At 50.9% G+C, this 65,756-nt stretch overlaps 2 protein-coding genes across 9 annotated transcripts; both read right to left on the reverse strand.

Annotated features, from left to right (window-relative positions):
• Window positions 1-7,091: 7,091 nt before the first annotated feature.
• Window positions 7,092-31,980, reverse strand: PPCDC (phosphopantothenoylcysteine decarboxylase). 6 transcript variants are annotated; one of them, XM_053928860.2, is made up of 7 exons: window positions 19,340-19,740; window positions 18,744-18,956; window positions 16,685-16,812; window positions 15,806-15,901; window positions 14,587-14,715; window positions 10,968-11,136; window positions 7,095-10,543 (listed from the first exon to the last, which is right to left on the reverse strand). In XM_053928860.2, exons 1-7 carry the CDS (start codon window positions 19,365-19,367, stop codon window positions 10,458-10,460), a joined length of 849 nt encoding a protein of 282 aa, XP_053784835.1. In that variant the 5' UTR covers window positions 19,368-19,740; the 3' UTR covers window positions 7,095-10,457. The 6 variants fall into 6 exon arrangements, with proteins under 6 accessions (XP_024413125.2, XP_053784835.1, XP_053784838.1 ...); XM_053928863.2 differs by lacking the exons at window positions 18,744-18,956; window positions 19,340-19,740 and adding an exon at window positions 18,075-18,262 and having other exon boundaries at window positions 7,098-10,543; XM_053928862.2 differs by lacking the exons at window positions 16,685-16,812; window positions 18,744-18,956; window positions 19,340-19,740 and adding exons at window positions 27,539-27,733; window positions 31,692-31,826 and having other exon boundaries at window positions 7,103-10,543.
• A 986-nt stretch (window positions 31,981-32,966) lies between these two features.
• Window positions 32,967-58,508, reverse strand: SCAMP5 (secretory carrier membrane protein 5). 3 transcript variants are annotated; one of them, XM_053928719.1, is made up of 7 exons: window positions 58,318-58,508; window positions 41,333-41,373; window positions 40,509-40,637; window positions 37,466-37,622; window positions 36,445-36,546; window positions 35,889-36,006; window positions 32,967-35,628 (listed from the first exon to the last, which is right to left on the reverse strand). In XM_053928719.1, exons 2-7 carry the CDS (start codon window positions 41,337-41,339, stop codon window positions 35,434-35,436), a joined length of 708 nt encoding a protein of 235 aa, XP_053784694.1. In that variant the 5' UTR covers window positions 41,340-41,373; window positions 58,318-58,508; the 3' UTR covers window positions 32,967-35,433. The 3 variants fall into 3 exon arrangements, with proteins under 3 accessions (XP_053784694.1, XP_053784695.1, XP_024413255.2); XM_053928720.1 differs by lacking the exon at window positions 58,318-58,508 and adding an exon at window positions 48,122-48,135; XM_024557487.4 differs by lacking the exon at window positions 58,318-58,508 and adding an exon at window positions 48,048-48,120.
• Between the last annotated feature and the right edge of the window lie 7,248 nt (window positions 58,509-65,756).

Consider the following 65,756-nt stretch of genomic DNA (forward strand, 5'->3'; position numbering starts at 1 on the left):
ATGTTCCAAGTATGGCATTTAGCTACGCCGCCATCTTGACTGGAAGCGCCTCTAATTTCCCTTGTGATTTCTCTTTTGGTTCACTGCTTTTTAGGAATATGCTCTTATTTTCCATGTATTTCCACGTAAAATTCTAAACTTTCTTTCTGTCATTAGTTTCTAATTGCCTTCTATTGTGGTAAGAGAAAATACTTTCCATAATTTCAATTCTTTAACATTTATTAAGGCTTGTTTTATGTCCTAGCATATGGTTTATGTCAGGGAATGTGTCATGTGAATTTGAAAAGAATATATATTCTGCTGTTTGAGTGGGGCGTTTCTTAGATGTCTGTTAGCCCTATTTGGTTGATAGTGTTTGTCGTTCAACTCTTCTGTTTTATTGTTGATCTTCTACCTACTTGCTCTATCCATTATTTTAAGTGGAATGTTAAAGTTCATGACTGTGATTGCTGAGTTGTCTATCTATCCCTTCAATTGTTAGTTTTTGCCTAATGTATGCAGGTACCCTGGTTTCAGGCACATATATGTTTATAATTGTTACGTCTTCCTAATGGATTGGCCCTTTTATCCCTCTAAAATGGCCCCAGCCAGGTAGGTCAGTTGGTTAGAGCATCAGCCGGATATGCCGAGAGTGTAGGTTCAATCCCCAGTCAGGGCACATACAAGATTCAACCAGTGAATATGCATAATCAATTTGTATCTTTGAATATAAAGTGTCTCTTGTAGTCGGCAGAGTGGATCTTGGTTTTTTCGTCCAGTATGGCCATTCCTGCCTTTCGATCAGACTCACCTTCAATGTTATATTGATATAGTTGGATTTATGCCTGCTATTTTATATTGTTTTCTATATATTTTACATGTTTTTCTGCTCTTCCTCCTTTATTGCTTTCTTTTGCACTGAGTGAATATTTTCTGGCACAACATTTTAATTAATAATTTTATATCTACATTTTAACTATTTTTTAGTTATTTTCTTGGTGGTTGCTCTAGGACCTACCATATGCATCTTAAGATATCAGAATATAGTCAGCTTTATTCTAACCCGATTCTAAATAGCAAAGTTACTTTTATACAGCTTTACTCCCTCTTTCTTGTGCTATTATTGTTATGATATATTACATCTACAAGGTCTGTCTGGAGAAAGTTCAGCTGTTGTTAATATAACACGAATGGTTTGCATGACATCGATGTAACTTAGCAGCCAAGGAGAGTGGACTGGAATGCGCATGTGTGAACGAAAAGGACTTCACTGTACTAGTCGGGGTGGGGGGGGTGGTACATGCCCTTGAGTGAGCATGTGTACTGTATAGCTGTTGGATTCAAAATGACTGAGTGAGTAGAGCAACAAATTTGCATCAAATTTTGCATTAAGCTTGAACATTCCTCTGTGGAAACTATTCAGATGATTGAAAGGCCACAGCTAGGAGCAACTGGTGATTGGCAGCTTCATCACAATAACGCGTCCACTCATGCATCATATCTTGTACAGAGTTTTTTGGCAAAACATCAAATCATCCAGGTGACTCAGCCCCTCTATGGCTCAGATTTGGTGCCCTGTGACTTTTGGCTTTTCCCAAAACTAAAGTCACCTTTGAAACGGAAAAGATTTCAGACCACCAATGAGATTCAGAAAATACAATGGGGCAGCTGATGGCGACTGGGAGAACTGGGTGAGGTCCCAAGGTGCCTACTTGGAAGGGGACTGAGGCATCATTGTCCTGTGTACAGTGTTTCCTGTATCTTGTATCTTCTTCAGTAAATGTCTCTATGTTTCATAGTACATGGCTACATACCTTCTAGACAGACCTCACGTTTATATGTTCATATGTTTATATATGATATATAACATTTATATGTCTATATAAGTTACAAATCCAACAACAAATTGTTGTAATTATTATTTGCATATTTGTATGTTTTTTTAAGAAGAGAAGAGGAGCAAGTACCATATTTTTAGGACTATAAGACGCACTCCCCCCCCCAAATTTGGGAGGGAGATGGGGGTGCGTCTTGTAGTACAAATGTAGCTTACCTGGCTTGCTATGGGGTTGGGGGCAGCGGTGGAGCCGGGGGGGTTTCCCTATTTTCCTCCTCTAAAACCTAGGTGCGTCTTAGGGCCTGGTGCGTCTTATAGTACAAAAATATGGTGCATATTTTTAGTTTGTTATTTACCAATTCTGGCTCTTTTCACTTGTTCTTTTGTTCATTTTTAATTTGGATCCAAGGTACCATCCTCACTCTAATCCAGCTTTGTTCCCACCCACCTCCTTTGTGCTGTTACTGTTGAACATATTCATATTCTGCATGTTATACACTCAACGATACAACTAAAGACGTATTGTTTTATACAACTGCTTTTTTCCTTTCAGTTTCCCTTTATGTTAGTTTCAGGTGTGCAACTTAGTGGTCAAAACATCACACACTCCACACAGTTCTCCCCTTGATATTTCCAGTACCCAGCTGGCACTGATAACTATGCAAAGTTATTGGAATATTATTGACGATATCCCCTATGCTTCACTTTACATCTCCGTGACTGTTTTTTAACTGCCAATCTGTACTTAATCCCTTCACCTCTTTTACCGAGTCCCCCAACACCCCTCCCCTCTGGCAACGACCACTCTGCTCTCTGTGTTACAAGTCTGGTTCAATTTTGTTTGTTCATTTATTTTGTCCTTTGGATTCTACATCTAAGTGAAATCATATGGCATTAGTTTCTTTCTGATTGACATATTTCACTGAGCATAAACCCACTACGTCCAATCATGCTGTCACAAATGGTACAAGTTCCTTCTTTTAATGGCCAGGTAATACTCCACTGTATACATGTACCACAACTTTTTACCCTCTCCTCTACTGATGGGCACCTGGGTTGCTTCCAGATCTGGGCTATTCTAAACCATGCTTCAATGAACATGGGGTGCATATATTGTAATGAATTAGTGCTTGAGGTTTCTTTAAATAAATCCCCAGAAATGAAATCACTGGATCATAAGGCAGTTCCATTTTTAAAAAGGTTTTATTTATTTTGAGAGAGAAAGAGGAAGGGAGGGAGAAAGAGAGGGAGAGAAACATCAGTGTGTGGTTGCCTCTCACACGCCCCCTACTGGGGATCTGGCCCTCACTCCAGGCATGTGCCTGGATTGGGAATAGAACTGGCAATCCTTTGGTTCACTGGCTGGCACTCAACCCAATAAGCCACACCAACCAGGGCAAGGCAGTTCCATTTTAAATTTTTTGAGGTAACTCCATACTGTTTTGCATAGTGGCTGCACCAATCTGCATTTCCACCAACAGTGTATAAGGGCTCCCTTTTCTCCACATCCCCGCCAACAGTTGTTTGTTGACTTACAGATGATAGCCATTCTAGCAGGGATGAGGTGATATCTCATTGTGGTTTAAATTTGCATTTTTTCTGATGATTATTGGTGTCGAGCATCTTTTCATATGTCTACTGGCTACCTGTATGTCCTCTTTGGAGAAGTGTTTATTCAGGTCTTTTGCCCATTTTTAATAGAATTGTTTGCTTTTTGGGGGCACTGAGCAGTATGACTTCTTTAAAAATTTTAGATATTAATCCCTTAGCAGATGTATCATTGGAATCCCATGTGTTTATGTTTTCTTTTGTTTCCCTTGTCTGAGGAAATACATCAGAAAAAAGATATTGCTATGAGAAATGTTAGATTTTACTGCCTATGTTTTCTTCTAGGATCTTTATGGTTTTGACTCTAACATTAAGTCTTCAACGCATTCTGAGCTTATTCTGGTACATGGTGCAAGGCGATGGTCTAGTTTCACTATTTTTCATGTACCTGTCCACTTTTCCAAGCACCGTTTATTGAACAGACCATCTTCACCCCACTGTGTGTTCTTGCCTCCTCTGTCAAGTATTAGTCGACCATGTAGGCATAGGTTTATTTCTGGGTTATTTCGTTCCGCTGATCTACATGTCAGTTTTTATGCCAGTACCATGCTGTTTTGATAACTATCATCCTGTAGTATAGTTTCACATCAGGTAGTGTGATACCTACAACTTTGTTCTTCTTTCTCAAGATTGCTTAGGCTATTCAAATACGTTTGTGGCTTATATACATTTTTGGATTATTTTTTCTAGCCTGTGAAAAATGCCATTGGTATTTTGATAGGAATTGCATTGAATCTATACATTGCTTTGGGTAGTATGGACATATTAATAATGTCACTTCTTTTTATACACAAACACAGTATATGTTTCCATTTATTTGTATCTTCTTTGATTTCTTTCTTCAGTGCCTTATAATTTTTTGAGTACATGTCTTTTACCTCCTTGGATAAACTTACTTCTAGAGTTGTTGTTTTTAATGCTATTGCAAATGGTATTGTTTTCTTAGTTTCCTTTTCTGATAGTTTATTTCTGTTGTATAAAAATAAAACTGATTTCTGAATATTAATTTTGTATCCTGCTACTTTACTGAATTTATTTATCAATTCTAATAGTTTTTTGGTGGAGTTTTTAGGGTTCTCTATATACAGTATCATGTCATTTATGAATAATGTCAACTTTACTACTTCCTTTCCAATTTGGATTCCTTTTTCTTCTTCTTGTGTGATTGCTGTGGCTAAGACTTCCAGTACTATGTTGAATAAAAGTGGAAAAGTGGACAGCCCTGATTTGTTACTGATCTTAAGGGAAACACTTTTGGCTTTTCCCTGTTGGGTAGAAAATTAGGTGAAAAGTTGTCATATATATGCTTTTTTTTGAGGTATCTTCCCTCTATTTCCACTTTGCCGAGAATTTTTATCACAAAAGCATGCTGGATTTTGTCAAATGCTTTCTCTGCACCTATTGTTATAATCATTTGGTTTTTACCCTTTATTTTATGTGGGGTATCATGATAATTGATTTGTCAGTGTTGTACCAACCTTGCATCCCAGGAAGAAATTCCGCTTAGTCATGGTGTAGGATGTTTTTAATGTATTTCTGCATTCAGTTTGCTAATATTTCGTTGAGGATTTTTGCATCTATGTTCATCAGTGATATTGGCCTATAATGTTCTTTCATTGTAGTGTCTCTGTCTGGTTTTAGAATTAGGATAATGATGGCCTTGCAAGATGAGCTTGCTAGTCTTCCCTCCCATTGAATTTTTTTGGAATGGTCTGAGAAAGAGAGGTGTTAGTTGTTTTTTGAATGACTAGTAAAATTCACCTGTAAAGCCATCTGGTCCAGGACTTTTGTTTGTTGTGAATTTTTTTATTACTGCTTTAATTACTGTAGTTTTTGGACTATAAGATGCACCCCCCAAATTTGGGAGGAAAATGGGGGTGCATCTTATAGTCAGAATGTAGCTTACCTGGCTTGCTGGGGGTGGGGGGAGGAGCAGCAGTGGAGTGGGGTCACAGGAGGCAGGAGCATTCTAAATGACAGACTTGCTAGGTAGGTTAGTTTTGGTTGTAGGCCCTTGCTTTTCATCACTTTGAATATTTCTTGCCAGTCCCTTCTGGCCTGAAAAATTTCTGTTGGGAAATCAGTTGGCAGGCTTATGCAACCCTGCCTCCGCCCTCCATAGGTAAGTAACTACTTTTCTTGCTGCTTTTATGATTCTGTCTTTAACCTTTGGCATTTTAATTATGACATATCTTGGTGTGGGCCTCTTTGGGTTTACCTTGTTTGACACTCTGCACTTCTTGGACCTGTGTGTCCAAGGCTTTGCTGGGCAGCAGCCCAGCAGCCCCGTTGCCCACTCTGCGTGGGGTCTTTGGCTGGGGCCGAAGGGCCCAGTTCTCTGAGCCTAGAGCCTGAGTTGCACTACCCTGGCCCTCTCTGCTGGAAGGGCACTGAGATGGGAGTAATACACACGACTTCCCCTCTGCGTTAAAGCCCTTGAAGTTGTCATCGGGCAGACATCTTTCTTAGAGAAGATGCTAGCTTCCCCAATGACTGTCTTTTTCTCATTCTCACCTGGGAGAGACTGGGGATCACGTACCCACAACCCAGGTATGTGCTCTGACTGGGGATCGAATCTGCAACCTTTTGGCGTACGGGATGATGCTCCAACCAACTGAGCCACCGGGCCAAGGCTTCCCTGATGATTTTTGTAGAATTCCGGGAGTTTGACAGGATAGAACATTTGGGTCTGAAATTGGCACTCTCGTTTGGCCTCTGGAGCCTGTAGGCTGCCGGGGCTGCTGCTGTTGGCAAGAACCCTCTGAGCTGGGGTGGAGCCTCTGCGCTGAGCTGTCGGTTCTCGTTCTTCCTCCGTAGGCTGATGCGTCCCTCTGCCCTTCCCCACTGCCTCAGGGTAAGGCCCTGACTGCTGGGCAGGACATACTTGGCCCTTGCCTTCCTCTCTAGCTCCACCTCTTCCCACACACCAACCCTGCAGGGTTGTCTGTCCTTTTGCCAGACTGGACAGCCTGACAGAGCCTTGTTGCTTCTCGCCTTCGCACATGCTGCTGCTTTTACTGGAAGGCCATTCTTCATCTGGCTAACTCCTACTCATGCCTCCGATGAGCCTAGGGGCCACCTCCTTTGGAAGGCCTTCTCTGGCCAACCCAGGCTGCTGCCTATTGTGCCCCTTCTCATTTATTATAACACAGCATTGCAATAGTGTGTTTGCCTTGTGTCCCCCTAAAACTGGGATCTACTGGAGGGGAAGAGAAGCCCTGTTCCTCACTAAACCTGTTAAGTCCTTCCAAGCTTCTTATGCTGACAAAATTTTAAAAGGTGTATAGGGGGCTGGGGCGGGCCTGGGGAGGGGGTCAGTCCTGTGCTTTATTGAGTGAGACGCACATAACCTAGGAGCCATGAAAGCAAAGGCTGGTAAATTTGACTATAGAAAAATACTTTTGCCTAGCAACAGCCCAAAGGCGAGGTCAAAAGACAAACAAACTGGGGAAATTATCTGTAGTTCCCAGAACAAAGATCGAAGCCCCTGACACATAAAGAACTCCTATGCATTGATTAGAAAAGTAAGCAGAGGATAAAAACAGTACTCACACACACTCACCCCCCCCCCCCCCACACACCCTTAACCATAAAAAGCTACTGAACTGCAGTGGGAAGGAGAGCGGTGTGAATCAGATTGCACTGAGGTAAAAGCTGCACCCATGAGATGGCAAGAGTGTGGGGCGTGTGCACCTTCACACTTCGCTCTTTGGAGAGCACCCTAAAAGTATCTTTCAAAATCACGTATTACCTTACCCAGAAATTCTAGGATTTGTCCCACAGAGACACTCAACATATGTGACATTATATGAGGTCCATCCAGAATGTAGCCAGCCATGTACTATGAAAAATAGAGACATTTACTGAAGAAGATACAAGGAGCACTGTACACAGGACAATGACACCTCAGTCCCCTTCAAAGTAGGCACCTTGGGACCTCACACAGGTCTCCCAGTCGCCGTCAGCTGCCCCGTCATATTTTCCTGAATCTCATCGACAGTCTGAAATCTCTTCCGTTTCAGGTGATTTTAGCTTTAGGAAAAGCCAGAAGTCACAGGGCACCAAATCTGGGCTGTGGCAGGGCTGAGTCATCTGGGCGATTTGATGTTTCTCAAAAAAACTCTGCATGAGACGTGATGTATGAGCAGGTGCATTATTATGAAGCTGCCAATCACCAGTTGCCCATAGCTGCAGTCTTCTGAATCATCCAAATAGTTTCTGCAGAGGAATGTTCAAGCTTAATGCAAAATTTGATGCAGATTCGTTGCTCTACTTGCTCAGTCATTTCGATCGTGACAGCCACACAGTGCACATGCTCACTCAACAGCATCTACCGCCCCCACTGACTAGTACAGTGAAGTCATCATTGTTCACACACGTGCATTCCAGTCCCCTCTCCTCGGCTCTCAGATTACAGTGATGTCGCACAAAGCGTTCTCATTATAAACGATGACTGGACTTTTTCCAGACAGACCTCATATTTCAGCCAGGCTACTCACCGCAGCGCTGTCAATGGTAGTGAAAGACTGGAGACACCCTCACTGTTTAACAGCTGGGGATTGCTTAAATAAGTCAGGGTCATTCCTACACCAGAACTCTGCACGGCCACAAGGCACAGTGCAGGGAAGCCCCCCAGGGGCTTGTGTTGGATGATGTCTGAAATACGTTGCTTAACAGAAAATGTAAGATGCAGGAAACGAGTATCGCATCCTAGCTGTGTATAAAGAAATGAGGGAGAAAAGAAGAATACGTTCATCTCGGCTTCTACATGCATCAAATACCTATTGAAAAATAAACAAGAAACCAGACATTGTTTGCCACTCAGCAGGGGAACTGGCTGACTTCATTTTAAGTGTTGAGCCAGCTGAATAAATTATCTACCGCAAAAGCAATTGAATACATGCTTTTAAAAAAGGGCTCCTTCTTCCCTGTTCACAAGTTCTTAAAAATGACTTGGCAAGGAGACCTGGAGATTTCCGTCAAGGCCCTTGGAGTAGACACAGGTCTGTTTTTCTCGTCGTGAGCTAACAGGGGAAGATGACTTTGAGGACCCCTGCATGCTTCTTACACCGCCGTTGAGGTGCCTGATCTCAAAGAGCTTATGGCTTATGGGAAGAAGACTCAGAGTTTTAAAATAATCAAAAGAAAAAATCAGAAGTGAGATTGTACGGTGCAAACTTTATGTGCTGTGGTTCGGAATCGAGAGGTAGGTCGGGTGGCCTTTTGGAGGTGTCAGAACTCAGGGGGGTGCTTCCTGGAGGACCAGTGTGGCTGAAGCAGATAGGAAGAGTGCAGAGATGCTGCCGCATGCTCGACGGCGGTGCCCAAGTGCAAACTTGGACTCCGTGGACCAGGGCAGCGTGGTGCCTGCCAAGTGTGGTAAAGATCAGCTGTGAGGTTTGTGGGACAGGGTGGAAAATTGAGAAGCTGGAGTCAGCGAGAAAGCCAGATGCTAAACCAGGAGGTCAGGCTGCGTGGAGGCCTTGGCCACATCTGTGGGTCTGGAGAGGGAGGGAGTGCAAAAGTGAGTGACAGTGTGAAAGAAAGTCAGCATGACGTGAGCACAGTCCTCATGGACAGCGGAGGACTTCGTGGCAGCTGTGAGTGCTGGGCAAGATGATCAAGTCCCCAGCGTCACCCTCGGAAGATGAAAAAAACTGGTAAGCACGGCTTTGGTTCTAGCCAGCAGGCCTCCGGATGCCCCTTGAAAGCACCTCTGCCCTCAGTGGTCTAAAGGCGTGCGGGGGCCCTACTCACCCCTGGCCTGGGGGGAGGAGGGCAGGCAGCCAGCCCTGATCTCAGCTCCAGACAGGCAGATGAGCACCCTCCCAGTGCAGCCAGCAGCCAGCAGTTGGGCCAAAGGCAGAGTGCAGAGGGAGTCTGGGGCTGAGCACCTGTCTAGAGTCTGCTTTCCCATCCATGTGTTGGGGGGGCGGGGGGCAGGGAGGCAGGGCACTCAGGCCCCGCCTCAGGTGCAGCAAAAGTGATGAGGACACTGAGAAGCAAGGAGCCTAAGGTCCAGGGCAGGTTGCAACTCTGCTGGCCATGTGCCTGTCACTTGCATAAAGGGCCACGTCTGCTCAGGGTCGGGATGCTGTTTTTCCCGAAATGAGGCAGTCTATTTCAGTAAATGTTGAGAACGCTCACTAGCATGTATACATATCTTGCTTTAACTTCCCTTTATTCGACATTCAGTTTGCAGGAGGCACTCAGTGGGGTGGTTATTCTGCACGAATTGTCTGAGCTGATCCTCTCAACGACTCCACGAGGGCAGGACAACGCCGATGAGGAAAGTGAGGGTCAGGAAGGCTGAGCCCTGAGCCAAGGCCCCACTGCGAGCATGCAGCGGGGCTGTCTTGCTTTGGAGCCCTTTGTCCTTGACTACCATAGGACATGGGGGCCTAAGAAGCACCAGTCAGTGGTCAGCCCAGACCCATCCCCACCCACACTGACCAACACCCCTGATCTCGGAGACCTCAGACAGGCTGAGAAGGAAGGAGAGTCTCCCAAAAGGCCGCTTGACTTTATTTCCCAGGACCCACATCTCACAGCACAGTCAGTGGGAAATCTCAGGGCCCTGCCCACTTGCAGGCTTTTTCCTGACTCTGCATGGCAGCTGGCGCCCCAAAGGCCTGGCAGGGACCCACCACACCAGGGATCTCCAGGGGAGGAAGCTTCTGAAGGTGGTCTCTAGGCATGATGTGGAATCAAAGCTGGCCAGTGCTCCTCAGGCCCCCCCCAGAGGCACAGTACAATGTGGCAGCCCGCTCTTCTGGCTCGCGGGGCCCTCCCAGGAAAAGGTGAGGAGGAGCTCCAGACGGCTGATGTCTCTTGGTTGAAAGAAGTTGAGTCCTGGGCTTTCGGTTCAATTTAACCTGGGGCAAGTCAGGCCCTTGGAGACTGTGGAGCAGGCCCAGGCCGGGCCCCTACTCAGCAAGGGAGAATTTCTGTCATACTTTGCCAATGCCCACCTTCACTGACTGGGCCTGGAAACACACCGGGTACACAGGGACGCACGACAGAGATCCTCGGTTCAACTCTGCAGGGAGTCAGCGCACTGGGAGAGGACCTCCTTCACTTTGTCCACAATGGTGTCCACCTCAGCCATGGCCCCCAGACCTAGGGAGCAAAGTTCTGCCGTGGCCCTGCAGACTTAGGCAGGGTGCAACCCCCCACTCCCACCCCACACTGTGCTCCCCTGAGGTCTCTACCCACAGCCCAGCACCTGAGAAGGCCAGGGCCTTCTGCCTGAGCCAGACCCACACCCCTTCTGAAACCCCTCTGGGACAGGACCCAGGAATGGCGACTGTGGATGTCGGGAAATGTGCGTGGGCTGTGTGTCTAGGGCACCAGGCGCCCTCGGTGAACCGCCTCATTTAATTCTAACAACTCTGAGGGGAAGGAATGATGATGTCCCTTGTCCAGATGAGAAAGCCAGGCTCAGAGGAGAATGGTTTCACCTGAGGTCACCAGAGGCTGGGATCTGAACCCAGCACTGACTCTGGGCCACGAGAGCAGGAAGCAGACCTGGCCGGATGCTCACCTTGGTCGCCACACACCAGCTTCTTGGCCACACAGGGTATCTCGACGTAGCCGAAGGCCTGGAGTTGACCCACCTGCTGCGAAGTGATGGGGTGCTCCCACATGGCGGTGTTCATCGCCGGGCAGAAGAGCAGGGGCTTTCTGCGGTCCCAGGCCCGGATGACACAGGTCTGTGGGGGTGGGGAGGGGGGTGTCTGCCGCTCTGCCTGCCAGCCCTTCCCGTTCCCACCCACCAGCCTCTGGGCCATAACCGGCCTCGGTGCTGGGATAACTGGGGGCTGCTGTCTACAGGGAGCTGTGTCAGGTCCCTCAGGGGGTGGGATACGTCTCTTCTCCCCTCTCCACCTCCCCACGGGCTCTGGCACAGGGGCCCAGAAGGTGCGGCCACCTCCAAGCAGACCTCCCCTCCTACATGGGTAGGTCTCCCTGCGTCCAAGCACAAGGCTTCTCCACAGCCGGCCACACCTCACAGACAGAAGCAAGCCGGCAGCAGAAGGCCAGCTCTGCAGTCACCCACAAAGCTAAGGCCCAGACAGCTCAGCAGGTAGGACCCAAGCACCGATTCTACTTCAAGGCCAACTAAAGCTAACAACAAAATCGTCTCGCATATGACAAAGACCCTCTCACGCACGCACTCCAGGAGCCCCCCACTGCAACCCTATAAGAAGGGATGTCCGTCTGACGGATGGGGGAGCTGTACTCCCCAGGGGTAGCAGTTGCTCAGGGTCACACATCCAGACAACGGTCCGGAACAGCGGCTTTGCACGACCTTCACTGCGCCTCACGGCCTCACCGCCTCCTGATTTCCAGACCCCCTCCGGTCACAGATCAGAGCCGCTGTGGGCTTTGAAGTCGCACAGACCTGGTTTCCAATCCCAGCTGAGCTAGCTACGATTACTAGCCGTGAGACTGTGGACAAGTTATTTAATGCCAAGAGTCTGTTTCCTCTTACAAAAGCCCCCCTCACTAGGTAGTTGTGAGGATTGGGTGTGAAAATACTTAAAGCTCTTCATGCTGAACCTAGTGAGAAGTACGGGCTCCAGACACAGCAGCTCCTGTGACTACTATGGCACGGGCTCCCTGGGTCAAAGGCTGCCTGGGGAACAAGGGAGCTCGGGGGCCCCCAGGAGTAAGCTCCTCTGTGCTGACTACCCCAGGCACCTTCTCCTGGACGGCTGGCCCCTCAAGGAGACAAGCCCACGCACCTCCTCCCTGAAGTGGAACCTGTCTGGGAAGAGAGAGGGGAGCCCAGGGAACAATGAAATGAAAGGCCAGACCAAGGCCACCCTTCTCGGTGGCCCCGCCCTCTTCTGGGGACAGGAAGGAGGCAGGACAGCAGGCAGCCTCAGGACCTGGCTGTTTGCTCAGTGCCAGGCACCAGCTTTTGCTTCCCACCAAGAACTCTTGAGTTCGGGCTATGAGTAGACAGTTTCAGTCACACTTCCTCTTGGCCCTGTGCCACCTGCTGCTTCCGCAGAAGTCATGAGCACACCTACAAGGGCCCTCTGACTGCATGGGGGGTGGTGCGGGCTGCGCTGGGGTTTCCATGCATCCTCAGAACAGAGCACGCTGACCAGGGCAGAAACCCAAACCTCCCACGCCTCTCCAGCTCTGCCTACCTCATCTCGAAGCTCAGGGCTTCCTGGACAAACCACAGCCCATCTGAACCTTCTGACAACAAGAGGCACGAAGCTGACATTAGCTCCCACAGTCACTTCTGTTTGGCCAGTGCTGTATTCAGCACCTCAGGCTCTGCCCCTGGGAATCTGCTTTGGCCGAGAGAACGCCTGGCTCCTGATCACAGAACCAGCTCCTAGCTAGGCTGCTGACCCAGGGAAGTCACCTTCTCTTTCTGGATGTGCTTGGCTGTTGAGCACAAAGAAGGGGCCGAGGACTGAGCAAGACAGAAGACAGGTCACATGTCGAAGGCCCTGCGGCCGGGGTACAGATTCCCACCCGGCACACTGTTCTAGCAGCGCCCTGAGTTCCGGTCAGTGGAAAGGAAGGAGGACTGAAGGAGGGAAGCTTCTTTTCAGGGATATAAAGAGAAAACATCTATTGAGAGAGGACAGAGCCACAGAACAAGGTGACAATTTAAACATTGTAAGATTTGCAATTTCTTAAAATATTTGCCTTTACGTGAAACCCTTTGAGGAAAATGGTGTGGGGACTGGTCTTGAATCATATTCTACTGCTCAGCCAACTCGGGAGGAGGGAGCCCCAAGATTCCAAGGAGCAGTGACAGCTCTGAAGGAGAAAGGGAAGCCGAACCATCGGGAGGGAGGAGGGAGCCTTTGGAGAGCAGCCCAGGTCAGGGCTTAGCTCCTAGTGGCTAGTGTGCTTTGCCACATTGGCCAGCTGCTGACCAGCAGTGGGAGGCCTGGCGAGTTGGTGACACAGTGCTGGCCACGTACTACCGTGACACAATCGAATGAAAGTGGCAGGAGACTCCTGCCTTGTAGCTGCTCTGTCAGCCTGGGCACCAGCCCTGCGGAGAAGCCTTCGGACCACGCTGCCCCAGGCCCGCCCCCCTGCACTCCCGGCCCGCCCCTGGACCACTGTGTGTGTGCCACTCTTCTTCAGAGGGTGCGCTGACCACGAGATTCTTCCAAAAGTACCCTAAGCGCCATCAACAAGCCTAGGGAAGAGGCCAACCTATCTACCCCCCCAACACTGACTCAGCTCAGTCATTCACGCCTTCACCCTATCGCACTCTGAAAAACTCCCGGCTGTTTGCCAAAGTAAGATCACTAATTACCTCATACATACACTAAGAATTTATTGAACACTTATTATGTGCCCAGCACTGTGCAAGGCGGTGACTCTATTGTCAAAAGACTGGCCGGGGTCATTTAAGACTGGGCCACACACGAGAACACACTCCCTTGGGTGCGTGGGTGACCAAAACCCTCTCCTTCCAGACCGTGAGCTCCCTGTCTGTGTGTTCCCCAGCACGGGGTCCAGCTCATGGCAGGTAAAAGCTCAATGATCGAGAAAAGGGAGAGTAATAAAGCAGGAGGAGGGAGGAGAGGGTAACTCTTCCCAGGAGGATCAAGTGCCCAGAGGCTCTTCAAGGACGACAGCTTCCCGGAGGTCTGTCGGCCCCCACTTAGCCCAGCTGAACTTGTGCTCCTCTCCTCCACTGTCCCTCAGCTCACGCTCTGGCCCTGTCTTTCTCCTTGCGTCCCCTCCAAGTTTTCCATAATACACAGGAAATGCACGCCTCCGCCTGTGGCTAAGGCCACAGTAGAGAAAGGCGCGTGACAGACCCACGAGGAAGCGAATCAGGTCCCTGCGTGGATATACAGAGCCCAGTGAGCAGGCAAGCAACAGGGGACAGCCAGGGGACCGGGCCGGGAACCGACAGAATGGAGGACACAGGGCAGGTGAGGGGTGGACAGCCGCAGACAGTACACACGAGTCGAGTCCATTTAGGAGAACCGCACCTCTGCCCGTTGCCGGACACAGGTGAGATGGGTGGGAGGCAGGGGACAGTGTTCTGAGCAAACAGGACCACCATAACAGGATGTCAAGGCAAGAACCTGGTGCAAAGGCAGCCTGCAGCTCAGCAAATTGGGAGCAAGGCCCAGGATGGGAGGAGGGCACAGGGAGTCACTCACAAGCAAATTGTCACAGATGCCACTGGCCACCTTCCCCAGAGTGTTGGCGTCAAGAGGAGCCACCAGCATAAGATCCGCCCACCTCCGCAGGTCAATGTGGAGAACCGGGTCAGATCGTTGCTTCCACATCTGGCAGAGAAAGAAATGGGTGTCACTGGGCTGGCCAAGCTCTATGTGGAGGGAGGGAGACGGGGACAACACAGGTGAAGGACGCTGAGTCGGGAACCGAGGAAGACCCCCTGGGGAACCCCTGCCCAAGTCCACTGCCACTCCCTCTCGTAGCTAAGGTGGTGGGCGCACTGGCTGTAGAGCCAACAGCCTGAGGGAAACCAGGCCTGAGGAAACAAATGCCTCTTGTCTTTCCAAGATATTCCCTTTATGGTCTGGTTTTCAAGAGAACCGACATCTGGCAGGGAACTTCCCCTGCCTGTTTGAGGTGGATGCTTGGGTCGTCCAAGCCAGTGGACAGAAAGAAATGTCTGGGGCCGTGAGAAATGGGGGAGGGGAGGAGGTGGGGAAGACGGACCAATCAAAAATGTTCTAGGCTGAGCCCTGGCTGGTGCGGCTCAGGGGATTGAGCACCAGCCTGCGAACCAAAGGGTTGGTGGTGATTCCCAGTCAGGGCACATGCCTGGGTTGCAGGCCGGGTCCCCAGTTGGGGGCGTGTGAGAGGCAACCACACATGGATGTTTCTGTCCCCCCCTTTCTCCCTCCCTTCCCCTCTCTCTAAACATAAATAAAATCTTCTTAAAAAGAGACAGATAACAAGCTTAAAAATAAAAAAAAAGAAATGTTCTAGTCTGAGAATGTTTAAAAATGCCTGGCTGGGCGCCCCTATGAAGCCCACACTCGGTGTCCCAAAGTGGCCGCTGCCCGCCCTTCTGCGGGAGAGACGCAGCGGCCTGAGGAGCTGGGGAAATGAGGCTCCCCAGAGAGCCCTGGCGCTGGGGGCCATGGGGACGAGGGTGACGGGCACAGAGCTCTTCTGGGGCTTCATCAGCCCAGATAAGCACAAGGACACACAACCTCAGGCCCAGAGCCAAAGCTGAGCTCTGCCTGGGGTGGGAGGAGACTGAGGCCTCCCACAGGCCCGAGCTGGACAGATGTTTTCCTCATCGTCTCAGCCCCAAGGGCCCTGCCTGCTCTGGCCAGCAGGACTACGGGCTAGAAGCAGCCAGCCCTGCTCTGCCGGAGTGCAGCCCCGGGCCCCAGCACTGACCTCCCATTCGTCAGCGTCGCTGTAGAGGGTGACAGGAATGTCCTGGGGGCTGTAGAAATGTTTGGCTCTTTCAGTCGTGACCACGGCCACTTCCAGCTGTCACCAAGAAAAAGCAGGGCGTGGGGGCAAAGGGGAGAAACTGTTACCAGAGCCACTCCCGGCGGCCGCGTGGGGCCAGGCCAGGCAAGTGCTCTCTTCACAGCCTGGCCGGAGAGAGGACTTCTCACCCCGGGCGGCTTGCAGAGCTACTTCTGCTGTCACCCGAAGGTCAGGCCCCACCAGCTGCGGCTGTCTCACTTCCCTATCTGTGGGGTTACCGAGGAATAAACAGTGAGTCACCGCCTGCCCCATGTTTATAATGCTGCAGGCCCGCCACTCAGGTGGACTGGCGCGAGAGACAGAGCCAGGCGGGAAGGGGACGTGGGACAAGAGGGCCCCAGAGGCTGTGGCAGGCAGAAGGGGCCATCCCATGAGGCTCACAGGTTCTGAGCTCTGGACCACATAAGCCGGGCCCTCCGCAGGCCGAGGCCCTGGGAGCTGGGCCCGGCACGTGGTGTCTGCACCCACACCCCAGAGAGAGCAGGCAGAGCCCCTTCTCATGCTTGTAGGGACAAGCACCCATGGGCTTGGGCTGCAGACAGGCTCCGGGAAACAAAACCCGTGGCCCTGTGCTCACGGGGCCAGAACAAAGTTCACCTTCACACTACTCATTTACTAGGTGAGCTAATAATGCAAACAAGGGGGACAGCTAAGGTGCTGAACGGAGTGATGACTATGAGGAACAGCGACGGGAGTGTGGGTGGCAGCGGACCAGTTAGCTGGCAGGGTAAAGGGGCCCAGAAGAGGTGGCTGACAGGGGAAGGAAACAGGAAATCACACCTTCGGGGGACATTTGTCCAGGAGGGAGAAATGCCATGGGTAAGGTGGACTGAATCGCTGACTGACCGGAGCAGGGGTCAACGGGTGGCAGCGTCTGCCAGTTCCAGGCTGCAGACGTGATGTTTGGCCTGCATGGGGTTATAAACTTTTTTGAGCCAATATATACAAATCGAAAGATTTTCTTGAAAAACTGGAAGCTCTGGCACTGCTGGACCCACATCCCTACTGATAATGACTTAGTGGGATTGAGTAACGGTTGCCTTTTTGGATGGTGTGGGCCTGTGCCCATTGAACCTGGTCCCCAGCCCTCCCTCCTGTCTCCCCAAGGCCTCCCTCTTCCTTTCCTCCCGGCCTCTCACAGGCCAGTATTCTACACGGGCACTTCAGAGCAAAGCAGGAAGCAGAGGTCTCAGAAAGGCAGCTACCGAAGAACTTCAGAAGGTCTGCTGCTTCCAGCTCTACTGGAAAGCTCTTGGACTTGTCCCTTGTCCCTCACATCCCCCTCAGAATCTACCATCCTGGGCACTTGCTCAAAACCTCTGAGACCTTTTTTAAAGGTCATTTAAATCACACTCCCATTGAGCGCTGGAGTCCCCTCCAGGATGGTCTAGTTCTGAACACGGCAGCAGCGGACAGAGCTCGCAGCCCTCCTCCGCACAGCCGAGGGGCCAACACGGTGAGGGCGGGGAGAGCAGAGGCTGGTGGGATGGCGCGGAGACCCCTAAGACATAGACGGGGACAGGGGAGGGGCATAGTACGATGGCGGTAACTGTAAGAAGAATAGTATTTGACTTTGAAATGAGCAGAGAAAATTCAATCCATACAATACAGGACAGGAAAGGCAAAAAAGAAGCAAAGAACACATGGCCAGTATGAAGCATTAAATAAGATGGCAGAAGTCCTAATAGAATAGTAATTATAGTAAATATAGAATGGGTTAGACTCCCTAGTCAAAGTTCAGACTTTCATATTGGATGTTTTTAAATCCATAAACCACATCAAAATGTGTCTAAACAGACACATTTAAAACAAAAGCATATGTTTAGGTTAAGTGAAAGAATAAACTTTCAGTGAAACAAGGTGGATTAAACTCTGCTCCCTCCCGAAAGCCCACCGAAATAAGAGTGAAGAGTTTGTGAGTAGCGCGAACCACCTAGAACAAAGGGAAGAGGACAAAACCCAAAACAAAACAAAACGCAGTTAACATGCGAAAATGCATTTTTGGAAGATGGAAGCGGAAAGAGGTATTAGCAGATCCGATCAGATCCAATCAGATCCAATTAGACAAGATCAGACACTATTCTGTTTTCAATGAGTGTGCCGGGAATAAAAAAGAACTCTTGGAAATTAAAATTATAAACAGTGAAATCAAAAACTCAATATAAGTCACCCTGGCAAGTGTGGCTCAGCTGGTTGGGCATCATCCTATAAGCCGAAAGGTTGCCGGTTGGATTCCCGGTCAGCACATATGCCTGGGTGGCGGGTGTGGTCCCCAGTTAGGGTGTATTCCAGAGGCAGCTGATCAACGTTTCTCTCCCTCTCCTTCTCCATCCCTTCCCCTCTCTCTAAAATCAATAAAAGAGAAATAAAACTCAACGTAAGTTTAGAAGAAATCATCCAGAAAGTACAACAGAAAGATAGAGAGATAACAGCAGGGAAGGTGAAAAAAATCCAAAGATCAACTCCAGAGTTCCACGAGTTCCAGAATGAGAGAACGGAAAAATAGAAGGGAGAAAACTACAAAAGAAATGAAATGAAATATCCCAGAACTGAAGAACTCAGAGGTCAGATTCTTCTGCCTGTGGGAGCCTGAGGTATCCCAGCGTAAGGCTCGGGGAACCTGGAGTATTGCGTCCCCGGGCCCCTGTGAGAGTCTGTCAGTGCCTGCACCCACACCGACTCTTCTGGGGGCTACATCCTCCTGCTGATATATCTGTAGTCTGTAATCGGCAAACATGCAAAAGAGCTCGTCTTACCCTTGTTCCTACTAAGCCACAAGCCCTAGACTGCGCCTGCGCCATTAACCGTTCTGGTCCCAAATGCAGTTTCTCACTTTTACCTGGTAAAGTCCACCTTTCCAGAGTTGGCCCACTGTTTGCTCGAGCTACGGAGAACTCTCGAGATTTCAATCCTGTTCCACATGGCCTGCCCTCAGCCAGCACCACCACCATCAGCACAGCCCTGGGACACGAACTCAAATCACGAACAGAACAAGATCCAGAGCAGAGCCCTTCCACGAGGGCCTGGCTGGGGGTGGGCGTGGGGAAGAACCCTTCCGAAGCGGAATCGTTCAGTTCACTGGTTACAGACGTGCTGACAACATCACCAGGTGGTCGGGGGAGGTCCTAAGATTACATCAACAGCTCACCTAAATCCAAAAATACTTTTTCTGATACTCAAAAAACCAAACTAAAATTGATATGCCTTATTCCCGGTGAGCACAGTGAAGCCCAGGGACAACCATTTCCTAAGTGCTAAAAGCTTCATCTATAATAATCTGTGGGGCCCACCTCCTTTGCCTTTTTGATGAACAGACATTGGCCATCTGCAGCCTCCAGCCCCTCTGCCCCGCCCCCCCACATCCTGGAGGTCGCCAACTACAACCTCAGCGCCCCAAGACAGAACTCGCCGAGGTCATGAGATGAATTACTCAACCTGGGGTTCGTGTTCCTCCTACCCCCATTTGCCCTAAGTTTTCAAGCTCAAAAGAAAAGATGCAAACAAAACAGGACTCAAGTCCCTCTGGCTTCTCTCTGCTCCCCCTCACGCTGTGCCGCTGGCGGCCAACAGCAGGCGCTGTCTATCGTTCTTCTTGTTGTCCTGAGTTTCACCACAAGCTTCCGCTCACTCCGGACCACCTGCTACCTTCATCTTTAATTACATGCCCTTCTTCCCATCTATTTCCCAATTTCTTCAACAGGGGGTTTCTCGTGCACTCATATCAGCTTCTAGTCGCTGCCTTATTTCCTCGTGGGCACCACTGTTTTATTTCTAAGAGCTTCCCAGCCATCGTGAGTAATTTGCCACTTAAGAACCTCCCAATTCCTCTCTTCCATTCTGAAGCTTAGAAAGCTGCTTCCTGGAGATCCGGCTCCCCTGCTGTCCCTAGCTCCCAAACTGCCTGCCAGGTCTCAGGGCGAAGGCGGTGCATGGGGCCAGGCTCCTCCTTTGGAAGCATTCCTTTGGTAGTGGCTCTGTTCAGGGGCTTCCTCCTCTCTGACTGCTCTACCCTTTTTGTCCCTCCATGATCCCCTCAGGGTCTCAGGGCCTTCATTCCGCCTCTCCCTGGCCTCTGGAAGATTCCAACCAGGGGTCCGGGTAGGGCTCCCACCCTGGGCATTAGCACCTGCTAGGGGTCCTCCCTCTAAGACCCTCCCCCAGTCTCTCAATTGATGGCTCTCTGGCTACCTTCCCAGGGCACAGAGCTGTTAGGGAGCTCCCTGGGGTCACCGTCTTTACCTAAAGAGTAATGTGAAAAGTATGTGAGGGCCACATCCTTCCCAGTGCCCTACCCTGACCCCACTGAAGCAGCCGCCTCTCCTTGGAAGTGACCCTGACCACGGTGCTGTCCAGCAGGCCTAGGCCGGTTTGTCTGGTTTTAGAGGGATGCCACTTGATCTGATTCACCATCTCTATGGCCTTTGTTCTTTCATTTTCATTCGCTCTGCCAAAAAGTCCTGGGAGCCAAAGGCTGGGCCCCGCGTTTGCCACATTAGAAAAAGAGAAGAAAAGAAAAGCAAGTTGTGCCACCTTCTGAGATACTAAATTACTCAGACTATTCACTCATTCACCCTGATCTTTCTCCCGGCCTATGCCAAGGACCCTGGCAGGACAGAAAGCTCCCGAGGGGAAGACCTTCCCTGACTTTCTCTTCCACACACACTCCTGGGCTCTGGGAGAAGCAGGGCTGGGCACGTAAACAACCTCCCCCAAACTCCACAGTTCCTGAAGGGCAATTCTGTGGGTAGCCCCCTGGCAAGACCAGTGCAACAATCTTAATAGCTAATATTTTTAACCTGAATCTCTTTGTGTGATGTGACCAGCGCTTGGCCAGAGCTGCCTACAGGTTGCCTAGCATTTACAGTGGTATCTTCCTCAAACCGGCTGGCAAGTCTGGCTTCCTCTCCTCTGCTGAAGAGACATCAGCGACCCCACCTGGAGTTCCTGGAGTCAGGGACGGGACGGGGAATGAAAACAGAATGTGGAGTGAAACCTCCTCTTCTACTTTAGCTGCCCCCCCCCCCCCCCGCCCCATCTGGCCCACGCTATTTCTGGGACAGGTTATGAAACCTGTGGAGAAGTACTTCCCTTGCCGCCGGGTGAGACAAACCCCACAACCTGAATTTCTACCTCTAAGCCCATCGCTGGCCTCTACCCTCCACAACGATGAGACAGTAGCACCCCCTCCCCAAGTTCCAACAACCATAAAGGTCTGGACGCTGTCCAGTGTCCCCTGCGAGGCAAAATCACCTGCTCTACGGAATTATGCAGCAGAACTCCCCGCAGGGATGAAAGTGTGTTACCTCTGGGCCACCCCATGGGGCAGCCACGAGCCACGTTTGGCTGCTGAGCACCTGAGGCCTGAGTGGCGTGACTAGGGACCTGCATTTCGGTTTCATTCACTTCTAACAATTTAAATTGAAGTCTGAATATGGCTAATGCTACCATATTAAACAGCACTGCTCTGGCACACACAGGTGGAGAAGAGCCCCACCTGGAAGCCCCAGCTGAGGAGCTGGAGGACAGCAAGTGTTTCTTGTGAAGTGTAGGAGGGCGGCTGCCCAGACGGATGAGGATTCTAGAGGAAGCACCAGCCACGACTCAACCGGCCACAAGGCGAGGGGCCCTGAGCTTCCGTGGCGTGGGGCCCTGGGCCAGCGCACACAGCAGAGGCTCCTGACGTTGGGCTGACCAGTAGTGACACCGCCCTCGGCAGTGCCCGGGGCCCGGGGCCAGCTGAGAAGCTGACGTGAGGCTGGGCACAGGCCGGCAGTGGGAGGGGCCCTCCAGGAGAAAGGAGCCTTGGGGCCCAGGGCAGTCAGCACACGGTGAGGGCAGCCATGGAGGAGGCAGCATCACTGGCCAGTCCCCCAAGGGCTTCTGGTTGACTGATTGGGGGTCCCAATGGTTCATAATGTTGTCTCAACTGGCAAACATTTACTAAGCCTACTGTGCACATAGAGGCCGGAGCTGCTAAGAGACAGGCTCTGCCCTTAGTAAGGGCTCAGTTTAACAGATGGGTGGATATATATACCCCTGACCATAAAGCAAGACAGACCAGGCAAGAGTCCACAAGTTTCTGGAGATTCTCGTCCTCACAGCTGAGGGTAGCTTGCGCAGAGAAGAGAATGCCCAGGCTTGACATGAGCTCCTCAAGTTCACTGACAGGAGGCAGGAAGCCTTGCCTCCAGCCCCAGTTCTGCCAACTCACTAGCTGGAGGATCTCAAGCAAATCCCCCTTCCTCTCTATCCCCGGTTTCCCCTTCTGGGCCACGAGCCATTCGGACCATGTGGCCTCCAGTGGCCCATGCAGCCCTCTTGTGACCTTTGCTGTTTCTTCCCAGGCTCTACCTCCAAACGGGCCTCCTGGGGGAGCTGGTGTTCTGGTTGCATCGGCCTTCCCAGCCACTCGAGCAGGACCAAGCGGCCAATCCCTCTGTGCCCTTCCCCAGCAAGAGAAAACTCTCAACAATGAAACCAAAGAGACAGACCGCACAGGCTCTCCAAGGGGACTTTGTTCTGGGGTATCAAGGAAGGCCTCTGACGTCAGGACCCCTTGGCCTGGCACTGGCTGCCCTTGACCAGCTGGCTCAAGAGTTCATTTCCTAGAGGTGCGGCCGGGAGGATGGGGCCAGCCTAGCCCACAGAGCCCTGCGGAACTTGCAATGCGGGGAACTTGCAATGCGGCAGACGAACGGACTAGTTCGCACAGCAGGAGCACAGGCAGGCAGGTGGCCCCCGCCGGGAAAGAAAGGAAAACCTCAAACCAGGCCTCGTTCCTCCCACTTGCCTTTCTTCCGTGAACATTAAAAAAAAAAACCCACAAAACAAAGTTACAAATAATGTTCCATAACACCCCCGCCAAAAGCCCCGACTGACTTTAAAACTAAAGTACCCAGAAGGATACACAAAGAAAAACACCAGGCTCCCTTCCTGCTGCCATCTCTCTACCAGGGCAACTGCTGCCGGGGTGGGGGGAGCTGCAGGCAGTAACTCAGGTGTGAACATACGGAGGTGTCACGCTACCTGCGTGGGGTGGCAAACGTTTTCTACAAAAGGCCCGGTACTATTTGAGGCTTTGCCACAAACGCTCAATTCCGTGACAGTGAGGTGGCAGTCACTGGCGGCACATGCATGAGTGAGCGTGACTGCTTATGTAGAACATTATGGGCCCGAAACCTGAATTCCATATACTTTTGTGTGTCTTCTTTTGATTCTCCCGGTTAACCATTTAAAAGTGTAAAAACTATACTTGGCTCCCAGGCCATCGATGAGGGGCCACAAGACCATGGTGTGGCCCGTGGGCCAGTTTGCTGAATGCCGCACCCCACTCACTCATGGTCTCGAGCACTGCCCCACATCGGCACGGACATCCAGCCACGCGCTCGTCTGAAGCATCGCCGCAGGGGCCACAGGGAGGCCGGACCGTAACTGCGTAAGACCTCGCTACTGCTGGACATTTTGCTTCCTGTTGTGTTTTTGGTTTGAAGTTATAAACAATGCCAGAATCAATATCCTTCTACATATAAATGTTTATAAATACACTACACGGGGTTCAGTCCGACATGTGAATCCAGGGCTGTCAAATCTGTGATTTCTTTAGATACTGCCACGCAGTCCAACGGAAAAGCAGAATTTACTCCGTGCTACACAGGAGTGAAGCACTCTTTCCTGCATCCTGACGGCTCTGGAAGTGCCAATGGGCATTCTAGAAACGCATCCTTCTCTAAGCCCAGGGACCGCCCGCTCCCTCACTGGCAGATTTTCTCTACCTTTAGAACTCCCCTGCTGATGACTGCCCTGGCAAAGCTGGTGGTGTCTGTCTTCTCCTCCCAAGTGAGAGAAGTGCCAACCCCACCAAAGGGCAGAAATGACAGCTCTACCGACTGCGGCCCGGTCCCGTGACAACTATGGACCTGCAGAACTCCCCGAAGCTCCTTCCCTCCGGGACCTCCTCTCAGGCTGCCTCTGGGTCCTAGTCCTTTGTGCCCTCACATCTAGAATCTTCCACCACTAGTGCCAGAGAGGTCTTAGAGATAGGTCACTTGAGTGCCTTCTTTTCATTCATTGCATGGATAAGAACACGGAGGCCATAAATAAGAACTGACTTGCCCAAGGTCCCAGAGAGAGAAATCCTCTGTGCTCAGCTGCCTCCCTCCAGGCAGGGCTGGCCCCTGCTGTCCACCTTCCCCCACCTCGCATAAAGGCTCCAGGGCTTCTTTACTAGCTTCTTCACTCCTCCTGACTGCTGGTGTGTGAGTGTTGCGGCCAAATCTACCCCTCTGTGTCACCCCCTCACAATCTCCCTGGTCCGGCTCTAGCTCAGTAGCTCTGCTGAGATTCCTGGATGCAGGGGAATTAGGAGTAATTGTGAGCCAGGTCTGCACAATCACCCAACCCCCTGCAGCCCACAGCACAGCTTCTTGTTTGCTACTCAAAACCCAGGTATACCGAAGGGTGCCGTGGCATGTGAACCCACGACTCAGACAAAGAGCTGAGAAGGACTGCTTCCAGGGACAAAGACGACTCCTGGTGGGGTGATGCAGAAGTGGGGAGATCGGTGCCATCGAGGAGTGTGGGCAGTGCTGGGGGGAGGAGGGGCAAGGCGGAAACACTGCTAAGTGCTTCCACGTGCCTGGAGCTGTGCCTAGTCTTTGACACAAGATGGAAAACTGTCTCATCTCTGTCCCCCCCCCACCGCCTCAGCCTTAAGAAGAGCCTAGGGGAACAGGTGGGAGTCATCACCCTAATTTCAAACCAGAAGAAGAGGCTCTAAGAGGCTAAGTCAGGACACTCTTCCTCCCAGGTCAGTGCCTTTCTGGCTACTTGGTTTTCCACGTCAACTCCAGCCAGAGAAGAACCGGGTCCTGTTCCAGGCTTTTTAGTCTGCCCCACAGTAGACCAGGCTAAAAGTCCTGGAGTGGCTGGAGAACCTCCCTGCTCCAGGCCACCCTTTCCTCACGCCCCCATAAATGTGGCTGCGTGGGATGGCAGGAAGCCCGGAGCTGGAGCTGCCGTTTCCCTCAGCTCTGAAGCTGCCCATCTGTTTCCTGGGATAGGACTCCCCACCCCCACCCACCCCCAGTCCGGAAGCTCACTTGCTCTGGGGCTATGGGAAAAGGGAACTGCACGACTCCCTCCCTCCCCAGAGGCTGTCACCGCTCCGCTGCACCCCCTGCCAGGCCTCCTACCGTCACCGCTCCAGCAGCCCAGCTCCTACCAACAGTTTGGGGCACACGAGGGGTGGCAGGCCCCAGGTGGCCCTGCCCCACAGCACCAGAGCCCAGCCTCAGAGCGGCCATGAGACTCTCCTCTCTTTCCTTTGGCCTAACAGGCATCCCTGCTGCTTGTCCCAGCCTGGCGCAGGGGGTGTGGTGGCAGTGAGAAGAGGGACTGACTTTCGGGGTAGAAGTTTGTGGAAAGTAAAACTAGGGAAAGATTTTCCAGCCCCTTGCCTGGAATCCCAGCATGGTCATCTGCAGGAGAGCACTGCCCCCTGCTGGACACACCGGCACACCCGCGGGCGCTACCCTGGGTCAAGTGCTGTGCGGATAGGTAACAGGAAAGGAAGACGTGCCACCTGGGCCCCAGCGGCTTCACGCCACCCACCAAACTGGTGGCCAACAACACAAGCAGTGCCAAAACACAGCTGATGCTTCCACTTCTCAGTCGAAATTCCCTCCTTGACCAAACTCTAGTGAGTTTTCCGACCAGGCCCATCTTTGAGCCTTGTCCTCAGAAGCAAGAACCCTGCTAAGCTGGTCTATCCAGAAGCCCCCCACCCTGCTATTTGACTGGCCTGGATATCCCCGCAGACTTCAGGCATGGGCCCTCACCGGGAATCGAACTGGCAACCTTTCGCTTTGTGGGACAACACCCAACTCGCTAAGCTACACCAGTCCAGTCGAGGCTCTCCTTATTTATTTGTTTATAAGGAATCCCCACACACGTCAGCATGACAGGTATTAAAATCTCTATCTCGCAGATGGGGAAATTTGCCCAAGGTCACACAGCTACCAAAGGGCGCAGCAAGGACTTGAACACAGTTGTATCTAAACAACTCTCCTGATCGATTCACACCCAGTGCAGGTGGGCTGCCTCCAGGTTGGAGGTTCAGGGCTGTGAGACCCCCAGTTGCCCAGCCTGACAACCTAGGCACTCCACAACCACCACCAAACCTCCCGAGTAGCAGTACCCTTCTGCGCACGTCCTCACTCGACGATGCGACAGCCCCCGGGGGCCTCGGTGACATGTGCCCTGTCTCTCAGCCTGCGATGGTTGGAGAGGAGCGGGCAGAAGGGGTTTCTGAAAGCATCCCAGTCTGCGGCTTCAGTATTTATGACGTTAATGTTCACTGTGGCCGCACAGGGTGCTTCTGGTTCTGTGCCAGAGGACGGAGAACAGCGCTGGGGTCCCAAAGCGCAAGCGTCACACTCCTGCCGCGGGCAGACGGGCACTGAAAAGAACCACCTGGAAGCTGGAATGCCGGACTTGGGTCTTTGACATGTCTGGACTGGCTTTAGTTCTATTTATTTACCTATTTATTTTTGCTACGGGATACACATTTTCATCTAGGGATGGCACGCTTGGGGTGCAGATTTTGCAGACATTTAAAATAGAGGTGTGACCGCTTGGGCTGGAGCAGAGGTTTCCGCAAAGGCAGACCTATTACCCTGACGACTGCCAGGCATTTATGACAGTGCTCATGCGGGCGCTCACGGGGTGGAAGATGAATAACTTTAAGCTTTCATAAATGCTATAACCCAAAAATAAGTAGATAAATAAATGTATACTCTCTTTGAAAAAAAAAGGAAAGGAAAGGAGCATATAACCCCATGGGCCGAGAAGGCTTCTACATGGGTTTTGTGAACAGAATTCGGAAAGGCACGCAGGGTCGTACAGCCTGGCAAGGGCTGGCCAGAGCAAAGGCCATCGGGGGGAGTGTGGGGCAGAGGGCGACCAGCAGACCAGAGAAGGGTCCCAGATGAGGAAGCGGGTTACTACGTGCTGGCCTTCCCACTGTTGAAAGCCCCGAGCTCTTCCCACAGAAGAGTCTGCCCCAGGACCCCAATATATAAAACTGATCGAAGCTGAGATGTTCTGGCCAAGGGCAGGGGGCTCAAGCCCTCGCCCTGCAAACACGGCAGTGGGCCTGGGCATCTCCGAACAGCTGAGAAAGCAAAGTTTACATCAGAGCTGTGAGCGATGCATCTGGGCTGACGGGACGGCCGTGGTATCCAAGGAGGGAGAACAGAGCAGCAGCGTACAAGGTGGGGTGAAAGGGGGCCCAAGGTGGTGAGGGGACACCAGGAACTTGCTGCATTTCTCCGCCAGCCCTCCTGCCACGCTGGGGCCTCAGGGAATCTCAGGGTCAACATGTGGAAACCCACCCCTCCACTTACCAGAGCGCTCCTTCCCCAGCCTTCCCTCGAGCTCTGACCACAGCATCTGACCCAGCTCCCAGTTACGCTGGCACGCTGGTCTGATCCCTGCACTCCCTTCACACCGATGCCCACAGGGAACATCCACAATCAAGAAAAAGAACCCCCTACGCCCTACGCAAAAACGGGCCGGCCCCAGGAACAGCACCTTTCTGACGCAGAGGCTGCGTGCGCGTCTGGTAGAGATACTCACGCCAGGGATGTCCAAAAGCGCTGACACCAGAAGAGGCAACTTCAGGGCTGCGACACTCCCAGTGACACCCACAAGAACATGGGAGCGCCTCTCCACCAAGGGCGCAGCCCCTGGTTCCGTGTGGGGTCTGGTGGCTCCAGGTCCCGGAAGCCTGCCAGAACTGGGCTCCATGCTGCTCTGTCAGGATTTTGGAATCTAAAAGTGAAACAAGGGGGTGTCCACTTCATTCACACAGTCGAACAAAACAAGAGACCTGGGGCGGGCGGCTGGGATTCCTGCCTGATCGGCGTGCCAGCCTCTGGGAGCACACTTCGATAAAAAGGCCAGACACCCTCAATGTGCACAGGCCCATCACAATGCAACGTGGCCAGTACCGTGAGGAAGGTCTACACTGGCGGCTGTGGCTGCCCAGGAGTAAATGTCTGAGGAAGTCAGACACCAAAAATTTGACATTCAGGTTGAGCCCTGAAGGACAAGTACGTTTTCCAGAGAGAAAAGGAAATAACTTTGCAAGAAGGAGCGATCGCACAAAGGTGAAGAGGCCTAAAGGAGGGTGGCAGGTCTGGTGAACAGGGAGCAGCCTAGCAGGGAGGCTGAGGTGTGAGGGAGGGCGTGGGGAGGTAAGGCTGCAGAGCCAGGTCAGGGTTAATGTCAACGGCGGTGAGGGCAAGGAGTTTGCCTTTTAGAACGATGGTGCTGCTGCTGGTGACAGTGTGGGGGACCCAGCTGCTGGTGAGACTGGAGGAGCAGGGTCAGGAGCCACCGCAGTGGGCCAGGCTGAAGCCTGAAGGGAGCGGCAGGGTGCCGGTAAGGTGGGACCCTCTGCGACAGGGGGCAGGGGAGTGGGTGCTTCAGGGAGCTAAGAGACTTGCCTCTCGGTCCCTGTCCCTAAAGATCAGACTGGGCGCCGCTGTACAAATCCAAGCCCAGGAAGAGACGAGCATAAAGGGGTGTAAGCCGCCCGCCCCCCCCATGACACCAGTTGCTTGGTTTACCCCTCTGGCCCTCAGACGTGCTGGAAGCGAGTGCCCACGATAACATGACAGATGGGCACACCAGAGCTTGCATTCTCCTGGCCGGGCCAGCAAGACGGGCTATATCGGCAACGATGACTAAGGACCAGTCACATCTAGCACTGGGCAAAGGGACTCTGGAAGGCAGACGCCGCCTTGGGGGAATCTGGGAAGACAGGAGCCACATCTGGAATTTAAGATGGGTCCCTCTCTGGGAGGCACCTTTTTGATAATTACTGATTCAATGTGTTCACCAGTTTCCTTGCCTCTTCCTCTCCATTCCCCCCCGCCCCGCCCCCAGCAGCAGCAGCAAGCTCCCTGAACGTGGGGCCAGGTCTAATTGCCAACCACCGGGTGCCTGGTGGGCACTCTCTGAAGCAGGGTGGGGTTGAGGGCAGACATCTGGCCTGTGAAGCAGGAACCCTGGGCCCTGACCACAATTGCACCCCTGACCCAGTGTGTATCCTTGGCCCCGGGTATACCCCCCCGCCCCCATTCTGGACCTGTCTCTTCATCTGAAAACGCAGAGGTAGGACTAGGTGAACTTTGATGCTTCTTCCAGAAGAACCCTTCTGAGTCAATGCGGGAAGGACAAGGGTAATGGCCTTCTCTACAAGAGGGCCCCAGAAGACGCACTCAAAATGGGCAGAGTCAGCAGGAGAGGGGACACCAAGGTAGACCCTGAGGAGGAAGTGCCTGCGAGGTGCCCAATGGCCACCTCTGTGCCTGCACCCCCACAGGGGCCTCCTCTTCACCTACAGGCCCCTTGGCTCCCCAGGGCCTCTTGCCCAGTGTTTGTTCTCAAGGCTCAAGTACATACCCTCGTGAGCTGAGGATCACGTTTGGGTGCATCACCCCACTCCTATCTGGAAGGGTCTCCCGCAGGCCCAGACCCTTCTGAGCAAGGGTTAGACACAGGCCAGTTCCCTTCAGCAAGACCCCCCAAAGCACCATTTGCCCATGATCTCAATCTCTGACCTGTACCAGGGCTTCAGCCAAGGCCCTGCGTGCCCAGAGCAGAACTGTGTCTGCTCCAGGGGAGTCCTGTTAGCAAGTGCTAAGGCCTAGAGGGCCCACGGCCCAGCTTCTTCCCAGAACTCATCAGCGGGCTGATTGGCCCCACAGGAGATGATGGAGGCACATTCCTGCCCCTCCAGTGAAAACTACTTGCCAGGTCTCAAACCCTGACCCAGTCCCATCCCAGCCAACTGGTGCTGGGACAGACAGATTCCAGTAAAACCAGAAGGTGACTTTCATCTCTGCAGCCCTTGAACCTCCGCATCAAGCTGATACCATTCCGAAGGAACAGGTTACTGAAAGCAATCAGTTAAACTTGGGGCAGGAATCCACGTTGGTGACTTCAACTACGACCCACAGTAGGTGGGACAGCCCAACATTTACTACTTAGCCTACTGCGCAATCTTTGCTAAGGACCCAAAACTACCCACCTTTCTAGAAAAGCTGAGGGGGAGGGTATTGGTATTTGAGGAATAGAAAGTGGGTAATTTAACCAGCTTTTGAAAGCGAAATCCAATCAATACAATCTGATGGTCCCATGGAGAGTGACAGCTGGCAGTTCTTCATGCTCACAGAAGATAAAGTCCCAAACTAGTCAGCCTGTCACTCTCTCCAGTTCCTGTTAGAATCCCCTATTTGCACAGCCAAGGTGGCTGTAGACAGCCCCTCATCTCCAGGGCTCTGCTATACTCACAGGAAGCTCCTGAGCTGCAGAAAGAGGTGGCAGGCAGAGGTTATAGGGCTGAAGGCTGTGATTACTGAGCCTCAAGCTCCCAGGGCACAAAATATGCAGGTAAGCCACAGCCAGAAAAACGGCAGCTTCTCTGTCCTTCAGAAAGGCAGGGCCATAGTAAAGAGCCTCCGTTTGCAGCAGGCTCATGGTGTAAATCCCCTCCGATGAGTTTAATTATGGCAGAGTTAAGTAAAGGTTTCAGTGATGCCTACCAGTCAGAATAAGGGCAGGTGCAGAGCCAGAGCAAAACCGGGGCTAATAAAGGGCCATACAAGGTATGAGCCCAGCCCAGCACAGGAATGACGAAGGGCTTGGACCTAAGACAAAGCAGAAGGAAACTCAGGGGTGGGGGTCGGTGAGTAGTCAGATGTCAGAATACGTTAAGAGCTGGAGTCCTTTAGCCTGAGGTCCAAGCCCCTCGCTCTTGGCTCCCGGCTTCTGTTCTGGCCTCACATCCCACCAGTCAGCACATTCTACTCTGCCCTGGTAGTAATGAACCACTTGTCACTCCCCAAAGTGTCCGCCTGCCCCCAAGCCCAAAGTCATAAAAAGGAGTCCCATGACCACGGGTGCTTTAAACCCCTCCCGCTAAGGAAAGGCGAGGAACTCTTCAGGAAGAAGCCCTGGAGACCTTGGCATTCCAAGACTGCTCTTCTCTCAAACTAGAAGCCTGCACACTTGACTCTGTAGCACCTGTGGTCCTGTTAGGCAACCCAGGTCCCAAGTCGGGGAGGAAAGGAGAGAGAGAGGGGAAGAATGAGAAAGAGGGACATAATCATATTCACACCCGTGGGCTTCCAGCAAGGAACTGAGTACCGCCACCTCTCATTCACAGGGCAAAACGTGGAAAACCCTTTCCTCCAGGACATCACTCCCCCACCACGAGAATCTCTCCTGCCCATTATCTGGCCCGGGCCTCCAACACTTCAAAGAATAGCATGAACTTTTCCTCTGGCAAAATTTGGCCTCACTCTAATTTTTAAATGGCAGTCAGTATTTTTAGGCAATCTCTGGGATAACTGCAGCATCCAAGCGCTCTCCTTCTTCTATCTCACCAGCACTTAAAAGATAGTAGCTTTTACTTTGGACAGTCTGTATTCTTTTTTTGGAAGCAAGATCACGTTTGGGGGGCTTTGGTTTGGTTTTGTTTGTTTCTTGTTAGTTTTTTGTGCTTTGTGTTTTGTTTTATTTTTAGGCAATAAGTAAGTGTGGAGCACTGCCAGGGCCGCCTTTTAAACTAGATTAAATAGCACTGGACAATCTCCAAGCAGCACAAAGCGGATACAGAAGCGCAGGGCATTACGAACTGCCCGGTCCAGGCTCCAGCCGGGCGGGAACAGGTCGCTAACGCTCCCACCCCTTGGGCGCAGGACGGAAGTGAGGTCCCTACCTGCTCCACAGCCCCTACGTGCACAGAGTCGCCGACCCGCAGTGCGAGCAGCGCTTTGCAGGTAGGAAAGTGGGGCTCCCTGTCTCCCCCACGCACGCCCAGCCACAGACTCAGGGTGGCAAGGGAAGCTTTTCGGGGTTCCCTCCCGCCCCGCCGCGAGCACCCACCCTCCACCCCCTCCAACCCCGAGTCCGCTTGGACTCCTCACCCTCGCCAGGGGCGTCTCGGGGTATCCCCCAAGTAACGCAGGATCTCCGCCGCCGTTCGCAATCTCACGAGAGCATCTGGCAGCCCACGTGATCGCGCGGCCTTCTGGGAGTTGTAGTCCATTCCTCTGCGTCGTGGTGGGTGCAGTCAGCTCTAGGGAATTGCGCCTCGAACCGTGGCCGCTGTTCTTGGTTTTTCTGGTGCTCTCACCTGGGCTTTGCCTAATCGTCCGGCCTCCTCACCCCACACCCCCTAATATGTTCCACACACAAACACTACTCATCCTTGGAGTATTTAATGCTGAACACTTCTGTTTTAAGTGCAGGGGTTACAAAGGTGAGTCAGACGCATCCCTGCTCTTGAGACGAGGAAGGACACAGACAACTACAGAATAAGGTCCTCCACGAAGAAGCATAGGGGAACAAACAGCTAGAGGCAGGGGATCCCTCCCAGAGTCGTCGCTAAGGGTGAACCCTGAATGATGAGCAGGAGCTTAGAATGCCGAGACAACAGCCCAGCCCTGGCCAGCGTGGCCCAGTTGGTGGGGCACCATCCTGCAAGTCGCCAGTTCGATGCCCCCTCAGGGTTCAAGTCTATAAGTTGTGGGTTCCTCCCCTGTCAGTGCAAACCAGAGGCAACCAATGGTTGTTTCTCTCTTGCATCTATGTTTCTCTCCCTTTCTCCCTCCCTTCCTTCCCCTCTCTCAAATTAATTAATGAAAAGTGAAAAAATGTTAAAACAAAACAAGAAAACCCCAGCAGCCCAGATGGAGGGATGGCATCAGCAACAGGAAGGTATGGGGTGCACTTCACAGCCTTCCTTATTCTCTAGCGCGGCACCCTGGAACTCCCAGTGCTTGTGAAGGCTGCTCGGTCAGCTGCCAGTCCATCGCGGGAGCTGGGGCTACTCTCCCTAACCGGAAGGGGACCTCTGTGGCTATTTCGAGGCCTACGGATGGCTGCCTCAGAGAAAGAGCCACGCAGAGGTGACTTCTGGACTCCGGGAATGACGGGCTGCGCAGACCCACCCCACCCACACACCACAGGCACACGCGAAGACACATGAGACTGGAGGACGCGTAGGGCCAAATGTCCCCTTTTATTATTGTTCACTCAGTTACCACATACAGACACACTGGCTCAGGCAGGTCAACTGCCAGGTGGAGGACGGTCTGTGTCTCCCAGGAACAAGGAGCAGCAGCGGGCACCAGCAGAACACAAAAGCAGGTCACTGACTGGCTGCAGACCTGAGGATTCCCAGAACTGACCTGGGCTTTCTTGCCTCCATGCCACCCCCGAAACCACCCAGCAGAGATGAATCTGGGCCTAGCCCCCACTTCTTACATTGGTTCCTTCAACAGGAAAGTGCATAGTTGCCTGGAGATGCAGCACTCCAGGGCCTGGACACACTCAGCCACACACAAGTAGCAGGCCTTCCCTGGGGCAGCCAGAGCATGGCCAGGTCTAAGCCGGGACAAAGGAAAGGGAGGGAGGGAGAGAGGGAAATCAGCTGGAGGTGGTAGCCAGCAGATCATGGATTCTGGGCTGGCAGCTAGAGCACTGGCCTCCCAGAGCTACAGTGGAGACTGGAAGAAAGGGAAGCAGAAGTCTGGGCTGGGGGAGGGGCAGGGGAGGAAGAACCTAAACCTAGTGCACTGGGGGCTGTGACAAATGCTTTCCAGAGAGAGAGTGGTAGAGGAGACAGCCAGTCACAATCTGGCCCAAACCTGAGGGACCACTAGGAAGAGAACTTTCCAGAGGCCCTGGTTCCCCTTATACGAACATGAAGTACTGGGAGCTCAAAGCTCAGGATCGTTCCTGGGAGCCCAGGGGCTAGGGTCTAAGCTGGAACCAGCCCACACTGGCAGACAGGGTTTGGTTTTTCAGGACAACTGCCCAGGTAGAGGGGAGAGTGGAAAACAAGCAGCTATTCCATGAGTGAGAATCCACTCCCCTCCGGGCCTCAGAGAGCCAGGTCTTTCCCAGTAACATTTGCATAATGCTGGAAACAGAATAAATAGCCTTACAGGCCTGAAATCACTGTCGTGGAAGAGAGAGGGGTTCTGGCACGGTGAGGAAGGGCCAAGAACCAAGGCCAGTAGGCAAAAGGGAGCAAGTTATGTTGATGTGGGGGTGGGGGGCGGGGGGCCAGAGAGCCTCCCTTCCCACTGCTACTAACCTGAAATCCCATTCCAGCCATTACTCCTGCAGATAAGATTGGGCCTGTGCTTCTTCCTGGTTCCTGAGTTCAAGTGCCCAGAGCTGCCCTGTGACCAAAGGCAAGCTGGCGTGGAGGAGTCACGCACCTCTCTCACTGGACCCGGCCTGCCCTCTCCTCTGATCTTCCCTCCGGGCCCAGCCCTTTGACCAGATCCACACAGAAGAGCTACTGCTGCCGGGAATCCAATGGTCAGTCACCCAGAGACACCTAGTTCGTCCCAGCAGGCTCGAGCCAGCCAGACTTCACCCAGAAGCCAATAACTATATACACATCCTCTGTTCCAGCTGCACATTTGCCTGGGTACCTCCCAATTCTTCAGGGAAAGGCAGGGTAGGGTGGGAGCATCAGGCCACAGCAGCTGGGGATTTGGGGAGAGGCACAGGCCAAGGGGCTGGAGAGGGCTCTGAGAAGAGGAGGGGGAGCAGGGCAGGGCCAACAGGAGCCTGCCTCTGCAGGCCAAGCTCTGGGAATCAGGGAGATGGCCCTGCACTGCTGTTTCCTGGAAGTCAGGTGCATGGCGGGGCTCTGCATCTGTGCGCCCTCTCACATCATGGATAAGACTCAGCTCCCCTATCAGCTTCCTTGGTCTGAGAACGGGCTCAGTCTTAGGAGCAGATACAATTGGGACATTTAGCCTTGGGGAAGACAAAGAAAAGCCACATGGGAAGGGAGAAACCCTGGGCACGAGGCCACAGGGAATGTGCCAGTAGGAGGAGGTTGCAGAGGAAGCGACCCAGATCAGAAGGAGCAAGGGAAGACCCCTTGCCCGTCCCCACCCTCCAACCCACCACCACCGCCACCCCTGCCACCTCAAGTGCTAGAGTGCTAGAAGGTGTTGCTTCCCAATCAGACCAAAAGTGGAAGCAGTTTCAGCTCATAACCCTGGGGAGGGAGCCAGGCTCTCTCTGCTACGCCCCTGCCCAGGATGGGTCCCTGGGCCACGGTCAGTCAGAGGGAGTGGCCTGGTAGAGGGGGGAGGCTGGGTTAGTTCTAAACGTACATCTAGCACCAGGACAAGAGAGACCTCCACTGCACACTGCTTCACAGGGCACACGGACACAGCCACCACATGGGGACCCATGTGCAGCCCACAGCTCGCAGGATGCTCAGAGCACGACCCAAAGGGGCCAGGGATATATATATATATCTATATAATCATATAGATATAGATATCGATGTCTGGTACAAACAGGAGAGGAGACAAGGGCAAGGAGGAAAAGGAGGGGGAACCCTGCTTGGTCACCACAATAAAGGACGGGGCTCGAGCCCCTGTCCCGCCAGCCCTCAGCCCTGCCTTTCGGTAGGCTCGGCGGGCTCACATCTCGTTGGAGTATGTGTAGTTGGGGGTGGCGGAGTATTGAGTCTGCGGCTGGTTCATGGCACCCTGGGCCGCCCCCATGGCTGCGTTCTGGGCTGCTTGCTGCACGTGAGGGTTCTTCCACGCCCCCGTGGTCCACTCCTCCTGAGCTTTGCTGAAACTCCCTCCACTGCCCCGGTAGAACTTATGAACCTGTAGGAGGAGGAGCACAAGGAAGGGTTAATCAAAGGCAGGCCACCCAGGAAAGCCATGGGAGCCAGAGACAGCTCGCTGTAACAGCCAGTCCTCCCTCCCACCCACGCTGTGTGCAGCAGGAGTGAAGTCCACCAAGACATTCATTCCACAGTGAGTCCCCGGAAGACCTCTGGGTCCTCCTATCATTTAGAAGAGAGGCTGTTACAGATCAGTGCCCGTTCCAAGGCCACCCGCTCACCTGTGAGCTAACCACATACCATGCTGAGGGCGATGAAAGAAAAGACGGCCACAACTGTGAACATGACAGTGGGGATGAGCATCACCACCGCGGAGCCAACGTTCGTCCCAAAGAAGGAGATGGTGGCAATCCAGCCGCTGCAGGAAGACGCCAGTTGTGGGGCTACCCAGCGTGGCGAAGGCCACCCAGGTGTAACTCCACCCAACCCGGGTAAGGGGCCATCTGGTTGTCACACGGAGGGGCCCCATCACTGGATACAAAGGGACCATCTCACTGAGACCCACAGGGCCTGCTGGTGGTTCAGGAAGAACCTCCCCGTCCATGGCTCAGGAGGTGAGCTTCTCGGACACAAGGCTTCCTCTGCTCAGGTTCTCCCATGAGGCTTGGCACCCTCAGCCCCTAGAAACCACCGCAAGCTTCTCCTTCTCCTCTGATGCTGCGGCTGTGTCCACAAGCCTGAGCCCTTCACCCTTCCCCATAGGCTAGGCAGTTCAGCACACGGGGGCAGACAAAGTCATACCCAAGGTGCCACCCGTGCCAGCCCTGGGTCAGTCCCAGATACCTCAGTCTCTTACCAGACGCCCCAGCCTGGGATTCCCACGGCTTGGATGATGCTGATGACCAGCTGGGCCATGAAGGTGAAGAAGAAGGCCATGAAGCTGAAGGAGCTGTCAGTCCTGCAACAGAGGATACGGCTCCCATCACCCAGGCAGAGGGCCCAGGGCTCACTGCCTTCAAGGCCCCCAGACCCTTCCAAGTTCAAGTGAGCACACAACGGACAGAGGCCAAAATGGGACCGTGTTTACTCGTGGATCACTGCAGGATTCCATATGTTTGGTCTGTGCGACATTACATGGGGAGGCGTCTCTTCATGAACGGACCGCCCACCGGCACAGGGATGGCTGGCCCCACTGGCACAAAAATAGATGGGTCCGTTGTGGCAGAAATAAACAACGCCACTGTCAAGGGGAAGGACAACTCCATTGGCACCCAGATAGCTAGCTCCACGGGTACGTGGACGATGGTCCCATAAGCTTAGAGACAGAAAGTCCCATTGGCACTAGAAGGGACACCCTATTGGCACCAGGACAGCTGGCCCCACGGACGCATGGATGGGTGATGGGCGGGAGGCCCTTTGGCACAGAGCTGGTGACCTCGTGAGCACATAAATGGTGCCGGCGGCATATGGATGGCATATGGGTGCTAGGCATGAAATCAGCCAGCACCATGGGCACAGGATGGGCATCTCCACCAAGGTGAGTGGCCCCATTGTCAAAACTTAACATGCAGCTGCCTGGGAAAGCACAACTAAAACAGGCCTGGTCTCTACGCTATGTTGCCCACGCCCCTAGGCAGAGTGGGGAAGGAAGGAGCTAAAAGGAAGGCTCTGACACCCAGCCCTCCCTAGAGCCCCCAGGAAGCCCAAATCCTACTTGGCAGTCTGAGCTGAGGGTGAAGGAAGGAAATTAAGTTTGGGAGACAGGAAAAAAAATAATAATAGAAATGAAAAGGTGAGAAAATATGCAGAGAAGACAGAGGGTAGAGGAGCAAAGAAAGAGGCAGGGTTAGGAGCCAGGGTCAGCACCAACCACTTACTTGAAGGCCTTGTAAATGGGCCGAAACCAGCAGACGTAGGAGCAGGGTGTGAAGAGGATGAGCCAGAGAAAGGCGAGGCCAAAGTTGGTGGCTCCCCCGCCTCCGATCAGCCACGCGAGACAGCCCACCAGGTTCACGGCCAGCGTGACGCTGTTCACTGCAACCCAGGAGCACACGCACACACAGAGACGGACACCAGGCATGAACACAACCACCAGGCCCAGGCAGAGACAACATGAGCACGCAGACACGGACACGCACACCCGCAACTCAACACAAAACAGCCGAACACACGCAAACAGTGTAAGCAGAGAGATGCAGACATGCACGCGCACCACACACGCAAACCACATTTATACACATTCACACCCATAACCCACATCGGTGAGGATATCCACACACACAGAGTACAGACTGTAAGAAAGGAAGCTGGGAGCTCAGACCAGCCCCCGCCCCACACCCGCTCCTGGGGATCTAAGACCCCCAGAGAACAATGAGCCTCCAGAGCAGAAATCCAGAGCCTCACACCCACAAGCCCTGCTGAAGGGCTCCGAAGCCTGGGGGGGAGCAGAAAGCTCTTCTCCTTCTAAGAATAGCCTCAGCCTCCGGCCCCGCCAGAGCCACAGTAATCACTAAGGCCAAGGCACGGGGCACCCACCTTACATCTTCTCTCAAACGGTAGGGGCCCAAAAAGGGGAAAGTAAGAGGCCTCGAGGAAACATCTTCTCAAGCCCCTGTACCATCTGCCCTGCACTTTAATGGGGCAGGCAGTGGTGGCTGGGATCTCAGTGTTTAATCCATTTCTTAGACAACTATCATGCCACCTCCTCCGAGAAGCCTTCCTTCGCTACTGCAGCCTATTCACCTCCCATCCCTCTGACCCCCTGCAGACCTAGGCTGCCCTCATGGTTCCTCAAATACAAATCCCAGCTCATCAACCAGACTAGAAGCTCCCCAAGGACAAGACCCAGGCTCCCCCTCGTCTGTGCCCACATATGAACCTCAGAATCCCAGCATCGGGGGCCTCAGACTCCTTCCTCATCTGATGCTGGCACTAACACACACCCAGGTCTTCTGACACAGGGTGTTCCCTTCCTCAAACATTAGGCTGAGTCCCTTTAAGGCTCCACAAAGACCTGAATAAACAAAGGCAGGTGGGCTCAATCTTAGCTTCAAACTCCAGGCATCTATGGGACTAGCGTCTGAATAGAACCTGTAAGCATCTCAAGGGTTTGATACATTTCTTTGGGAGAAAAGCATCTGGCAGGTACCTAGAGAGGACTTAGGAAGACATCTGTAGCCCTTAAATCCAGCTCCTGACTGAGACATGCTCAGGGGCAGAGCCCCAGAGCCCAGGGTCAGGCGGGATGCTCCCCACGCCTGCCCGGACAGCACTGTTGCCTGTGCGGGCTTACTCACCTCAGGCCCTCTTCTTGTGCCCTCTTCCTGTGCCTTTCATCTGCATTTCCTCCATTCCTGTTTACCGCCCCCAAATTTCCTGGAACTTTGGTGTTCTCGCTGGTTTTATTTGCTTTTGCATAAACCAGACATCAACCTGTTTTTACATTGGTTTAACCTCTTTTCCCAGTCCCAGCGCTCTCCAGCTCAGCTTACCTGGTTGCCTCTCCTGCAACTATTCCACTGCCTCTTTGGAGCTGACACCCGGTGACTTGGCCACTCTCTAGCCATCAGCTTTTCTCTGTGCCCACTTCTCTCTTTTTATCCAGCTTAGATTCTGCCCTGTCTTCTACCCACACTCACCCTGGAGGAGCGCAGCTCCCATCTGGACCCGAGCTGAGTGTTACTAGGGAGAAAGGGGCGCCCCCAACCCCAGAGCGCTGGTAGGACCTCTCAGAGGGATGCTGTGCATGGCCCAGAAATCTTAGAGGTCATGCTCTTTGAACAGTGTCCCTATCCTCTGTCCACAAACATGCTCTCATTCTAATTCCAGTCTCCTCAAAGCTCCCACCCCCATGTCTATTTCCTATTTTGATGGGGAAAAAATGGAAGCCTTCAGAGACAGCCTACTCATTCTCTTCCCAACACCTACAGACCTGGCCACACCTGCCCTGTCCCTTCCTTCTCTAATGTTACATGGGGGGAGATGGCCCCATGGCTGCCCAAAGGCCAAGCCTGGACTTGAAATTGAATCTGCCTGTCCGCATACTCTTCCTACCATTCCATGAAGGAACTGCTGCAAAGATAGCGTTCTTCGCCACCTTCCTGGCACAATTAACCATCTCCCCAGGTAAGCTGCTAAGAGCAGACCTACTCAAGGCAACATTACACGGGGCAGACCCCGACTAACCACACTCTGTGGGTGTCTGGCATTCCTCGGGGATGGTACCCAGAACAGCATGGTCAGACTCCTCTCCTTGCCTGTACCTAAGAGGTACCTATGACCAGTCTGGGCACAGCCAAGTCCCACCCCCTAAGATGATACCTTCCCCACCAACCTGCCATAAACCATCAGAAACTGGGGCCTTTAAATGCACGACCTCGAAGTCTTAGAACATTAGAACTCCGGAGTCTCAGAGGCACTGACCACGACAGAGCCCCACGTGGGGCCGCAATCGCTGAGCCAACCCCCTCTTCCTACCGCTTGGGAAATGGAGTGACCAGCTGCCTGGCTCACGTCTCTCCCAACTGCCAGCTGAGTGCTCTTTTCTTTGAGCATCGTTCCAGACAAAACGGGAACAATGAGGCTTGGAGGGAAGGATCCCTGTCTGAATTCAGAATCTGGGGTTCCCTAGAAAACCACTCCGGTGGGAAAGGAAAGGGGGAGCAAGAGACAGAGACCCTCATCAGATGGTCTGCCAATGGGCTACGTGTGTTGGAGGAAGGAGGGGCCTAGATGGGGGGACTGAGGGAAACTGAGGCCCGGCTGAGAAGCTGGCCCACGAGAGGGGCTCTTAGGGAGTTGGGCAGGGAAAGATTTACTGTCCCGTGCAAATGCTGCAAATGGGGCTGAAGGACAGGCAGCCTGCAGGCGCCCCACCCCAGTGCCCCGCTCCCCCACCCCGCCCCCATCCATAGCACTCACACATCCAGAGGTAGTAGAGGCGCTTGGTCATGCTGAGATGCTGGGGAGGGATGTCTGCTTCAAAGTCTTGGTAGAAACATGGCTTCAGTGGGATGAATTTGGGCAGTGGTGGGAAGTTGTTCACTTTCTCTGTGGGTGAGGCGCAGCGCACGGCATCACCGTGAATGCTCCCCTTCCCAAAAATCCAGCACCATCATTCTTTATCTGGCCCAGGCTGCCCGTCGGGCCTTGTGATCATAGGCCACTCTGCTGTCCCTACCCAACCAGCCCTGCTTCCTCTGTGAGCTTCCCAAGGTGACCAAAAGCCCTAAAGCCGTGTCCCTGTCTCTCAGAAGAAACCAGTGAGTGCTCTCCATCAGCGGTGCAGCACCCGCCCCAGCCGGGAGCCAGTTCCAGGAGAAGGAGCGGGAAAGGTTAGTCTGGAGATGAGAGTTCCAGCCTCGACTCCAATATTCTGCTCTCGGGCAAGCTGCCGCCCCTCTCCAGACCTCAGTTTATCCAGTGGGATGAAAGCTGAGCTAGATGGTCCCTAAAAGTCCCTCCGGCTCTGGCGTCCTGAACCTGAGCCTTCAGAGACCACCCAACTCAGAAACCAGAAGGAAAAGGTCTCAGAGTATTAGACAGCAATATGACAGAGGGGACAGGGACTGTGCCACCCATGCCACCCATCAGTCCAATGACCAGTAGGACCAGGGCATCAGGATGCTCGATCCCTGGTCCCCAGGGTCAGAGGTCTGAGAGAGGGCTAGACAGTGCCTAGGAAGGGGTCCACCCACACTGTGCTCACTTGCATGTCTTGCCCACATGGCCCGCCCTCTCCTTACCTGCCATGATGGTGCCAGCGGCCCAGCCTTTTTGTCCTGAACTGGAATGAAGAAAAGCCAGAGAAGGATGAGGATCATGGCCCATCCCAACCAGGCCCCTCTCTCAGCCCCAGCCAGGCTGGACACTCCCTGGGGCAGGACCCTGCTCCCCTATCACAGAGGGGTGAGCCCAGTGAAGACCTCTCCCACCTCACGAGATGCTGAGATGCCGTTCCACCAGCCGCCTCCTTCTGGGCATTCTTACCCTGGGCCTCGTGGCACCAAGGCTAAGCACAGAAAGCCCCAGGGTAGGAAAGAAAGCTCAAAGGGGACCCCATGCGGGGAAAGGCAAGTGACAGAGAGGGCTCGAGGGGACCAGAGACCTCTGAAAGAGAAAGTCCTATTCCTCGACCCTGAGTAAGGCAGAACCCAGGCCTGGGTCCCAGGCGAGGCTCCCCTGCCTCCTGCCTTTGCCTTCAGGCATGTGTTCGCTTCGGGGGTTTATAATCTGCCAGGCACTGGGGAAACAGCATGAATAGGAACGATGTGGTGGTCCCTGCCCCCGGCATGAAAACAAAAGGGAAGGGTGGCCAGTACGAAAACACCAGCAGCATGCATCACGGTGATCTAACCTGGTCTGGGAAGCAGAGGGGCGCTACAGAGCACACAGGAGTTGCCCAGCGCAGGGCAGCCTTCTGGGGAGAGGAGGAAGCTCGCAGAGACCCTGAAGGAAACTCACACTTTTAGATAAAGGAAAGAAAGCCAGAGACCCTGAAGGAAACTCACACTTTTAGATAAAGGAAAGAAAGCCAAAGCGGTGGAGGGGAGGTGGACAGGGAATGATGCCTGAGGCCCTTAGCAGCAAGTTTGACGGGGGCCCTGAGGTGGATTTGGGGAGTTGGGGAGGGAGCCGTCAAGAAGACTCGGTGCCAGCTTAAACCCTAAGAGGGGTGGGGCCTGTTAACAGGGAGCCCCATCACGGGAGGCGCCCGGGAGAAAAGACAGGGTTCTGGGGAAGACAGCAAGTAGCTATGTCACTGGCTTGCCAGGTCTCAGGCGCTGCAAGACCCCCAGACAGGGCTGCTTGGGGAGCATGGGGGTTATTCTGGTCTTGGCTCAGCACCGGGTCTGTGCTGAGACGTACACTGAGCTAAGGCCAAGGAAGTGGATGAGCACTCAGCTCACTACAACAGTGGCTTTGGTGGAGCTATGCACCGCACACAGTCAAAACCAGAAAGCGGCCATGGCCAAGTGCTAAGGCAGCGCGCCATTTACAGGTTGGGTAGAGCGTTCTGAAAGGCTGAAAAGCAGACAGAGCAAGTCTATGGTGTTAGAGGCGTTGGCCTGGTGACAATTCATCAAACACACAGGCACGGTCTGTGCACTTTTCTAGTTGTACTTCACTGAAAAGTTCGCTTCACAGAAAAAGAAAAACGAATCCTCCTAGAGTTCCAGTCAAATCTCTCTGGATCCAGTTAAAAGTCTGGGCAATTACAATCTTGGTGGACTTTTCATGAAGAAGTCAAATACAGACATAGAAACCCAAAATATCTACCACAAAGGGAAAAAGACAAGCATGCTCGGGGCCCACATGACACGACACCCTTACACGGCCGCATTACGGAGTGTTGTTTGTAAGACCAAAGGCAGAGACAACCTACGTGTCATCGATGGGGGCTGATTAAAGACACGGGACAGCCCTACAACAGACCCCTCTGCAGCTACTTTTAAAAACACTGCTGTGCAAAGATCTCCACAATTACTAGTCACTGAAGATGCAACGTGCAGAATAGTCTGTGTAATATGCGACCGTTTGTGTGTGTGTTTTTTTTTAAGGAGGGGAAAGGAAAATAATCTATTTTCCTCTTGACTCAACAATCCTACTGCTGTTTATTCCCCCGCAAATAAAAACAGATGCAGGGTGCTCAGCGGGACGCTATCAGCGAGATGTCGGAAGTTACGCGGATGCAACCGCCTGAGTGCAGCGGGGCACGCCCCTCAGTGCAGCACAGCGCAGAGGCAGAGCAGGGGGCGGGTCTCTGTGTCTGCTGTGCAGTGGCTTCCGGGACACGCTGTCCAGTGGAAAAAACCAAGTACAGACAAGCACAGTGTGCCACCTTCTATGTAAGACATAAGGAGAAGTAAGAATACGCATACTCGTTTGCTTATTTTTGCAAAAGAAACACAGGAAGAATAAACCAGAAACGAATGACATAGAACCTTACATGGAGGAAGGGCTAGGATGAGTCGTGTGACTTCTCTGGGTAAAGATTTGTACGTACTTTTGTACATATAATGTCTTACATATCAAAAACTTACACCAGACACCAAAGGAAGCCCTTGAGTTGAAATAAACAAAAACAAGTGACGCTGGGCACAACCGCAGGAAAAAGACGTAGCCAAGTAAGTCACTTCTCCCAGTACTCCGTGTTCTCTCTGACACACGCACCTCAAGGACAACAACAACTGGGAAAGTGCCCTGTACACCAGCAGGTTCACTGTTACTGTTGTTTCTAAGGGGGCGATCCTGAAACTTGTTCATGGGCAGTGCAGGAGAAAGCACGCTAGTGAACGTGTGTTCTGGGAGCCTGAGCTATCCCTGTGGAGAGTACGAAGACAGAACACGGAATGAGGGAAGGGAAAACGAGTCCTGAGATGTTGGACTTGACCTGGAGGGATCGGTACGATCGCATGACTCAAAATACAGGGAGTGGCAGAAGGGAACGCCTGCTCGAGTGCGGTTGGTAGGGTAATAATATCGGTGTAATGACTTATAGTTTTAATTAGAACACTTCACCTAAAATGTCATATGGTGTGCTTGCGTCTGATATTGTTATGTTACAGAATTACGTGCCTATGATTTTGTAATTAAAAAAGGGGCGTTATTTGTGCCAGACCCTGTGTACACATGTGGCTGGTCCCAAGCCAAGACAAACACAAGCTTAATCCTGACACGGGCGTCCAACCCGCCACCCGCAGCCACACGCCGCCCAGGACGGCTGTGAACGCAGCCCAGCGTAAAATCGCAAGTTTACTTAAAGCATTGTGAGATTCTTTTGCGATTATGTGTTACAATGTATTTAACGTGTGTCCCCAGACAACTCTTCTTCTTCCGGTGTGGCCCAGAGATGCCAAAAGGTTGGACACCCCCAGTCAGAACATCTTGCAGTGACAGAAACAAGAAGGTACATAATGAATGGGGGCACGTCAAAAGGACATCGGTTTGAATGGGGCTACCACCAGCCAAATTTGGGACAGTTACGAGTATCAAAGTAATAACAACAACAATAACATACTGAATTTTAAAAAATAATTCATAAGTCCAAAGTGACATTCACTTTTAAAAAGAGAAGGAGGCCCTGGCCGGTGTGGCTCTGTTGGTTGGATGCTGCCCTGCAAACCGAAAGGTCGCGGGCTCACTTTCCAGTGGGCACACGCCTGGGTTTCAGGTTCAGTGCCCAGTTGGGGCACAGGCAACTGATCGACGTTTCTCTCCCTCTCATTCTCTCTCCCTTTCCCTCTCTCCAGAGCCAATAAAGAAGAAAAGAAAAAAAATTAAAGAGAAAAGGAGGAAGAAAGAAAGCTCTTTGCAGAAGAATGCTACCTATAAATGTAAAAGGAGTAACGGAATTAGAGGAATCTCCCCATCTTGCAATCACTAAGGAAATAGCTGATTCCGGCAAGGATCCTCAACAGATGCTAAACCTTCCACTGGGCAAGACTGTTGGGAGGAAAAGAGTCACAGAGCCTCGAAGTACTAGCCCAAAGATTACTTAGTAACAAAAGGAAACGGGCCTTTATACTGTGAAGGAAGCTAGCCAATGCCACCTTAACCAGATGATCACACTCAACCTTACTAACAATGGGACAGATGGACATTACGGCCTCCCAACGTGGTGCAGGGAGACGGGCACAGCATCACCTGGACACAGGTGTTCTGGACCCAAAATGTTTCACCTGAATCTAATCACGAGGAACAATCAGACAAATCCCAAATCGTGGAGCATTCTAAAACCTACACTGACGTGGACTGTTAAAAAAATACCCACATCCCAAAAGACCCCCCCCCCAAAAAAAAGTAAAGAGATAAGGGATTGTCTAAAATACTGGAAACTAAAGATACATCGTAACAGAAACCAATGTGTAAACCTTGATTGGGGGAGCGCTATAAAAGCCGTCACTGGAGTAACAGGAAACTTGACCGCAGACTCTAAACTAGACAATAATATCGTGCCAGTGTTACATTTCTCGGGTGCAACAATGACATCGAGGTTAGGTAGGAGAATGTCCTTGTTCTGAGGAAGTATGTGCTCAAGTGTTTAGGGGTAATGTATTATGAGGTCACTTCAAACATAAAATGGGAAATTCTGAAGAGATAGATACAGACGGAATGAAAGCAAATGGGGTATATGTTAGCAACTGGGGAATCTGGGTGAAGCTATAGAGTAGAAAGTGTCCCTTTTACTTCAACTTTAGTGTGAAAGTTTTCAAAATAAAAAGTGGAAAAATATGAATAGTCATGGGTGGGTTATAACACACTGAATAAAAAGAATACACAAGTGGGAGTTCCGGCCAAGATGCAGGCGTAGGTAGAAATGCGTCGCTTCCTCACCCAACCAAAAGGATAACAACCAATCTAAAAACAATAAACAACCAGAAGTGCCAGAAAATCAGCCTGCACAGAACTCCAACAACCAAGGAGTTAAAAAAACATGCACCCAGCCTGGTAGGTGGGCAGCCGAGTGGAAAGGATATGCAGGGCGAGGCAGCGAACCACGAAGGTGAGGCTGGGTGAGGTGGGGCTGGCGGAACAGGAAACTAAAGACTCAGAGCTAGCTGTAAACTACTGTGGGGGTTGCCACGGCGGGAGAAACTCCCCGTCTCACACGACAAAGTTGGCTAGAGTGGAGCAAGCATGCCACATGGTTCCCCTCTCCTCCCTCCCCGACAGACAGCACCACAACACAGCAAAGAGTGTTGCCCTGCCCAGGTGCATACCTAAGGCCCTGCCCTTTACAACATAACAGGTGTGCCAAGACAAAGAGATATGGCCCAAATGAAGGAACAGATCAAAACTCCAGAAAAAGAGCTAAGTGACAAGGAGACAGCCAGCCTATCTGATGCAGAGCTCAAAACACTGGTTATCGGGATGTTCTCAGAACTAATTGAGCTCGGTCGCAAAATGAAGGAACAAATGAAGGCTACACAAAGTGAAATAAAGCAAAATGTACAGGGAACCAACAGTGACGGGAAGGAAACCAGGGCTCAAATCAACGATTTGGAACAAAAGGAAGAAATAAATATTCAACCAGAACAGGATGAAGAAACAAGAATTCAAAAAAATGAGGAGAGACTAAGGAAACTCTGGGACAGCTTTAAACATTCCAACATGGGAATTATAGGGGTGCCAGAAGGAGAAGAACAAAAGCAAGAAGTTGAAAACTTATTTGAAGAAATAATGAAGGAAAACTTCCCCAGCCTGGTGAAAGAAATAGACTTCCAAGAAGTCCAGGAAGCCCAGAGAGTCCCAAAGAAGCTGGACCCAAGGAGGAACACACCAGGGCACATCATCATTACATTACCCAAGATTAAACAGAAGGAGAGAATCTTACAAGCAGCAAGAGAAAAGGAGAGTTACCTACCAAGGAGTTCCCATGAGACCGTCAGCTGATTTCTCAAAAGAGACCTTGCAGGCAAGAAGGGGCTGGAAAGAAGGATTCCAAGTCATGAAAGGCAAGGACCTACATCCAAGATGACTCTATCCAGCAAAGCTATTATTTACAATGGAAGGGCAGATAAAGTGCTTCCCAGATAAGGTCAAGGTAAAGGAGTTCCTCATCACCAAGCCCTTATTATATGAAATGTTAAAGGGACTTATCTAAGAAATAGAAGAAGATCAAAACTATGAACAGTGAAATGACAACAAACTCACAACTATCAACAACTGAACTTAAAAAAACAAAAACAAAAACTAAGCAAACAACTAGAACAGGAACAGAATCAGAGAAATGGAGATCACACAGAGGGAGTTCAGTGCGGAGGAGGAGAATGAGGAGGGAAAGGTACAGGGAAGAAGAAGCATAATTGGTAGGTAGAAAATAGACGGGGAGAGGTCAAAAATGGTGCAGGAAACAGAAGTCAAAGTACAACCCACGGACAGGAACTAAGTGGGGTGGATGCTGGAGGGTTCGGGGGTGCAGGGCAGAGGGGGAGAAAAGGGGGAAAAATGGGAAGACTGTAATAGCATAATCAATAAAATACACTTAAAAAAGAAAAGAACACAGAAGTCTAGGATGACTTACAAAAGAAAGGGAGAGGAGAAAGAAAACACTCTGATAATAGAATCACAGAATTTTTAAAAATCACCATTTGCAACCCTTGTGTAAGAACTCATACAAATAAGGGTGACGGATGGCTGCTAACAGGGGGGTCACACAGTTTGAGTGCTGCCCCTCAGATTACTTATTAGTCACAACAGAGAAGGAGCACTTCAGAAATGAGAAGACCTGGCCAACCAAATGATCGAGCTCAGCATTTCTGATAACGGGGCCGAAGGGCGTCACGCACCCCCGATTGTGATACACACAATCTGAATGCCATGAGTGATCCTATAGTGAATCCTGGATTTTCCAATCACAGCTCTAAAGGACACTTTTGGACAAGTAGAGAAACTCGAACATAGATGGCAGAGTCGGTATCACTGTTCAATGTGAAATTTCTTAGGCATTGTAGTTACCCGGGAGAATCTCCTTGTTCTTAAGAGATAAATGCTGAAGTTTTCAAAGGTACAATGTCTTATCCACAACTTACTTTCAACTGGTTCTGCAAAAAAAAAAAAAAAGAAAAAAGGTAGATAAAGTAAATGTCACAAAATATTAAAAATTGATGTAGCTAGGTGATATACCTTAGAACGAGTGTTCATTGCACTGTTCTTTAAACCTTTCTGTAGCTTTGAAATTTTTCAAAGTAAAACCTTAGGGGAAAATACACACACAGTGAGGCAAAAGTAGGTTTACAGTTGTGTTCATGCAAAACAGTTTATTCTTGTATTATTATTTACTAATTATTGTATTGTTGTCCATACAAACTACTGCAAACCTACTTTTGCCCCACCCTGTCTACTTCGTATTTGATAATATGGACACAAACAATCTCTAGTAGGAGAGTGAGAAAAAAATAATTGCGGTTCCCTGGGGGGCAGAGAAAACGGAATTGTTACTACGTATCTTTATGCCGTCTACCCCAAGGCAACATGGGTGTTAAGATAGATCGTTAATTTTATTTTCCAAAAGAAAACAAAAATACTGCCAACTTGGAATTATAAGATCCCCCAAATTTTAAGACATAGACACTAAAATGCTTTCAGAAATATCCAAATGTTCATCTTAGAACTGATAAAATTTAGGACATCTTTTCAAATGATGAATCATGTAAATGTATTATCTGTTCAAAACATTGACGATGATACCCAAGCTCCAAGAAGATCTCCAAGACGGTAGCCTAGGTAAACACACTCTCCTCCTCACACACCCGCAGCAAAATCGCAACTACGCTATAGATCGACCATCACTCAGAACCAGCAGAAACCAAGTGGAATGCAGGTCTCGCAACCATGGAATTAAAGAAAAAAGCCCATCCATCCAGACAGGTAGGAGGGGCAGAGATGGGGAGACACAAAGTGAGCTGGTCCCACACAAACTTAAGGCAGATAAAAATCGAGAGGGGTATCTCAGGAGACAGGAGTCCCAACTCCACTCCAGGCCTCCCAACCCAGGGTTCCAGTGCCAGGAAGGTAAGTCCCCACGGCTTCTGGCTGTAAAAGCCAATGGAGGTTGAGTCGGGGGAAGAAACTGCTGGACTCCCTGGCGGTTTCTCCTCTTTAAGGGCCTGTGCAGAGACTTACTCAGACTCACTCCCTCTGAGCTCCAGCACTGGGGCAGCAGCTTTAAAGGCACCAGTGGTATACAGGGAGGAACTCAATGTCTGGCACCAGGGTGAGAACTGAGGAACAGTTTTTCCTGAGACAGAAGTACTGGCAGAGGCCATTGCTCCTCTTCTGAGCCCTCCCCTGACAGAGCCACAGAGTGTGGTGGGCATTATATCTGAGACCCCATCAACCTGGCTCACACTATTTGCCTTGCCCTGGTGATTCCCTGAGACTATGCGCAACCCAAATTAGGGGCTCACCCAAGCGGTTAACAGGGGCTTTTCTATACAAATGGCTTCTCTTGGCTCATGCTTCTGATCCTCCTAAATCCTCTCAAGCAAGCAGCAGCTGGCCTCAGCAAGGCCTGTAAAGTAAGCCCTGCTCTGTGGAGTGGCTCCTGCTGATCCTCCACAGAGGGTGGAGGCTGGGGGTCACAGCCAGTCCTTGCAGCTGACCGGCCTGAGTAAATCCCTCCCATTGATCTGAAAACAACAATCAAGGCTCAACTACAAGAAGAGGGAGTACTCAGCCCACATGAAGGGCACACCTTAAATATCCAGCTTGGGTGATAGGGGAGGCTGTGCCACTGGACCCCACCGGACTCCTAGTACATTAGGCCATGCTATCAAGACAGGGAGTCACAGCAGCTCTGCACCTAATACACAGACACAAACACTGGGGCACTGTCAAAATGAGGACACAAAGAAACATGGCTCACATGAAAGAGCAGATCAAAACTCCAGAACAAGAGCTAAACAAAATGGAGATGAGCAATCTGTCAGATGCAGAGTTCAAACCCTGGTTATAAGGATGCTCAAGGAACTTAGTGAGGACCTCAACAGTATAAAAAAGACCCAGTCAGAAATGAAGGACACACTAATTGAAATAAAGAACAATTTACAGAGAATCAACAGAGTGGATGAAGCCGAGAATCAAATCAGTGATTTGGAACACAAAGAAGCAAAAACAACCAACCAGAACAAGAAGAAAACAGAATCCAAAGAAATGAGGATAATATAAGGAGCCCATAGAACAACATCATGCATACCAACATTTATTGGCATGACAGAAGGAGAAGAGAAAGAACAAGAAATGGGAAATCTATTTGAAAAAATAATGAAAGAAAATTTTCCTAATTTGGTGAAGGAAATAGACATACAGGTTCAGGAAGCCCAGAGAGTCCCAAACAAATGGATGCAAAGAGGCCCCCTCCAAGAGACATCATAATCAAAATGCCAAAGGCTAAAGATAAAGACAAAATCTTAAAAGCAACAAGAAAAAATCAGGTAGTTATCTAAAGGGATTTCCCATAAGACTGTCCGATTTCTCAAAAGAAACTTTGCAGGCTAGAAAGAATTGACAAGAAGTATTCAAAGTAATAAAAGCAATAACCTACAACCAAGATTACTCTATCCAGCGAAGCCATCATTTAGAATTGAAGGGCAGATAAAGAGCTCCCCAGACAAGAAAGAGGTAAAGGAATTAATCACCACCAAACCAGTATTGTATGAAATATTAAAGGAACTTATTTAAGAAAAAGATCAAAACTATGAACAATAAAATGATAATAAATACGTATCTATCAACAATTACATGTAAAAAACAAACTAAGCCAACAAGCAGAACAGAAACAAATCAGTGATATGGAGAACAGTTTGGTGGCTGCCAGATGGGGGGTGGGGGGTTGGGGGAATGGGTGAGAAGGTGAAGGGATTAAGAAGCACAAATTAGTAGTTACAGAACAGTCGTGGGGATGTAAAGCACAGCAGAGGAAACGGAGAAGCCAAAGACCATGGACATGAGCAAATGTGTGCATATTGCTCGAGGGAGTGGGGGCTGCCGGGTGGAGGGGACAGAGAGGGAAACATTGGGACAACTGTAATAGCATAATCAAGAAAATATAACTTAAGAATAAATACATGGGGAAAAAGTCGGCAGAAGAAGATGAGCTGGAGAAAAACCAGAAGAGCGTGAACCCTCCACAGTGAGGCGTAGACGGTGAACAAATGCGACAGCATGAAAAGGGCTGGGCTGAAAGTGTTCGTTCTGCTCAGTAACGTCACGTCACCTGTAGCCCCAGCAAAAACGGCTTTGGGGGCGTGGGGCCGGGAGTAGCAGCCAAATTAGGTCTACAGTCGAACAGGTAGGCAGGTGTAGACAGGTCTTTGAATAAGGCTGCTTATGCCCAGAAAGAGAATAGAGAGAGAGGGCACGACCTACACGGGAGATGGGGTCCAGGAAGGGCTACAGCTGAGGATGGTTCGTTTAAGACGGAAATAAGCTAGAGATGTAAAGGGTCCAGGGGAAAGGTGCAGTTACAACAGACAAAGGTGAACGCTGAAAAGAGGAGAAGCGTGAGGTCCAACGAAAGGAGGCGAGACGAGCCTCCACCCTAACAAGCAGGAAGGAGAACATGACACAAGCGGATGCAGGTAGGTTCAAGGCCTTGGAAAGGACAGGGAGAGTCCCATGCATCTGCTTTGATCTTCTCGCTAATGTCAGAGGCGGTCTGGAGTTGAGAGAGAGGGAGTCAGAGGAAAGGACCCAGCTAAGTTAATGAGAAATTACAACACAGCCTGAGAAGCGCTCTGGGGGAGCAAGTGCGAAAAACTGGGAGAACACAGAGGAGAACCTCCCGGGTCCGTCCTGGAAGAAGTAGGGATGGCTTCGTAAGGGTGGATCCTGAAAGGTAAGTAAGAGTTGGCCCAGGAAGAAGAGAATCGAGAGGGCGGAGTGGAGACCAGGAGAGCAACAGCGCGGTATATCCGAGGAAGAGAAAGAGGTAGAGCAAAGATGAAACACAAAAGTGGAAGGCAGGACAGGAAGGCAAAAATAGGGCTGATAAATGGCAGGGGTGGGGTCACCCTGGCCTGGAAGGCCATGGGCAGATTTGAACATTATTCCCAAATTTCTGCCAGCCACTAGAGGACTCTATTCTTCTTTTAAAAAATAAAGCCTTGCCCCAGCTGGTGGGGCTCGTTGGCTGGGTGTCAGATCACAGAGCTAAGGGTCATCAGTCCAATTCCTGGTCAGGGCACATGCCTGGATTGCGGGCCAGGTCCCTGGCTAGGGGCATGCGAGAGGCAACCAATGGATGCTTCTCCTCCACATCAATGTTTCCTTCCCTGTCTGTGGGTTCGGTTCCCGAATGGGGCACCTACAGAAGGCAGCTCATCAATGTTGCTCTCTCATATCAACGTTTCTCTCTCTCTCCCTCTCTCTCCCTGTCTTCTTCTCTCTCCAAAATTCAATAAACATGTCCTCAGGTGAGGATTCAATATATACATATTTTTAATGGTGTGTCTAGAAAGTATCCATGTACACAATATGAAAAATAGAGACATTTATTGAAGAAGACACAAGAAACACTGTACACAGGACAATAATGTCTCAGTCCCCTTCAAAGTAGGCACCTTGGGACCTCACCCAGTTCTCCCGGCATCTCTTCCACTGTTCAAAACACTCTGCAAAATCCTTTGTTGGAATCACCAACAGTTGCCCCATTGTATTTTCCTGAATCTCGTTGATGGCCTGAAATCTCTTCCCTTTCAAAGGTGATTTTAGTTTTGGGAAAAGCCAGTAGTGTTTGGAGTCCCCACATCAGCTTCTATTTCTCACTGTCAGTCGCCAATCTTCATTGATTGCAGCCCCTACACGTTCTACATTCTCAGGTGTTCTGCTTGTTGCCGGCTTTCCAGAATGTGGGTCACTTTCAACAGACTCTCAAATGATTCATATTTGAAGCATTTCTGCTGCACTCATTGCATCGTCCCCAAAGCCTTCTGAATCATCCGAATAGTTTCCACAGAGGAATGTTCAAGCTTAACACAAAATCCGATGCAGATTCATTGCTCTACTCAGTCATTTTGAATGTGACAACCACACAGTACACGTGCTCACTCGACGGCCGGCATCTTCCGCCCCTACTGACCAGTACAGTTAAGTCATCACTGTTCACACACACACATTCCAGTTCACTCTCCTTGGCTGCCAGGTTACATTGATGTCACACAAACCATTCCTGTTATTTAACTTTTTCTGGACAGACTTCATATATGATATGAAGGAGGACCAAAAGAAAAAAAAAGGAATTATCTTCTGGAGGGCAGGCCCCTTGTAGTACAGGATTCCCCCACTAGGGGAGTGTTCTAGGAACCCATCTATATCAGTGTACCAGCTGGCGTTGTTGTGAGAGGCTGGGTTCAGCTACAGTGAATTTTTTTTGAACACTCAACATGTTTGCCCATTTCATGATGGGTGATTTACGAGCACACCTGCACACACCATGCTGAGTGTTCAGCAGTTTTTAATAAAAAAACTGCATGACCGCCATGCCCCACCCTTCCTATTTCTCTGATCTCATCCCGAGTGACTTTTTTCTGTGTCCCTGGATGATAAAAAGTCCTCAAAGGGAAATATTTTGTCAATGTGGAAGAGGTGAAAGCACTAAAAGTCATCAAAACTGATGAGTTCAAAAACTGGTTTGAGCCTTGGCTGGTGTGGCTCAGTGAATTGGGCACCAGCCTGCAAACCAAAAGGTCCCTGGTTCAAGCCCCAGTTGGGGCACACGCCTGGGTTGCGGGCCAGGTCCCCCGTCGGTTGCAAGAGGCAACAGATTGATGTTTCTCTCTCACATCAATATTTCCCTCCCTTTCTTTCTCCCTCCCTTACCCACTCTCTGAAAAAAATTTTTAACTGTTTTGAGCAATGGAAAAAACATCTCGACAGGTGTATTGCATCAATTGGAGAGCACTTTGAAGGTAACTGAAGTTTAAACATGTAAGAATAAATACACAATTTTTATAAATAAATTCAATTTGGGGGGTCTCCCTTCGTGTGTGTGTGTCTGTATGTTAAAAAAAAAAGTGCATAACATAAAAACTAAAAATTCTTTCAAAATCCACCTTCTCAGAGTCCAACTCTTCAACAGTTTGACCTCCAGGTTTTTGGTTTTTGTTTTTAATGTATATATGACAAAAATAAGACCATTTTAGACATGCTGTTTTACAGCCTACTTCTTGCCCCTCAACAATATCTCATGAAAATTTTTCATGTCAATGAACACAGCTTCATTATATTGCAGTCTCTTTAATGACTGTTCGACTGGGTCAGCGATGCCCGTGGTCACGGAGCAGGCGGATGTGAGAGGGCTGACTTGGCAAGTAGGAGGTCACAGCTTCAGGGAGCAATGAGTAGAGACCAGGCAGCCGAGGAATGAGGAACATGAGGGAGACGAAGAGGGAAGCAACAAGCCTAGCAGACTAGCCTTTCAAAACCTTGGCTGAAACTTTCATGCACACACACCGAGTATCGGTGACGATGCTGAAGCAAGGGGTCCATCTTTTGATAGTTAGACGATCAGCTCCTTGTTTTCTTTCCTTTTATCTTTATTTTCTAAGACTTCTACAATGGTCATATATCGTTTTCATAATAAGACAAAGCCACTGGTTTAAAACAGCAGCAACTAGTAGAGAACTTAGGGTTAGAAAGGTTTTTTCAGAGAGGTTTTCCAGTCTGGGTCTGCATGGAAGCAGACCCAGGCTGCCCTGGAATGTGATGACCCCCAGAAGCTTTCTGGATGCTGAGCATAGCATCCAAAACTGGATCTTCCCCTGCTGGGCTGGGACCCACAGGCAAAGTGGCAGGGTAGCTGGGGGCATGGGCCAGAGGATGGTTAAAATCCTGGACCCTGAGGTCCGGAAAAGACACAGAAGGTGAATGCCATGGTGTAAAGAAGATAAAGGTGTCAGGGAATGAGGTCTCTGTAGGGTCCCAAAGCAGTAAAGTAAAAGCTGGACTGTGGTCAGAGCATGCTGGAGTTCCAGATTTCAGAGGCAGCCACGCGCCCGTGATGGGCCAGACTCAGGTGTGCCCAGTCGAAGGGGCAGCTGAAGGAGGCACCGCCTCCTGTGAGACAGTGGGATGTGAAGTGGGAGGCTGCTGCCCAGCACTGAAGTCCTCCAAAGAGACAATGAAGAGAGGCAGGGAGAGGGTGGGTAATAACTGGATTGTAGGAGCCTCACAGGAGGCGACTCTAACTCTGGCTCCGGTCCCCGGTACCAGGCTGTCTTCCAAAGGTTACCATGGTTACAGAGAAGTCAGTGCGGTGAAGTACGAATGACTCAGAGTGGGAGAAGCCAGAGCACAGGGCAAGACCTTTCCATTGGCTTATGAGGGTTAGCCCAGAGGAGATTAGGCTTGGGAGGACCGCAGGAGACTACGGTCACCCGAACGAGCCTGTGTGTGTGAAGGAGATGCAGGAAAAGGGGGAGAATTGACTGGCCTCTGCAAACCAAATTTCTTGACTGCAAAATGGGAAAAGTAGCAATTTGCTCCTCAGTTGAGTCTTTCCTAAAATGTTGGCAGCGTAGGCTGGCAGGTGCTACATATCCCTCCAAAGACGTAGAAGAAAGGACCACCCTAGGTATCAATAAGATAGCAAATACTACCTGAATTTTGTTTTGAAAACCCAGATTAGAGCCCTGGCTGGATGGCTAAATTGGTTAGAGGATCGTGCTGATACGCCTAGGTTGCGTGTTCCATCCCCAGTCAGGACACGTGCAAGAAGCAACCACTGAATGCATCAATAAGTGGAACAACAAATCAATGTCTGTCTGTCTCTCTCTCTCTCCACCCCGCTTCCTCTCTCTCTAAGAAAGTCAATTAAAAAAAAACCCAGGTTATAATTTATTCCATCTCTCACTGTGAAGCTGGGAGGGCAGAAGCTGCCACAGTGGAGAGAGTGAGGCCCGTGGCAGAGAGAGGACACTTGAGCCTGGCTTCGGATTAGGCCAGAGACCCAGGGCTGGTACCAGGGCTGCCTGCTCATCAGCCCTCCCTTCTCCCCAGCACGAGCCCTCCATCCTTCACACAGAAATGGTCGTTTCCTCCCTGCCCGCCTACCGAAGATGGAAGTTTACCCCTCTTGCTTGACCTCTGGGCCCCTTACCCACCCCGACCCTGAAGTTCCAGAACCACGACTCACACTCATAAAGTAGCTCTCCTCTGGCATTGCCATCACTGCCCTACGGTGACTCCTCTTCAGCAGCCCCTCCGAATCCTGTGCCTGGCATCGGAGGTCTTGTGTCGAGCCTCCTGTCCCACTACCCTTTGCTCCTCTACCACAGGCTGACCTGCTTCGCACAGCACCCGGCTCCGTGCACGAGATCATGCCTAGCCACCCCTGTGCTCCCAGGGCCCCTACACCAGAGCCCCTCAGCTCCTTTAAGTACTACTGTTTGCTCACACCCCACCTCTCCTGGGAAACCTTTCCAGACATCCCTGCTGTACATCCCGCTGCTTAAATTCTAAACCGGTTATTGGGCACCAAGCCGTCGCTCATTCTCACCTGATCTCTCCCTCAGTCTCTCACAGAGGGACCCAACACAGGGCAGGACACAGACCACTCTCAGTCTCTGTTCTTGTGTAAGATGTGGATACCCTCCCACAGGGAGGGAGGGGAGCAACCGATGCCCTTCCCCAATCAGGCCAAGCCCACAGCCTCTGTCAACCCTGCTGCCCCACAGCCCCAGGAAACCTTCAGAGACTCCAGGCTGTCGGCAGAGAAGGAAGTGCAGCCCCTAGCGGAAATGCTGTGGGGAGGGAGACAGAGAGAATCAGGAGAAAAGGAAAAGAAAGAGGAAGAAGAACTGGGAGGGATGCTATAAACTAAAACACGCAGCTTCCTCAAGGGAGGTCAGGACTTAACCCTATTATTTTGCCCTTAGACAAAGGTGCAGGCAGAGGTGCCCAGAGAGAGGAATGAACTTGTTCAGAGGAGGCCCGCCAGCCAGGGAAAGGATTCCATGGGTCCGCTAGCCCAAGAAGACCCTCTTTCTGTGGCCCATTCACTAGACGCACTCCTCGCTCAGCTCTGGGGACTTAGCCTTCAGGCTCACCAAACCCAGATCAAATCTCGGCTAGCAAGCCGTGTGTAGCCCCAACAGAATCATTTCCACCAGCGATGCCCCTGCAAGAGCCATCCCCCCCTTCCAGAGAGCCCTGCCCCTCGGAGGCAGAACCGGTAAGGCATTGGCTGCAAAATCTCCAGACTCCCCCACCCCATGGGCTCACGTGGCAGGTCGGGAAAAGCTGTGCTTAATTCCCACCTCTGTGTCTTCCTTCGCCCATACCATTACCCAGGAAGGCCTCCTCTTGCCTCTCCTCCCATCCAGATTTCACCTCCTCCGGGAAGTTTCCTATTGCCTGGCTCTTGCCTCCCTTCCTCCCTGTGCTCCTCCTGTCCGCAGGAAAGTCCGCCTTGCTCTCCCCTAACTCTCCATCCCGCAGCTGGGGCGTTAGGGTCGAAACCACCTCAGATGAATTCTCAGTCTCTGCTTGGTCCTCCCCACCCCCAGACCTGGAGCTCCCGGAGGCAGGGGTAGGGGCAGGTTCCCAAACGCCTCACCCTCATCCCCGTGACGGACTCCTGCGGACTCCTTCGGGTGTTATGCGGCACACCCAACAAGCCACTCGAGCCGGGCAGACCCCAGGCTCAAGCCAATGAATGCACCCATCCCAGAAGCCCTGAGGTGGCTCAGGCCAGCCTTCCAAAGGTCGGTCGCCCAGGGAGGCGGAGAGGAGGGGAGGGCAGGTAACAAACCTGGGCCCACCTGCAGGCGCCTCTTGTGGGGAAGGACCCAAAGGAGGCCACAGTTATCCCATCTCCAGTCTCCCCCATCCCGGATCGCGTGTGCCATCCCGAGGAGGAGGAGGAGGGAGGCCGGTTTCCAGGGAACTCCAGGTGGGGAGTGGGGGTGGGGGGAATGAAGGGCCCAAGGCCCAGGCTCCAGAATCCAGAAGCCTGACGTCACCCAATACAAGGGTTCCCTCTGAGGGAGCTGGGGCTGGGGATGGTGGGGTTTGGAGGACCTGGGGTCACCCGGGACACTCTCCCCCAGCTCTAAACAAGGAAGGTGACCTCGACTCTCCATCTCTCCAGCATCTTGGATGCTTGGCCTGCCCCTTGCATACAAAGGTGAAGCGTAGGGTACAAGCCTAGAGAGGGAGTGACCACCTCTCGCCCTGCACCCAGCTCCCCTGCAGAGCCCTCCTCTGGGCCTTCATGCCCGAGCTCACCCCGCAGCTGTGTCTCCGCCGCCGGAAGGCCGAGGCGCTGCCCCGCGCTGCGCTGCGCTGCACCGGCGATGCGGCGCCGAGCCCGCCGAGAGCCGCTCGGGGGCTGGGAGTGGGGAGCGCGCGCGCCTCCAGCCAGCTCCGCGCGCGCTCCCCACGCGCTGCCCCGCCGCCCCAGCCTTCAGGAGCTCTCGCGAGACCCCCGTGCCGCCTCCAAGGCCGCGCTCCCAGCTCTCGCGAGAGAGAAGGCAGGAGCCCCTGCGCCTTACAGGAGCTATCCGAGGTCCTAAGTCCAGTCTCCGGCCCGGCCCGGTGGCCGGCGGCGCCGCAGAGACCGGAGCGGGGCGGGGACGTGGAGGAAGAGACCCGGGAATGGGAGCCTGGCGCCAGCAGCCGGAACCTCAGCCTCCAGACCTGAAAACTAAGGAAAAGAACCTCCTCCTATGCAGGTCCCAGCGGCCTCTGGGGTTTACCAGAGAGGAGGAGAGAGAAAGAGTTTTGTGAGCGTGAGAGCATGGCGACTGATGAAGGTCCTTCACATCCACAGGTCCAAAGCGACAGCAGTGGATGGAAGGCGGAACTCAGAGAGGACAGACACACAGACAAACACGAACACCCAGACCCGCGGGAACATAGACACAGACAGGCAGGGGAGGAGAGCCGCGAACATAGGGGCATTGGTAACATGGGTAGACGGAGGCACAGAAACAGAGAGAGTATCAAGATTTGGAGAGAACACAGGCACAGAAAGAGAGAGGAAAGAGAACATGAGCAGGTGAGGGAAAGATAAGAAACAGGGACAGGCCGGCTACACAACGGCTAGAACGAGAGAGGCTGAGAGAGAGAGAGACTGAAGGAGACTGTGGCATGCAGAAATGAACACCTGAAAAGATTAGAGACCAGGATAAACGTTAAAAAGAAAAAAACAACCCAGAACCAATGGTGGTTGAGAGATGGGGCTGGGAGTGAAAGACAGGCTTGCATTGTGAGTGGTGTTTACAGTGCAGACCTCCTGTGGGACCTCTCCAGCCAGGACCACCCTCTGTCCTGCCAGCCAATGGCCCCTGCCGCCCACAGTGCCCTCTGCCCACACCAGCCCAGGCCTGGAAGGGGCCTCAGTGAGTGGGACACAGTGCAAGGGTTCTTTGCCCAGAATAAAAGCCCATTGTCTTACTCCCGCCTGCTGGGAGTTGGGCCTCACTCCCATAGCTGTACTGGAAAGGGAGTTGCAGTAGGAGAAAAAAAAAAGCAGATAAGAACTAGTGAGGGAGAGACAAGGGCGGGAGCCTCAGGGCCCGTGGAAGTTTGGGCAGGAAGCATGAGCTAGCCGCCCAACCAATCAGGGGGAAGACTCCTGGTCTATGGGCAGGACGACAGGGTTCTGCTGTTGTCCTGTCCCTGGTTCACCCGTGTGGCCACTGCTCTCCGTCGTCCGAGCGATAACACGAGCTCTGGCCTACTTACAGGGCTGTGAGGAGGAGCCCATGGCTTGATGACTGGGCACCTGAGGAGGGTGTCAAGTGTGGCCCCTACAGGAGAGATTTGGGGAGTCCAAGTGAGCCTCAGGAAAGAAAAGTTCACGTGAGCCTTCGGGATAGGAGTCTGAGGTCCGTACTGAAGCCTTCGCACCTGCAGTAAAGGTCACGTACACTCACATGCCATTCCCCAAAGCAGGTCTTAGGACTAAGGCACGGATGAGAGGCAGACACGTTCCCCCAAGAGGACGCAGGCGTGGCAGTGGGACTGTTTAATCCTACTGCAGGGAGGGAGCCCGTAGCTGGGAGCAGTAATCCAGTCACCCACTGGGCCAGCTTCAGACAGCTTGGCTCTTCCTGCCTCACTATGGCTGAATGAGGCATGTCCACCCAAGGGTCTCTGGGAGGAGAATATCTATGTTACAGACCAGTAAACGACGGAAGAGAAGGGAGGACTAGCATTTACTGAACCCTCAATATATCAGAGTGAGATGCGAAGCCTCGTCACTATCCTATGACCAAGTGCTTCCCCTCCCCCCATCTGGTAGACGAGGAACTTGAAGGTCAGAGAGGTAAAGTGATCTGCCCGAGGAAGTAAAACAGATGCATCTTAGAAATGGAAGAATGAGTATGTTTGCGTTGGGCTTCCCCAGAAGCAGATGCTGAGATAACAATGGGTCTATCTGAGAGGTGATCACAGGAAGCACTAAGAGGAGGATGGAGAAGTTGAAACAAAGAAGCAAAGGAAACCAGTTCAGGATGCAATAATGAGCAGGCTGCCCTGAGGGAAGTGTGGGCCACTGGGACACAGTCCAGAATACAACACAGTGGTCCCTCCAAAGAAATGAGGAGACTGAGGGCTGAGGGTGCTGGTGGCACTTCCAGACTTCCCTGTGCGCCTTCTCAGCAGAGAGAGCCCTCAGTAAGAAAATCCAAGGGCTTCCAATACAAAGCCATCAGGAATGGCTAAGCGGGCACGGGAAATGTACTGTGTAGCGGCATCGACAACAACCAAGATCTGATCCTAAGTCTTGTCTGGCCCTCAAGTCACAGCATGCTGCCTGCAAGGTAACCTGTCAATCCTGTGGAAATCCGCAATATAGAAACTCCTTTCTTAACAGAGAGCTACCTGCTCCCCCTACCCCACTCCGCGCCCCTGGTTTCGTGAGGTGCCAAGTCCCTGACGTTCAGTGCGCAGACAAGGTGCACAGCGCTGAGTGTACAGCCACACGCCCTCTTGCCTGCGGAGCCAGGGCAATGTCGGGGCACTTTGTCCAGGCTACTCAATACCCAGGTCGGCGACCCTGAAGCTCAGAGAGTTCACTCTACACCTTCCCATACAGTGTCTCTACCCCGCTCACCTCCTCCCCGCCACCTCACTCCCCGTGTTTGTCTTCCCTCCCCAGCCAAAACGGAACTTCCCCAAGGCATCCCACAGAATGGGAGAACACACTTGCATCTAGCATATATGAAAAATTCTTACAAGAAAATAATAATAAGACAAACGACCCACTTTTAAAATGGGCAAAGGATCTGAAAAGGAATTTCTCCAAAGATCCATAGATGGTTGATAAGCACATGAAAACAGGCTCGACATCACTAGTCATCAGAGAAAGGCAAATCGAAACCACAATGAGATACCACTTCACATCCATTAGAATGGTTATAGTAAAAAAGACTGGTAAGTATTGATAGGGATGTGGAGAAATTGGAATCCTCACACACTACTAGTAGAAATGTAAACGACGCAGCCGCTTTGCAAAGCATTCTGACAATTCCTCGAAAAGTTAAACGTACAGTTATTGTTTGACCTAGCAATTCTACTTCTAGGTGCATACCCGAAAGAAATAAAAGCATACGTTCACAAAACACTCGCAAATCCATTGCAGCTTTATTCTTAGTAGTTAAAACTGGAAACAGCCCTGGCTGGTGTGGCTCAGTGGATTAAGTGCTGGCCTGTGAACCAACAAGTTGCCAGTTCGATTCCCAGTCAGGGCACATGCCTGGGCTGTGGGCCAGGTCCCCAGTAGGAGGCACTTGAGAGGCAACCACACACTGATGTTTCTCTCCCTCTCTTTCTCCCTCCCTTCCCCTCTATTTAAAGATAAAGAAGTAAAATATATTTTTTAAAGTGTTGATTTTTTAAAAAAACCTAGAAACAACCATCAACAAGAGAATCAATAAACAAATTATTGCATATTCATGCAATGTGATATGATTCAACAATAAAAATGAATGTGTAACTGGTACATATAAGAATCAATCTAAAATACAACATATTGAGCAAAATAAGCCAGGCCAAGAAATACATTTATATGACGCCATTTATATGACGTTCAAAAAGGGGGAAATTAACGTGATAGAAGTCAGAATAGCGGTTGCTAGGTGGGGGCGGGGGGCGTAGATTGACTGGAAAGAGACAGAAAAGAAATTTCTGGGGTGATGGAAATATTCTAGATCTTGTTTTGGATGGTAGTTACAAGGTATATAAAATTGTCAAAATTTATCAAACTGAAAAATTAAGATCTTTGCATTTTATTCTATGTAAGTTATAATTCAGCAAAGTACTGTTAGCTTTTTTCAAACAGGAATTCCTGGGGCCGCTTGAGTCTAGGCAACAAGGGCAGTTGCCTGTAAACGAAGCCAGTCAACCTTCCACCTGCAGTGCCTCCGATACACCACTTGGGGGCAGCCATGCCCGCAGTGACTAACACTTGGCAGAGCTAATCGCCCACCTACTAGGCTGCTCTGCTGGCCGCTAAAAGTGTGAGCACGGGGCAGCCTGCTGGCCAGCACACAGCTTCATCCTTACCACCTTTTCCAGCCTAGCTAGCAGCTCTGAACATGCAGCACCCACTGCTCACTTGTCAAGTTAGAACAGGGGTGCCCACCCAAACCTGCTCCCACTAACTGCCCAGACCTGGTAAGCAATGACCTGGGGTACTGGTGAAACCTTGTACACCAAATCCACAGGACACTTTGACTCCTTACTTCCTTGACTGCTTATATATATATTGCAAAGTCTTGCTTCGACCCCCACTATCTCCCTTCCCCCTCCTCAGCCTGGTACCTTCTCCTCCGGCAACCACCCTCCCTCCCAAATCCTCAGCCACCTCTGAGTGCCCAGCACTCCCAGAGCTTTGTATTTGGTGTGAATCCTCTTCACTCCAGCACCAGCCCTAACTGGGATGCCAGATTTCCCCCTGTATTTGTTCCTCCTCCTGTGGTCCACCTCTAAAAACGGTCCCATTACAAGACATGCCAACGTGTACCTTCTGATTCACGCCCAAAAGTGCATAGCCTAAATCTAATCACGAGAAAACACCCCACAAGCCCAAACTGAGGAACATTCTTTGTGTATGTGTATGAAGTTTTAATAAAGAAATTATAGTAAATAGCATATCACAATAAAAAATGTTGCCCTGACCAGCGTGGTTCTGTTGGTTGGAACGTCATCCCATAAACCCAAATGTCACAGGTTCAATGACCAGTCAGGGCACAGGCCTGGGCTAAGAGTTTGGTCTCTGTCGGGTGTGTATGAGAGGCAACCGACTGATGTTTCTCTCCCTCTATCTCTCCCTACCTTCCCCTCTCTCTGAAATCAGTAAGCATGTCCTCAGGTGAGGATAATAAATAACTAAACAAATGAATAAATAATAAGTAAAATGTTTTAAAATTTTTAAAAGAAGAAATGAAAATTTATTCAGATCAATTTATTTGAACTCATATCCAAGAAAAAACAGTTGACTTCAGGGTTAGAAATAAAAGCGCAGTCTGCTTTTTGGGCCGGGTTGGGTCACACGAGCCTGATTCACACGAGCACTAACAGCTTTGAGAATTACTTAAACTCTGTATATTCAAGTATACAGCAAGTTCACACTTGGTTTATACAGAATTTATCCAATTTCAGCAAAGTTAGCATAATTTAAGTAAAGCTCCTTGAGTTTTATATTCTCTCAATTCTGAAAGCTTAGATTTATTTTGAAATATATTTTATTGATTATGCTATTACTGTTGTCCCATATTCCCCCCTTTATTCCCCTGCACGCTGCGCACCCCCTCCCACCCTCATTTCCCCCCCAACACACACTTTAGTTCACATCCATGGGTCGTACATGTAAGTTCTTTGGCTCCTCCACTTCCCATACTGTTCTTACCCTCCCCCTTTCTATTTTGTACCTACCATTTATGCTTCTTATTCCCTGTACCTTTCCCCCCATCCCCCCAGTTTGCTAATAACCCTCCATGTGATCTCCATTTCTGTGATTCTGTTTGTGTTCTAGTTGTTTGCTTAGTTTGTTTTTGTTTTTAGGTTTGGTTGTTGATAGTTGTGAGTTTGTTGTCATTTTACTGTTCATATTTTTCATCTTCTTTTTCTTAGGTAAGTCCTTTTAACATTTCATGTAATAAGGGCTTGGTGATGAGGAACTCCTTTAACTTGACCTTATCTGGGAAGCACTGTATCTGCCCTTACATTCTAAATAATAGCTTTGCTGGATAGAGTCATCTTGGATGTAGGTCCTTGCCCTTCATGACTTGGAATCCTTGTTTCCAGCCCCTTCCTTCCTGTTGAAAGCTCAGAGATATTGCAGGTTCGGTTCCAGACCATCATAATAAACGACTATTCACAATAAAGTCACATGAATTTGGGGGGTTCTCGATCATATAAAAATATGTTTACACTATACTGTAGCCTATTAAGTGTGCAATAGCACTATGTCTTTAGAAAATATATTCCTTAATTTTAAAATGCTTTATTGTTAGAAAATGCTAACCATCATCTAAGCCTGGACAAAGATCACTGAAGACAAATCACCTTAACAAATATAATAATAATGAAAAGTGTGAGATATTTCGAGGATTATCAAGATGTGACACAGCCCTGGCTGGTGAGGCTCAGAGGATTGAGCGTGGGCCTGTGAACCAAAGGGTCGCCCATTTGATTCCCAGTCAGGGCACATGCCTGGGTTGTGGGCCAGGTCCCCAGTAGGGGGCACATGAGAGGCAACCACACACTGATGTTTCTCTCCCTCTCTTTCACCCTCCCTTCCCTTCTGTCTAAAAATAAATAAATAAAATCTTTAAAAAAAAAATATGTGACCCAGAGACACCAAGTGAACAAATGATATTGGGGGGAAAAGTGCCAATATAATTACTCAACACAGGGCTGCCACAAACTTTCAATGTCTAAAACACCCAGTGTCTGTAAAGTACAATGAAGCGAAGCACAATAAAACCAGGTGTGTCTGTATCTTTACTTCCTGCAGGTATAATTAACTTTTGAAATAGCTTAGGCAAACATTAATTTTACATAAACCTTTTTAAGGGTAGGAGGAAATTGCAACTCTTCATGTAACTGCAGTGTCTAAACCATAAGTTCCAATTACACTGTGATCTCATCGCCCTATGAAGGCAGGAAAGCCTGTTACAGACTAAAAGAGGTCAGTGTGAATTTGCAGGGTCCACTAAATGAATACTTTGAAAACCTGTTACATCACATGAGCAGTTAACACCTGTACAGAAATTATGTTCAAATGCGCCCCAAGGGTTACCTCTTAACTGAAGAATTAACCTTCAGAAGTGAAGTGACAAGTACCTACATTTTATATGCCAGGAAATGAAGGCAGAGACAGATTTAGGATTGAATAATCTGTCCAAAATTAGAAAGTAAGCTAAAAAGATGTTGTGGCTTTATTTCAGATGAGATTCATGTGCCCTACATCCTTTCTTATTGGGCATATCCATTAGTCTTCACTTCTACCTAGAAGCCAATCCTTCTCCAAAAGCACCTCTGTTTTGAGTTAAACACCTCAGTGTGTAGAGTGCTAGGGACAGACTCTTGTAGTGACGCTTATTTCCACTAAAAAAGAAAAGACTCTGTGCTTTCTGTTCCTTCTTTAGAGATAGAAAGTGAATGTATAACCGATTACATGAAAATCAAAGTGAAAAAGGTATTCTTTCCAAAGTA

Source organism: Desmodus rotundus, chromosome 7 (genome assembly GCF_022682495.2).
Source record: "Desmodus rotundus isolate HL8 chromosome 7, HLdesRot8A.1, whole genome shotgun sequence".
NCBI classification, from domain to species: domain Eukaryota; kingdom Metazoa; phylum Chordata; class Mammalia; order Chiroptera; family Phyllostomidae; genus Desmodus; species Desmodus rotundus.

What these genes read in the sequence shown, in the direction of transcription:
- SCAMP5 (XM_053928719.1), bottom strand. An exon ending in CCTCTACTACCTCTGGATGT is followed by an intron (nt 37,623 to 40,508) that starts GTGAGTGCTATG and finishes CCTGGGTTGCAG; the next exon opens with TGAACAGCGTCACGCTGGCC. An exon ending in ATCCCAGGCTGGGGCGTCTG is followed by an intron (nt 36,007 to 36,444) that starts GTAAGAGACTGA and finishes GTCTTCCTGCAG; the next exon opens with CGGCTGGATTGCCACCATCT.
- PPCDC (XM_053928860.2), bottom strand. Translation starts at nt 19,367, where the DNA reads ATGGGGGTAGGAGGAACACGAACCCCAG. An exon ending in AGGAGGAACACGAACCCCAG is followed by an intron (nt 18,957 to 19,339) that starts GTTGAGTAATTC and finishes CCGCTTCGGAAG; the next exon opens with GGTTCTTCCCCACGCCCACC. An exon ending in TGGACAAATGTCCCCCGAAG is followed by an intron (nt 15,902 to 16,684) that starts GTGTGATTTCCT and finishes TCTTGGTGACAG; the next exon opens with CTGGAAGTGGCCGTGGTCAC.